This window comes from Hermetia illucens, chromosome 6, assembly GCF_905115235.1.
Source record: "Hermetia illucens chromosome 6, iHerIll2.2.curated.20191125, whole genome shotgun sequence".
Classification (NCBI taxonomy): Eukaryota; Metazoa; Arthropoda; class Insecta; order Diptera; family Stratiomyidae; genus Hermetia; species Hermetia illucens.
In genome coordinates, this window is record NC_051854.1 from 69,653,216 (window position 1) to 69,725,304 (window position 72,089).

Genomic DNA, 72,089 nt, shown 5'->3' on the forward strand with positions numbered 1-72,089 from the left:
AAATTCAGTGAAGCCCCAAAAAGGGTTCAGCCGCGACAAGCCTTGTAAGTACTGGTGGACGGCAGAAATTACCGACCTAGAGAGAAAGTGTCATAAGGTCCGCCATTTGGCACATCATTTACACACCAATGAGGAGGCATGCGCCATAGAGACATAGTATAGATCAGCGAAAGAGAGATTCCGCAGTACTGCAAAGCTTGTAGCCTGTAGAGCCTTGTCAACGAGGTGAGGACCCGTGGGGATTTGGCTGTAAGCTTGTCACACGGAAAATCGGGGTTCTGCGGAAGTACCGACCAGATGGACCAAATTTTATGGACATTATTACCCAGATATTCTGTACGGCTTGATGTCAAAAGTGCAGAAAGCATCGAGGATTGCCCCCCTTTCTCAATGAGAGAGCTCGAAAAAGCGGTTCCCATTATGAAAAACAAGGAGACACCAGGTCCTGATGGTGTTCCAGCGGAAGTTTACAAACTGCTGTTCCGCTAACAGCCAAGCTTGCTGCTTCAGGCGTTGAACGTTTGCTTAAAAGGGGGCATTTCCCGCTATCGTTGGAAAGTGGCCAGACTCGCGCTGATCAGCAAGGGTAAAGAAGACCCGGAGTTCCCGTCTGCATACCGACCGCTGGGTATGTCCCGGCCGGGAAAGTGCTCGAGAAGCTCATTAGAAGTAGACTCGCTTCCTGGGACTTTTTTCCAAGGCAACTCGGGTTGAGAACAGGGAGATCCATAGCATCATGTAGGTCGTAGATGCAATTCATCGAACCGAGGCACACAGCCGCCGATCGCGACCAATAGTGCTCCACATAACCCTTGATGTTAGAAATGCCTTCAACTTCGTAAGATGGACAGATATGCTAGGTATCTAGGGGTAGGTAGGTAGGTAGAAAACTCATTCCACGTGCCAAGCTATCTCTTGCAGATATAGAGGGATTATCTAGACGGCCAGAAGAGGATGAAGATCACGTCAGGAGTGACGCATCCTAGGGCTGGACCTCCGTAACCCTTCTTACAAATAGTCGCTCCCGGTCAATTGTGCAGACAACGTTGCGGCACTTGTTGTTAATAGCGATTATTGGGGGCCATCTTCTTATGGCAACAATGTAGTCCATTCTGCTCTCTGCCGCGAAGATATGAGCTGATGGCGTTTTCAAAGAACTGCATCGTAAGCGCCTCGCTCAAGTGCAGAAAGGGATAGATTTGCGAGTAGCGTCGTGATGGTAATCGTGGGGGTGATCCTCATCGCTCTCCTTGCTAAAGAGCGTTAAGCTATCTTTGTCGCAATTGCGAAAACCTAGGAGAGATTGTTGCCCGTGAAGAACGCCTCGTGAACGCACACTTACTGAGTGGCAATTTTTTTGGCAAAATGAACCAAGAGGCAGATGGACTATGCGGATCATTGACAATTTAGATACGTGCCTGAACAGGTTGTCGTCTGGCTGGAGTGATTTATAATCCGCTTTTTCATTGCACACAGCAATGATCTCGATCTCGATGATATCGAACCGAGAAAGTTCCCCTCGCATGCTATGACGTGGAATAGTATCGGCCTCCTTATTCGTCGCAATTTTCCTCAAAATATGTATAGCCTTCTGGTGTTGGCTCCTGAGTAGGTCTGCACGGAACCTTCGCTTCCTAGCTGGTTTACGGTAGTCGTCATTGTTGTCAGTCTTTGCATTTGCGAAGACCTCCTACTTCGACATTTACTTTGTCTGATACTCTCTATATCGAGTTCATAACAGTGGTTTCCAAACTGAATATCGCTAGTTCGTCTGCCAACTCGTTTGCAGAGGTCCCCGTTATTATCTTCAGCACAACGGTTCTACGCCTGCCATCGACTGTACTGCTGGTGACAACCATTGTCTCTTGGTTGGATGTTGGATGCCAGCAGCTCGTCTATCGATGATGCGCCTGGCGTCTCTATCTCTTCTTCACCTATCGTCTGTTTCATATTTTTGTTTTTTGCATTAATCCCGGATTACAAGTGATCTGGGAAAAATCAGCCAACCTGGCTAGCCCGGCCATTAGGGCAAGGGTCTTACTTGACGTTGAAATTGCCCAAGGTCAGAGTTCGCATGCAACTGAATAAGCTCCCCATTGACCATGCAGCCTTCGGTGTATGCCGTTTCACTTTGACTTGGGGACCTATTAACTCTTTTTCCAGTTAAGGAGGGGGGCTGTTGCTTAGTTTCTCTCTCCGCAACGAAATACGCTTGCCCCTAACACATGACCAGCAGGCAAACGCATCCTCGTTAGTTGGATAAGGCTACTGCCAGTCCGGCCCTACGCAATGAAGCTCCGAAGCTAAAAACAAAAGTTTGATCTTACGAACTACAAATTTGGGAGCCCTATTCGCTATCGACTTCCCCTCGAACTCCCTTTAATAGATTACTGCCTTTGCATTTTCTCCCTTACTTGGTTGGTCCTTGTGAAATAATTTCCTCCTAAGGAATCATTTGGATGTTCGAATGAGGAAACTCTCATTCTCTCATGAAAGGTCTCGGAATGCAGTGATTTAGGGTGCACTAGGGTTGAGATACCGTTGACGAATCACGCAAACGGCAATGAATGGGTCAGTTAATAAAAAGAGAGAGGCTTTTTTGCTCTCAATAATATGCCCCTGGCATGACCAAGAAGTAACTGGCACTGAACGCATGATGATGCGGCAGTCATACGAGTAAATATATGAACACTTTATTGATCTGAGATATGCAGTTTTTATTGAATGATTGAATCTAATATGTATCCTGTTTGCGTCCATAATCCGCCAGAACTAGAAACGCAAGAAATGCCTCATCATTGCCAAAAAGCTACTCGAAACGTCTCAAAATGTCTCGGAGTCTTTCTCCAGAAACTTTAGGAACAAAGACTCCACATATCGATACCTCATTAGGGAATCAAGTAGATGTAGTTTGATTGTGTTCTTCTTAGATATTTTCAGAGAAGCGTTAGGAGGATCCTATTGACGACTACGGTATCGATGCCATGTCAATGGTCCTGCGCAGTTTTCGGGCATTCGTCAGCTGCTATGATAGGACCTTTAATGCTGAGACAGTAATACAGTCAAAATTGAGGCATGAAACCCGATGTGATAAAATGCAACTGGGTGGCGGCGGGTGAAATTATGAGACCATCGCCATGGCCATCGTGTGGCACGGTGATGCTGAAAACCAGCTCAGGAGTAAATATGAACAGTGTGTGTTGCGAGAATGTAAGCAGGAAGTTCTCAGAAACTTTCAACTTTCTGAAAATATTTCATTCCATTGTGTGATGAGAAATTGTGCCTGCGGAATTTGTACGTTTGACCTTTTGATCATTTCTAGTGACACTTCGACGGAATGGCAAGCTTGGTAGAGTGGGAAAGGTTAGAGGTGAAAATTGAGTGAAGAGCTCCTCCAGAGCCATATTGTGCGGAGTACACTTTGTCCTTACTGACGACATCAGCAAGCGAATATTATTTGCATCTTGCTGGTTTGAGAAAGCTGTTCCATTCCGAGCGATATTAGACTAGAGTTATCACATTGGCCAACGCTTAAGTCAAACTATAATTTGCTAACCTCAATTTAGGTTTAATTTGATTTAATCGACCTTCTGGAGCAGGTGAATGGTGTCCCGAGTGAGAAATTGCGAAAAATTGTTAACTAGGAATAGATGGATGTCAAAAACATTGCCAAGGTATTAGGACCACTAACAACGGGTGATGGGCGGGGTTGTCTATGTTGGGTCGACCTACTTGGGCAATTCCAGTTTTTTGTTCTCAGCTTCATTTGCAATGCTTTCGTTTAAATTTGTTTATCCAAATGCAATCCGAGGTGCTTTACCTCATTCTGTTGAGGGATCATTACACCATTGCAGAAAGCCTTAACGCAGTTTTGTCGGTTCAAAATGAGAGTGACATGACAGCCCTTGATTTTGCTCAGGCGAATTTTCCATTTTGTAAGCCACTTTTCAATTCATCCTAGCGGGATTTGTAAATTTTTTGATATAACCTGAGGATTATTGTGGATACTTGATGGCTGTATCATCTGCGAATGTTGAGGTTATTAGATTAGGATCAGTTAGCAGAACCCAGATATGGATGAAGTAAAGTGTCGGTCTAAAGACGCTGCATTGAGGGAATTCAACTTGGTAGTTTTAATCGCAAGTCATGGAGCTTTTATATTTCACCCTGACTTTGCGCTCTAAAAGGAAATATTCCAATATTCTTTGAAACTGTACTGGAAGCAACCTTTTTATTTTAAAACCAGCCGTAATGCCGGAAGCTGGATGCTTCGGGTATAAAGGTTCATCAAATTTCAAATTCATATACACGTTTTTTTCATTCGGAATTCAAAATATTTCTCATTATATTCAACTCCGCCGTTGACATGAGTTCTCTTTATATGGTCATGACGTCATACACGTCCTAGATCTTATACTTCTATGATGGGAGGAGGGGGTTTAGGTAAACTTCTAAGACATAGTAATATGCTATTATCAACTTTATTTGAGCAAATATCGTAATGGGATGTATGTTGAGACCTGGATTTTGTGCAGTTGCACTATCATGCATTTTTCTCAGATTTTTCCGTTGGATAGGTTCTGAGAACAGGACCTGTTACACTTTTTGATGGTCATATTTGAAGCCCTTGCTCCCCTATGTTTCACCTTATATCAAAAGTACAAATTGAGCTGTTTCGTTTGATACCTCACATGCTCACATTCTGTGAAAAAAAATGTTGCACCCTCCATTCAATTGTATGGGGAACCCCCCTTAAACTTAACACAAAATGGCGCCACTTGCTGCATGTAAAGGGAACAGCAGATCACATACTCTTAATTTTCGTGACAATCGGTCCAGCCGTTTCCGAAAAAAATCCGGGTGTGACAGACAGACAGACACCGACTCGATTCAGTTTTGTTTCACACAAAACTTTAAAAATGTAGTAAGATAGACTTCAATATTAAGAATCATATAGGAAAATTTGGTTGAAATCCTACTATTATTAACAAGGTTATTGTAGGTCCACTTTTTACTTTTGCGCTAATCTTCGGGCATAGAGTGGTCAGACAAAATAGTGTATATAAGCTCATGTAGCACGATTCCCATATTTTCAATTCACAGACGGCGGTTTGTTTTTCCTTTTTAAGGTTTTGTGTGAAACAAAACCTTATTAGAATGGTGACGGTGTCTGTCTGTCCGTCTGTCCGTCTGTCTGTCTTTTTTTTTTTTTTTTTTTTTTTCGGCGTTGGAAGGTGGAAAGGTTCAAAACCTACTGCTGGCTCCTGCCACGCAGTTATGTGAGACTTCTACTCACTAAAACCACCTCCTTCTCATTCCACTCTCCCCACGGAACTCCTATCAAGTATTGCATCGCGGGGCTGGATCAGCTTTTAACTGCGGCTCATTATGGTTCTCTCCCTTCCTTGTTTTCGTCGTAGTTCTTCCTGCCTAAGCTGTTGGTGAATAGCTTGCAGTTCCCTTACAACCTGGTTCCAGGCATCCGTTGACTCCAGCATAAACTCCACAATGTTTTCGGGTGTTAAACGCCTGTCTGCGACCGCTTCCATTCTTGCTCGGTGCGCGGTGAACCTGGGGCAATCAAATATGACATGCTCCGCATTCTCAGCCACGTTACCACATCTTGGGCAGCATGGTGATTCGTCGTGACCAAATCGATGTAAATAGGCACGATAACCTCCATGTCCACTCAAGAATTGTGTTAACTCGTGGCTTAGTTCCCCATGGTTTCGTTCAAACCATCTCCGAATATCCGGAATGATGCGGTATGTCCAACGACCAGTTTGGGACTCGTCCCATCGCTGTTGCCACCGTTCGATAGATTCCCACCGTGCCAGCTGCCGTCGAAATGCGCTAGACTCTCCAGCTGCATACGTTTTCTCGTAGAGTCGCCGACTTTCCTTCGCCAAGATGTCTATGGGGAGCATCCCTGCTAGTACATATGCCGCTTCTCCTGATGTTGTCCGATATGCACTGCATACCCGGAGTGCACTTAATCGATATGCCATTCCCAATTTTCGGCAGTTCACTTTGTTATTCAGAGCAGTTGCCCAAACTGGAGCTGCGTAGAGTAGCACGGAGCTGACTACACTGGAGAGCAGAAGACGTCGACTTTGTCTTGGCCCACCAATGTTCGGTAGTATCCTCGAGATCGTTGTAGCGATGGAAGACGCTTTAGTTGCGGCGTACTCAATGTGTCTTTTGAAGTTGAGTCTTCTGTCAATAATTACTCCCAAGTATTTGAGCGATGGTTGGGAGTAAATTGTTTTTCCGCCAACTTTGATTTTCACAGTTGTGTTCTTTCTTCTCTTGCTAATGAGAACTACTTCTGTTTTATGCTCGGCAAGTGAAAGGCCAGAATTTCTCAACCAGGAATTGATCTCCCATATCGCTTCATTTGCATAGATCTCGATCTCGTCTTGGTGCTTTGCGACCACCGTTATTCCGATATCATCGGCGAAGCCAATAGTTGTCACGTTGTCCGGTAGGCGTAGCGTCAACACTCCATCGTACATAACTAGCCACAGCAAGGGACCCAGGACAGAACCCTGTGGCACTCCGCAAGTTGTCGGGAATATTTTTAGCCCATCGTCCGAGTCGCAGTAAAGTCTTCTCCCAAGGAGAAACTGTCTGTCTGTCTGTCTGTCTGTCTGTCTGTCTGTCTGTCTGTCTGTCTGTCACACCCGATTTATTCGGAAACGGCTAGACCGATTGTCACGAAAATTGGTGAGAGTATGTAATCTGGTGATCCCTTTACATGCAGTAAGTGGCGCCATCTTGCGTTAAGTTTAAGGGGGGGCTCTCCGTACATGTGAATGGAGGGTGCAAATTTTTTTTTCACAGAATGTAGCCAAGTGGGGTATCAAATGAAAGGTCTCAATTAGTACTTTTCGAATCTGGTTCAATATTTGATATTAGATGAAACGTAGGGGAGTAAGGGTTGAAAATATGACCCACAAAAAGTGTAACAGGTCTCGTTCTCAGAACCTATCCAACCGAAAAATCTGGAAAAAATCACAGTGGTGCATCTCTACGAAATCTAGGCCTCAAAATATATCCGGTTCCGATATCTGCACAAATAAAGTTAATAATAGTATATTTCCACATTTTAGAAATTTACCCGGCACCCCCCTTTATATTCATCCCAGAAATACAAAATTTAGCATGAGTGTAACGAAGAATATAATGCACAGTTTGGTCAAGTTTGAAGAAAATCCAACTATTATTAACAAAGTTATTGGGGGTGAAACTTTCCAATTTTTTGTGAATTTCGTGCACTCTACAACCCGCATGACGTCATCATCACATATCAATTCGTCAATACCACAACGAAATGAATTCTTATGAATTGGGTCGCAGACAATTATTTTGTTTTAGTTTGTTAGTTATTTGTCAACCAGACATGTGTATATGTAGGTATATAATATATGCGTGCTAATGAACTTTGCGGCTAGTGCCTAATTCAGATAGATATAAGACGTAAATCGGAAATATGGGTACGATAAATTTAGATACGTGCATATATGTGTACAGCAGGTAATAGGCAGTTTGTTTGTTTAGGGTGAGCGTGATATCTATGGCTCTAATATGTACGTATGTCTCGTAGTTTGGAAAAATATGAAGGATTATGTTGGATTTGTAGCTATATACGGACAGAGAAATGTGCGTCTCTTACATAAGATGAACACAAAACCTTTATACCCGAAGCGCGAGCTTCCGGTATTCCGACTTGTTTTTCAGAGTTTTTAAAGTATCCTTATCCTTTCCTTGTGTAGGGTGGTGGGACAGCTGCCTACACGGACACAGCTTCTTCGATGTACCAAGATTGGCTTATGGCACTGAGTAGCATTTCAAAATAGTTGTCCCACGGAATTTTTATCACTACAATGTCTCTAATAAGCTACACTGCTAGAATCCTGTCATCGCTCTTTTCGTCCAGTTGTAGCGGGATTTCAAGTTAAGCCTACGAAAACTATCATGTGATCTGCAGACCTGGTTATTTATATGCTTTGGTTTTTTCCTTTCTGTAAATTTTTTCAGGGGTACGTATTAATTCTAGGTATTTATCCTGTATGACTCTTGTGAGCTGTTTTTGATATTGTTCACCTGCTTTAACACTTCGACAAACCATTCTTTCTTTTCCTACCGAGGTTCGTTGGTTTCGTCTGCAGCCGTTTTGACTGCGTCTTGTAGTTGATTCAATGACGCATCAATTTTGTTTAGGAAGTGGAGGAGTCATAAGTCCGTCACCCACTTGATGGCGGACCCGACCAGTTGGGAAATAACTTACTTCCACGGCCGTGGTCCATTGATCTCCCAGTTTTTAGACTTGCGGATTCGTGCAGGGCAAAGGCAGCTTATCACCTCTGCCCTGGCAGCAACGTGACTGAAGGGAAAATAACACCTTGCAGCTACTTGGGTTCCGCTGCTCTCAAAACAATCGTAAGCCAGCGTCTGACGAGTTGCCTCTGCCCTGCATGAAACTGCGAGTCTAATTTTTGCATTAATACTATCAGTTTTCTAAGCTTGGTTCAGCGTCTGAACTATCGACCCTTATAACTGGAGTGAGCCTCATCCTCCCATTTTATACTATTCCACGTCGATGTCTTGCTCTGACAAGATAGTGGTTGCTGTTAAAATTGCCGATATGGTTAAACGTCATCCCTCTGGCTGAATTGGCGTTCCCTTGTGGATTGGTGAGGGAAAGACGTAGAAATAATTACCATTGTTTTGGTGTGAGGTACGCTGCTAATACCTCACGACCATAGGTGCTGTAGTTCTGTTGAGCGAGATTCGATTGTTTGGATCAGAAGGCTGCCACATTTGGTTCAGTTTTTGTTGAACGAAAACATCTGAGTCATCAACGAATACGAGGGAATGCACATTGAGTGGGTCTAGTTGGATGCCTTCAGGGTTAATCAGGTAGCCGAGAAATCTCACCTGCGATTGTAGGAATCTGTATTTCTCAACGTTCCATACCCGACCGGTCTCAAGGAGACTTTGAAAAATGCACTCGAGGTGGTCGAAATGTTCGGACTCAGAGGAAGACGCGACCAGAACCCTATCCAAATATACGAAACAGAAGTGGAGATATCTCTGAAATGGTTGGACCGCGATACACAATGCAAAAGTTATTCTAGTGAACTCGAAGAAACCGACAGGTTTTCAGAATGCCTTCGCGAGCTACAGGGATAGTTTGCGATAGAGTGCCCAAAATCGTGGATGACTGAAATGAGGTATTGTTTTGAAATCGTCTGAGCATTTAAACATCTGTAGTTGCCACCAGAAAGAACTGCGTGAATCCGTGCGTCGGAAACGTCTTCAAAAATGACAGAAAGAGTGCTGGGTGAACAGGATAAGAGATCCACTAGCAATCCAATCGCTCACTGACAGTCGCTTTATGAGCTGCTCCTCTAGTCTTTTCTGTCGGAGACAAGCTCAACTGTCTCCTTTTCTAACCCGTATCGCGCGATTGAAGCGAATGACGTCCATTGTAATGCCGCCAAAGCGAATAGGGCCTCGAGTAAGGAACTACGCTGCCGAGCACCGGTACTGCTACGGCAGTTACCGAAGGACTGGCCTCTATTCTGGTGGAGCGCAAGTGAAGAACTCACAAGTAATCAAAAACACGCAGACGGAACGAATGCTGAAAAGAGCAGAACGAAAGAGCGGAGAAGAAAATGATCCTGCTTCGTCTCTTGCGGCGTTCTCTATTTTTTATTGTAATATTTATGTTTTTACGGAAGTGAAAACGGCGGTGCCAACTCTTGCTACCTGACTTGTTCTACTTGAATAATAAAACGATAACAGAAGAGGAAAATGTAATCAAAAGTGTCACTATGCGTACATTTTGTTGCTTTTTTCGGGGAATGTTCCCCTGATCCTGACACGTCGGCAGTCGTTGACGGAGCTGTCGGGTTGGTGTTATCTACTAGTGTTCGACTTGCTATTGTGCTCCTAGTTGCAAGCCGTGTCATCTGCTGACTGTGCTAACGTGAGGACCTATGTCAGGTTTCTGCTCTGTGTCTACAGGTCGGGAACCACGGAGCGCTCTCACTCGGCGAACATTATCAGTTTTGTTGGCTTAAACATGCAATTTTAATAGGAATAGGAAAAAAGCTTTGGTAAAATTTGATTTTATTATTCACTATATTCGCCTTTAGGGGCGATACAACGATTAGAGCGATCATATAATTTTTCGATACAATTTTTATATCTTTAGTTTCATAGTAGGCCTCAAATTATGCGACTACCTCTTTGTCGGCATTAATTTCTTTTCACCGAGCATTCTCTTGAGGTCTCAAAACAGAAAAAAATCCCTGAACCAGATCTGGAGAATATAGTCGATGTGGAGGCAACTCGAATCCCAATCCATTCACTTTTGCCATCGGTATCATTGATTTGTGGCACGGTGCATTGTCTCGATAAAATGGCATGTGCTTTTTCTTTAAATGGACCGTTTTTCCGCGATTTCATCCTTCAAACGTGCTATGTAATAGTCGCTATTGATGGCTTTTCCCTTCCCAAGATAGTCGATGAATATTATACCTTCCGCATCCAAAAATCCCCCCCCCCCCCTCCAAATCAGGGAATTTCATTCACCAATTGGAAGGGGAGGAGTAAGGAAACTGTCAGTTCAAGGAATCCCCTGCCATTCGAGTTCGGCGGCTGTATGTCTCCTGGCGATGAACGGCATCCACAACTTGCATGACAGCATTAATTCTCGCTCCCGGCACCGCTGTCATCATTCTGTACGGCGTGCTCAGGGAATAGTGCCAGTACAATGCGGTCCATCTGCTCAGCCTTAAGTGAAAATTTCGCAGAGCCCCGATTTTTTTGGTTACCAGTCTGTTACCAAGTCCGCATAGGTCCCTATTCACCGTTTCGACAAGTTCCTGCTAGCAGCTAGCTTTCCTCCTATTTATTACGCGGTGAAGGCTTTTTGGCCGATCTGCACTTTGTCATTATAGGACATGCCTCCTCTCGATCGTTAAGACGTTGCGGCATGCGGCGGCGTTTGTGACTTCCGTTATGACAGTGTCAGCTGCAGCGGTCGAAATTCCGGCATCGTCACATTTGGTATTAGATAGACACTGAAAAACATTACCCCTAAATGCCCCGAATCTAGACAAAGCCGTCCCCTCGGCCTTGGTAAAGAACCCAGATGGCAGTGGTACTTGATCTTTTGGGGTATCATGAAACTGGGTTCTTGTGTCGGTACTGATGAGCACTAAATCATTTTTGTCTCCGCACGAATTGCGTTAGCAGCGCGTGGGCCGTTATTTTCCAGTGCATATTGATTTGTAAGATGCTAGTCATGCTGACCGTGTCCTAGCTCTTTTCAGTTCTGCTCTAACTGGACACCGCCCGGACCAGCAGTGTGCGCAACGTTCTTATCAGACGCGCCGAGGTCCTTGTATAGGACGCATTTCTCCTTTTCGTTCCAGACGTTCGCTTTATGGCCTGCCTGACTTCATCTGTGGCATGTTGCCCTTCCATCAGGTCCCCGACAGGTTGCAGACATGCGTCTTCAATCCAAATATCTGTAACATTTGGTTAGGCCAGACCAAATTCGTATCCTACACACTACCTAACTAATTTCTCCTTCGCGTATTGATACCAATCGGGACATTGGTTACCTCCGGGCATTCACGTTTGGTGGCCTCTTTTACCTTGTTCTTTTCTGTGAGGCAGTCAAGCTCTCGGACTTTCAAAGAGCTCCTGCGTGGCAGGTTGGACACCAAAGCAGCCTTTATTTATTGTTTTAGGGCCTAATTCCACTAGGACCCTAACACCATTCGTTTTCCGAATGGAATACACTTCCACTTCGCTATTTTCGGATTTGTTCTTGCAACGGATTTTGCTGAGTATCTCTGCAAAGGTTTTACCATCCGTCGGCTTCACAAACATGCCTGCTTTAATTTCAAGCAGCGGTTTTCTGAGAACGCGACATGTTGTTGCCTGTTGTCCTTTTTCGCCTTCCTTTTTGAGCCCTGCAAAGTGCCTGACTGAAGTCTTCTTTAGATGCCCCTCCTTCCTTTCGTTTTCCTTAGTTCGCTCTTCAACGGATTGTCTGCGATTCGCTTTGGCATTCGCGGCTGTCTTAGCAGAAGGAGCAGTTGTTTCTGCTTTTCGCACATTTTCACTTACATTAGTCCTTTTTTCACATTTTTGCTGACGTTTTTTTTTGATAAGCCTTTCTTCTTCAGCTTTCGTCAGAGCAGTCGGCAGAGCTCTCTCTGCCGCAAGCGATAGAAACACTGTTGGCATATGGCCATTACTTGCACCATCTTTCCATCGACTTTAAAGCCACTTATGATAGCATAGCCAGGGTTAAACTGTACACGGTCTTGAGAGAATTCGGTATCCCAACAACTTCAAGTTCACCCAACTAGTGGCCTACGCTGACGATACATCATGGGAAGAACGACCCGAGATGTACAGTCTATCTTCATCCAGATCGAATAGGCGGCGCGCGAAGGTCAGACGATGTACATGGTGCCAACGTCAACACCAAAAACCAACCAACCAACAACATCAAATCGCACTGGTCAAATGGGAAGAATAAAGATAGGAGGCTACAACTTCGAAACTGTAGAAAATTTATCATATCTAGGGTTGAAAATCACAATCGATAACAGCTACGACGATGAAATCCACGCACAGTTGTTGGCTGCCAACAGAGCCTATTTCAGCTTACAAAAATTGTTTCACTCGAAACATCTCACCATAGGGTCAAAACTCTTACTGTACAAGACTATGATCTTGCCAGTTCTTACGTATTCCTCGGAGACCTGGGTTCTTAGCAAGAAAAAGTGCGAATTCTTGGCGGCGCTCGAGAGAAGAATACTTCGACGAATTTTTTTCCCTCTACATGAGGATGGACGATTCCGTAGTCTACATAACGACGAAATTCATAAGCGATACCACGACCGCCTGGTTATGGATAAAATCCGGCTCAGCAAGTTGCAGTGGGCGGGTCACTTAATTCGTATGGATGAGGATTATCCAGTCCGGAGAGTCTATAAGGGCAATATCTATGGTAGAAAAAGAAGAGAGATGAAGCGATGGCGTAAGTCAAGACGCCAGACAGCTTTTAGAGATATCAAATTGGTGGATCTCGTCCCAAAACCGGGATGTCTGGAGTTCCTTATTAAGGCAGGCCTAGACCGGATACTGGTTGTTGCGCAGTTAATGATGATGATGAGTCGACTGTGCCCCCACTCAGTTTATATTCAAAACCATCACGTCAGTTTCAGCTGTTTCCACTGTGCTTGTTTCCACAACTTCATGGTGCTTTCTGAGTTGCCGTCTATGCCGCAGGTCTCGCTTCACTTTGCAAGTCTTCTTTTCTGTTCGCACATCTCGATGTCTCGTCGGGTCCCTTGTTGCCTCTTTCGCAGGGCGCTAGGGCGGGCGATGTATGTTCATGCTGCGTGCAAACGTAGCCAACTCATTCTCCATTTCCATATCTACTCATTTTCGTGGTTTGTATTCGCCATTTAAGTTTTTACCAGCTCATTGTGTACAAGGAAGGGGACCGCAATAATCAGAAATGGGCATATCTTCGGGGGTAAAAACCCTTACTCCAGCTCCCTGAGGCCTTCGCTTAGCTGATCCCGGAACTTACGGGCGGATCGGCGCTCGCTCGGAGCAACGCGGTCTACTAATACCGGTTCAATGCACATTACCCGACCGGGGTCCTGAAGGGGCTGGCTCCTGATACACGCCACAACAACCACCTCAGCAGAGCTAGGCTCACATCACCCTATTGACGAGTTTTCGACGGTTCCGGGGAACTATTTGCTCGGGCACCTTGGGGACGCCACTTCCAGTATCTTAACCAACCCGTTAAGGATGGCTGACGACGGCTGACAGGATGATTGTCAATATTCGATTGCACGTTTACTACATTCGAACTGTACATAACTACGTCAATAATATTACATTATTTGCCGATTTTTCAGACTTAAAAAAAGTGTTTCTCTACTGAAATCTTTTTAGGATTGTCAGGAAGACCCTCCCTTGCTGACAGATAGTCTTGTTTGAATAGAATCGTATTCAATCTCAGTCTTACAGGCCATAATTTGGCAAAATTGTATTATATCCATTAATAAATTATACCTCACACCTTGGGAAAAATTTCAATTTCAAAAGGATCTCCCGTCGAATCTGTCATCCTATCAAGTTTTGCAACACACAGAAGAAAAATACCAGTGCAAATGCCACACTAATATGCTCGCATTGGCTATTGAAGATATTCATATTCCCTGCGCATTTCCCACACCTCCTCCCTGTATATTAGCTGTCCTGAATAATGATGATTTTCTTCCTGTCTTCCTTATGAAACAAGCTGTGACGGTTGCCGGGAACCTGACAGGACTAAGAAACACACGACAATGGCGGCTACGCCTGGAATAGTGCTGTTGTAACCTCCATGTGTATGCGAGCCGCTGTAATTCGCTGGTAGTAAGGTTCTAACCCAGAAGCTGCACAAGGACGATTTGTAAGTGGCAATCTGTGCTTTAGTTTGAATTTCACCGGTGTAGGAAACGGTTGAATTGTGGTTAAAGATTCGCAACGAATATTGAGTTAATGCATTTTTCGAAGTAATCCCGATCAGGTGGTTGATGCGGTTATTGTTGCTCTGATTAATAGTGAGACAATATTTCAATAAAAGTGTTGAAAACTGAGTGTTAGTTGGGGTGGGAGTTGGGAAGTGTTATTGTTATGACGTGGTTGGTTATGGACTGATGTGATGGTTTTCAGAAAAGGACGATGTACTTAGGATTATGCAGCTTGAGCTCTCAACGTCAGTGAAATTGTTGAGATGTTCGCGGATACTGGCAGTTAAGCAAAGAATGTTAGATGTTTTCTGATTAATCATTTTAGTTTTTTGCTGTGTTCCTTCATTGACTTTTTGTTTAAACCACATTGCGATTCAGATATGATAAACGTTAGAGATCCTTCAAACATTTTACTGACTAGATATATTTTTTCCAATTGTCATAATAATTTTCTATGAATCTGGATAATCACTAAGTGACCCAAAAATAACCGCCAACCATACCCCATGCACAATGGTATTAGGCTCCTTGCAGATCCTGAAAAGAATAAACAAATAATGAAAAATGGGCTTACACGAACAGGATTTTTTTCAGCGGCAACATCTTAATAAAGAGGTTTTATGTGAAAACTTTCTTCATTTTGCCAAAGACTCACATAAAGTTGAGACACATTGATTTGCTTTCGGGGATAGGTTGGCTGTAGTCGATATTTATTTCTGTTCTCTCCTCTATTCCATGTTTGTTGATGACTATAAACTTTTTCGATATTTTCTTTATTATTTCAATTGTCCTGAGAGGTAATTTCTGCAAGCAACCTGCTTCGGAACAAATTGATAGAAATATGTCGCAATAAAGCAAACGTTCTGTCAACAGATCCAACTTTCCTAGCTATAGATTCCCAGCTTCATTTCCCAAAGCCCAAAAAAGTTGTTGCAAACTCTCTACAAAATTTACGCAACGCCTTCTTGATTAACAGAAATAATTTCGCCATGTTGATTACTCCCACAGCGGAGGAAAATATCCAGTTTTTCAAATTTATTTTAATTAACGTTAATAATCACTTAACCATTAAAAATAAGATAATATATCGTAGGTATACTCCAGCTACGCTTTTAATGATATGTATCTGTCCTAGTTTCCCTCCTCGGCCACTATTCATAACGGCCTGATGCATTGCTGCACTCAGAGTGCATTATCAATGATAGCGGGGATTATATCTCCATTGTGGGGAAATGATTCAGCAAAAATAGTAGAGCATAAAACTCTTCAGTGTTATTATCCTGGTGGAAAAAATCCAATGGAAGACCTGCCTGGCTCTTTGATTTACAAGAATTCTGCTTTGAATTCTGTTTGGTTGCATAGTTTTCCAATTAGATAAATTGCGTAATTTTTTATAAGTGCATGCTTTTGATAAAATCTTCCTCTGTTTACGGTTGGATTAATGCAGTGGGTATAGCGGTCAATTATATTTAAAATGTGGTCGTGTTTGAATGAAAATGAAGAAGAATTTTCCGCTTTCGGTTCAAATTTATTTAATATCACAAATATCACATTTCGGGACCAACTACAGTCTTCTTATGGGGAGCATTTTTGTAGTAAATTTTGTTTAAAAACGCAACATTATTCTGTATTTTTATTTAACCTGTCGTGGTCTATGTAATCTCATCGCAGATTATTCTGTATTTATATTTAACTTTTCGTGGTCTGTGTACTCTGATTGCAGTGATTAACCTTCCTTTTCAGTTTCTCTTAAAGTGGATTTGAAATTTTTCTAGAATGGTCAAAAAATGGTGACAGACGCCTAGGGTCCGTAGTCAAAAGGAATTAGACAAAGTATATAAAAGTTCTATTCCAGTGAAATTCATTTTATTTGGGCTATTTAGTCAATTGAAGACTTTCACATTAAAAATTCCGTGTTTCTTGTGGTCTCAAATCTTGAGCCAAAATTCAAACTAGTTCATAGCTACATAGTATCCGCCCTTCTACGCATAGTCATGTCGGGCTCGATCAGTACTTTTCTAAATTGATCTTATTTGTGACATTGTGTAACTTACGGAAGAGAGAGATCAAAATTTATGCCCCAAAAAGTGTAATAGGTTTCGTTCTCTGAACCTATCCAACAGAAAATTCCGAAAAAATGACAATGGTGCATCCACACGAAATCTAGGCTTCAAAATACATCCCCCCCAAAAAGAATATTTATTTTCCGAGTTGTCACAATCTCGGCAGATGCCGGATTTTACCTAAAACTGACACTAAGTGCCAAGCATTTAGGCTCGAACGATCCTACCTACTTAAAGACTAAAGGGACGTTGGCGATGGTAGGTCTATGGGAGAATCCGTTGAAAACTGCCCGCAACATGGAGTACGTATGCAGAATGATACATTTCTGCATGGTTTGAACCAGACTATGTGAGGGCCCCACGACATCAATGGAAACAGTAAGGGATTTAGGTACAATACCTGTACCAATATTATGGGAACTACAACCACCCGCTCGAGATGCCAAACTTCTCTGATTTCCCGAGCCAGTGCCCATAGTTGATTTTTTTCTCCACGTATTTCCGTTCGATGTTGCTATTATGGGGGATAGAACATGAGAGACCCGTATTGCTTACTAACAACACGTCAGGCTTGTTGTGCGAAATATGGCGATCAGTTAAAACTTTTCGGTCCCAAAATATGCTATAAGCAGAACTATTGAGTACTGCTCGCGGCTCATATCGGCAAACCGGACATGTTCCCGTGATCAGCCCATGCTTGTATGCAAGGTTTTGATTGCAACGGTGTCATAACAGTACAACCGGAAATGAGATGGTCCAACTTCTCTAACTCCGAACCACAACGATCGTTCTCCACCTGCTCTTTGGTGATGAGCTTCTTATAAACTCGGGTGGCGACCACGCTTTTCTCAATGCCACCCATGAATCCCTCCGTCTCAGCAAAGAGCTCCTCAGTACGCAGCCAACTCTTCCACAAATGCAAATCGACAAATAGCTGCCGAAGACAATTCACGTCGTTACCTTGCGTTGCCTTCGACTTCAATTGGTGAAAGGGACTCACCTGCTCTTTGCTGTAAAAATAAGCGCGTAGCGAGTCGACTTGGCGATGATGTTGTGGCTCCACGTCAATCACGCCCCTTCCTACGGTGTCACGAGGAAGGTTCATCCGCTCCATGTTTGGATGATGCATTCAAAATTTGGACATAGTAGTCGGTATCCACTGCTGAACATTTTCCAGATCGGTTTTCGTCCACAGCAATATTCCGAATGCATAAGCCAGTGAAGGGATAGCGAATACATTCAATGCGCTTATCTTATTCTTCCCCGAGAGATGCGATTTCAGTACCAGCTTCACACTTCGGAGGAATTCGGACAGCAGAGCATCCTTCTGATCACCAACTCGAGCATGGGTTCCTTGTATAATTTCTAGGTACATGTAGAAGTCTGTCTCGCTCAGGCTTGATGTGGAGGTCACCAATGCTCAGTCCGACATGCGGCTCGTGATGACCATTGCGGTTGGCTTGGATTTGACACTTGACTAATCCCATATTCATCCGAATATCACCGCTGAACATGTCTATTATTCATAACAGTCTTCTAAGGTGGTCGTCAGTACCAGAATATAACTTGATGTCATCTAAGAACATCAAGCGTATCAGCTCGCACTTAGCACCTAGGTAATACTGTGTTGCAAAACTATTCCGTCTAGCATCATTCAGCAGCCATGAAAGGGGGTTTAGTGGCATGCAAAACCAAAGGGGACTCAACGAATCCCCCTGGAAGATGCCCTCCGTATATGGAGGCTATGAGTTATTGGCACTCTTAGATGGAGGCACTGATAAGGTGGTGCCTTCCATGATTGTTGCCAAAAAGTTTATTAGTTTCGGATCAATGTGATACAAATGTAGGACATCGATTAGCCAGGTATGCGGGACGCTATCGAAAGCCTTGGCATAATGGATATAGCAAGTAAAATTTCTTTAGCCTCTAGTTGCTTGTCCCACAAATACCGAGTCGATAATGGGTTTCTCTTTGCAACCCCTTGAACCTACTCGACAGCCCTTCTGCTCCTTGAATGATAATGGATATTATGAATTTGTAGAGGGTTGGTAGGTCTTGTGTCTGTGGTGTCCTGTACCATGTCCTTTTGGGGATAAAGTGGGTAATCCCCGCAGTGAGGAAGGGTGGAGATTCCTCCCGCCGCCAACCGACCACCCGATCCAGACCAGGGTCCCTCCAGTTCTTCGAGCTGTTTATGGCTTGTCGAACCTTCTCTTCGGCAACATCCGCAAAATTGATGGTAGGTGTAGTGGTGGCGGGAGATCCACTCAGCATGCTAGGCGGGTAACTCCCAAAATCCATCCCAATATTCTTTCGCTTCCGCCACCGAAAGCTGTATGGTCTGGACTATCTCTTGAGTGATCTTAAAAAACTCCGCTGGTTTCTCGCGTAAGTTGTATTCTGGACACGTCCGGAATGACTTTCGCCTTAGCGTCGCATGACAGAAAGTTTCTGCTTTAGTCTGTCCAGAATTTCAACTACGGGTGTCTCACTGGGGATGGCATAGTTCCGGTAAACCCTCTGCACATTGACAGAGCTGATTTGAATCAGCCTAGCAATATCCTGCCTTAGTGAGTCTCGCCGACGTTTCAGACGAAGTTTCCATGGTCGATCTCTTCGGTCATTCAAATCAATAACACAAAAGCGAATCTTCTGACCATGCAATCACGCTCAATGACAGCTGTGACTGTACTATAAAACATAAGTGATTGTAACTGCAGCAGCGATATATCAGCATCAAGATACAATTTAATCATTGATTTGAGATAGAATTCTCGAAGTTGCTGGAGAGGCATAGAACCTGGGAGTACCTGGTCAATTCAAAAGTTCTATTTCCGGGAATTCTACATACACTCTTCGGAGCGGATGATGAAGAGATTCATTTCTCAGTCCTTTTCATTCGCTGTCTATGCGAACCTGCGGAAGTGGTCTCCACAGATTGTGGCGAAGCAACTGCAGTAGGCTGAGCAACGCTCCTGGTCGTCGTGGCGCTTAGTCGTCGAACCACCCCACCTCTAACGGTTTCGACGCTGTGCTGTATATTACGGGAGCCCGACCCAGTCACTTAGTCAGACGACTCCGGCTGGTTATGCGTACCGGACCTTAAGTCTCTCCTTTTGTCATTAGATGGATTTGCATTTTATGCCCAACTGCCAGGTGTGGTGATAGTTTCCTCAGTGATAAAACTGCAAGACTGCAAGGTTCCTGCATATCTTCACCCAACCCATGAGACTCTGTGGTGGCGTACTACCCTTCAGTCTGAAGCTATTCATCCTTCCTCCTTTCACTTCTGGACTTGGGACCGGCTACGACCAGAATATTTATTATTATTGAATAACTATTGCGCTCCCTTTTACTGGTTATAGTGTACTTTTGAACTATAATACGTTAGCCTATAACCGTTAGGAATTTTAATCTATTCTCTACTTGCAAATATTTCAATTAGGCATCTGGTATTTTCCCAGGTGCCTCGACCTGCAAGGCACAAATACCGGACACTGTCCCAGAACGTGTATAGAGGTCTCGGCAACGTTCGTAGATATACCTAGTTTTTCCAGGTGATAGTTTAATTCCCTGTAACCAGTGAGTATTTCCACTATGATCCGCAGGTTCTTCTAGCTGAGTTTCGAATAATAATTTGTGCGCTTGGGTTCGTTTCCCCCATAAGCACTCTGGACTGCTCCATTCCTGGTAGGCGCGCCCAGTGTAATTTCCTCCGCCGTTCTTCTTCATTTGCCAATGTTATGGCCACGATCCCGTTTCCAATTCCACAGAGCGATTGAGGTCCATGTAGACGTGTCCCTGCTTCTTTCCTGGCCAGTTTACATGCTGCCTCATTGCCTTCCAATCCAACATGGTGTGAAGCCCAGAGTATCCAAACCTTATTGTGCGATCCGAGTGTATTCAGTCTTTCAAAGCTTTCCCATATCAGTTCAAAGCTCACCTGGTTAGAATGTCGATGGTATTTATTTCCGTCTGGAATATACTCAAGTGTTTACCCATTTACTCCAAGTATATTTTCCTTTGGCCGATGACCCCGGCGCCCGGTCCTTTTGCTGTGAGACACTCGTCAGGGTACCAAGTAACCTGTTGCTGGTTTAAGCCGTATATCACTGCCTGGAAAGAACACCAATCTTCCTTCAATTTATACAATTCTCCGCTTCACTGAAGTTCGTCATTCTGCACCTGTATGTGCAGATGGACAAGAGTTAATTCCCAAAGGACCTCCACGAACGCCGTTGGGCATGTTCTCAGTGCCTCACTTGTGTAACTCCCTGGCTCTTGTGATGAGTTCAGTTCTCTCTGTACAGATTACCATAGGTAACCATCGGCCTTACTATTGTAGTATATATCGAAAGTAGGATCTCCGGGATTCAACCTTACTTTTTTCCTGCTATGAACCTGTAAGTCATTAGAACCCTCGTAGTTTTTCGGCAAGTATTTCCGACATACGTCTTCTAGAGTAATTTTTGGTCTAGTGTAATTTTCAAATATTTTACCTCTATTTATTATGGTTTTCAGGTGATCAAGCTCACGCTTCCTAGTGAATGGTGAACGGTGGTGGTTGTGACTGGATTGAAACGCAGGCCCGCTTTCTTGCACTAGGCACTAATAACCCTTAGTCCAGTTTTGATTCTATCACACCGTATATCCTCATATTTGCCCCTATAGATCAAAACAATCAGCGTAATCAACGTAAGCCTGGACTTGTATTCCAGTATCTGTTAGCTAGTCCAGGAGTTTATCTACTACCATACTCCACATAAGCATCCTGTCGACAACTTTGAGTAGTATTCAGGATAATAGAATTTATGCCTGCCGGTACGTCGATTTGCCTACTCTCTAATATTTTGCCTTACAAGAATGCCGGGTCATTTCAGTGGCTTAAGGTTGTCACTACCCATCTTACCTCCACTTCCGAGCATACCTGTTTTGCTAGTTTCCAGTTCTCCTTTCTTGACCTTTTGCTCACTGTTAGGGTGTCGGGCAGAATATTATCAACTTCCGCCATGCGATAGGACCCGGGGAAACAAGTTCTGTGAAGCAGATATACTCTTTCCTCCACATTCTCGGCAAATTTCGCATCTTCTTCAAACAGACAGAAGGTATTGCCCTGTCTGTGGCTATAGCTTTGAATAGACTGGCTGCTTCTGTCGTTTGTTGGATTCCTTCACGAAATTCCCTAAAAGTGTTAAGTTTTGCTTCTTTGAACGTGTTGCTAAATGCAGTGAGTTCATCTTTGAACCTCAGCCAATGTCTGGTTTTCGCATCTCTGTTCTCATTCTGGCAAGGTTCCTGTTCCGCCAGGGTATATCCCTTGACGTCGTAATCGTCCTAGTCGGACAGCTGGCCTCATTTGTGACAATGACAACTTTGATGAGGTCTTCCAGTTTTTTAGTTCCCGTTTGCTCCTGATATCACCATTATTGAGGCAGGTAGTCGCTCAGCTTCAAGGTAGATCGGGGCTGTGTATAATAGCGCAATGAAAGCTATTCCAGCCACAAGTAATTTCTACCTGTAGCTTGTGTCCCCAATGCAATCCCCAATGCATCATCGTGCACTTCGTTGTACCGATTAGGTCATTGATACGTATCATGCGAAAGTGTCCTTCCCGAGAGGTAGCTTTCGAGTAGCATAATTAAGTAACTAGTCAATGAGCTTTGCATCCATGTCCAGCTATCTGAATTGCATTTTTGACCTCCAAAGTCCCGATGGTATTTATTAGGGGGCATCGCACCACGTGCCAGCTTCAATATCGCGTCGATGGTTTCGATCGTTGAATGATGTGAGCGTTTCCAATTCATTCCTTAATGAATTATAAGGCGTCCACGCAGTCTATGATGAGACTGAGACTGGGTTGCGTCACCCTTAATGCCGCGCAAGTAATAAGCTCACCCCAGAGAACGAGCTTGATGGAAGCCAAACACCGGCAGATCATCCCCATACTCTATGAGGGGAAAAGTGAATTGTACATGACCCTTGCTAGACTTTCTATCCATATTTATAAGACATATCGAGTAGTATGATGATGAATCTCCTTATTGCTTATTGGTTTTCTTGAAAAAAACTACTTTTTGGCTCTTTTACTCTTTTATAAAGAATGCCTCAAAGCTCTAAATTACTGCACAAGGAAGAACGCTGACGTTATATCGAGAAAAAGATGCAGATCAACATACTTAGCATTTCTTAGCACAGCACTATGGATGAGTTTGGGAGAGTATAAAACTATATGGTAGTGCCAGTTATTTTCTCCCTGACAGTTTTGAGTTCTATGCAGCCGTAATGCCACCTTGCTAGCTACATCTTATCCTTCGATAAGACTTGCTGCTTATGCCCACTTTGACGTCCTTTTTATAGATAGTCCCTGAATGTAAGCCTCGTCCGGCCTTGAAATCGTTGAGATTAGTTTGTATCAACCTCACTTCACTAGCATGTCCCAAGTTCTAAATACTAGGCATCTACTGCTGTCGGCGACATACCAAGAGTCAATGATTGTGGATTCTTGAAATGGAGACAGTCTGGATTGTTTTTCTAGAGCTTTGCGTATATCCTTCATCGTTTAAAAACTTTGATAAATACTTTTACATTGTATAACAATTTCGGTTTTTTTAGGCCACATTCCACTTTGCGGAAGAAATTTTCAGCCGTATTGACAGCAGACTTCTCCTTTTCATTATCATCATAAACGGCGCAACAACCGGTATCCGGTCTAGGCCTGCCTTAATAGGAACTCCAGACAGCCTGGTTTTGCGCCAAGGTCACCAATTCGATATCCCTAAAAGCTGTCTGGCGTCCTGACCTATGCCATCGCTTCACCTTAGGCAGGGTCTGCCTCGGCTTCTTTTTCTACCATAGATATTGCCCTTATAGACTTTCCTGGATGGATCACCCTCATCCATACGGATTAAGTGAGTGCGGTTCGATGTTATTGATTGGTTGGTTTTAGGTGCTGACGTTGCCACCATATACTTTGTCTTGCCTTCATTGATGTGCAGCGCAAGATTTCGCGTCCATTGCCGCCTCCTCGATCTGGATGAAGGCAGTTTGTACGTCTCGGGTCGTTGTTCCCATGATGTCGATATCGTCATGCATAGGCCAGTAGTTGGGTGGACTCAAAGAGCATCGTACCTCTTGCATTTACTTCAGCACCACGGATCACTTTCACGAAGGCCAGGTTAAAGAGGACTCATGATAGGGCATCCCCTTTTCGTAGACCGTTGTTGATGTCGAATGGTCTTGAGAGTGATCCTGCTGCTTTTATTTAGCCTCGCACATTGGTCAGGGTCAGCCTAGTCAGTCTTATTAATTTCGTCGGGCTACCGAATTCTCTCATGGCCGTGCACAGTTTTACCCTGGCCATGCTATCATAGGCGGTTTTAAAGTCGATAAATAGATGGTGCAACTACTGTCCATATTCCAACAGTTTCTCCATCGCTTACCGCACAGAGAAAATCTGATCTCTTTCTGATTTGCATGGAGTGAAGCCTCTTTGGTATCCGGCCTAGCAAGATAGCGTAGAATATCTTATAGATGGTACTCAGCAATGTGATACCTCTACAATTGCTGCACTGCATGATATCTCCCTTTTTATGTACGAGACAGATAATGCCTCGTTGCAAATCGTCAGGCATTGACTCGCTGTCCCATACCTTGAGCATCAGTTAATGAACCACTTGGTGTAATTGGTCGCTTCCAGATTTGACCAATTCGGCTGTAATTCCATCGGCTCCTGCCGATTTATGATTTTTAAGCCAAAGAATTGCACGGACTCTTTCTTCTAAACTTGGTGGTGGCAGTATTTATTCGTCGTCTTCAGTTGGCAGGACCTCCAACTCGCTGATCTTCTGGTTGTTCTGGTTGTTCAGTAGTTCATCAAAGTACTCAAACCATCGCTCCAATATGTCCATTCTGTCGGAAATTAGATTTGCCTCTTTGTCGTGGCAGGATGTGCATCGAGTTGTGAGAGCTTTCATCCAGCTGATTTGTTGGTAGTACTTACGCGCCTGATGCGGTTGCTCCCTGTACTTTTCGAGTTCACAGACCTGTTGGTTCTCTCAGTGAAGTCGCTTTTCCGCTCGATGTAGTTTGTGATAAATCTCCGCACGTGCCCGCGTCCTTCGAGATTGCAACATTACTCGGTTTGCAGCATTTTCCCGTTCCGTAGCTAGCTTACATTCATTGGCAAACTAGCCGTTTCGACTGTTTTTGCGGATGAGGCCAAGTATTTTTGTGGCCGTATTTATGATAGCGTTTCTTAGGTGATTGTGAAGATCATTTGATCTTTGTGGACTGCGGGTATTGTGGGATCCATTTCCCTCTTATGGGTGTTGTAGATGGCTTTAGTGTTAAGTCTTACCTGATTGTCAGAGGTGATTCCGGGTGGTATTTTTATTCGAGCTCGGAACACTATGCTAACGGGGTAGCCATTCGAGTCTATATTATCCCCCTATATCTCCTGACATTCATTGAGGCTGAGAGGTGGTGGCGTTCAATCAGCACGTGGTCAATTTGGTTGAAAGTGGTCCCGTCTGGAAAGGCCCACGTTTGTTTGTGGGCCGCTTTCCGAGTAAACCAGGTGCTTGCCACCACCATTTCCTTTGACACTACTAACAGAATAATCCGCAAGCCGTTACCATCTGTATTTTAATGTAAGCTACTTGCTGCCTCCACACTTGGCTGTTAAAATCCCCAAGTATGATTTTGACATCATATTTGAGACAGGCTTCGAGGTTTCGTTCTACTGCCTCGTGGAAGGTATCCTTCTCCGACTGTGGAGTCTCCTCTGTAGGTCGTCAACGTAGATGAGTCTTACGTTTCGCAAGTGCAGAGTGCATAGCTGTTCGTCTATATTTTCAAAACCGATAATAGCTGGTTTAATTTTTTGCTTATTAAGAAAGCTACTCCGAGCACATGTTTTACTGGGTGGGCGTTATATATGTTGTAGGAGCTTCTCTTCAGGAAACCGGTCCCTGTCCAACGCATCTCTTGCAACACTGTTACATCAGTCCTATATTGGGACAGGGTATTGGCTAGCTGCTTGGCAGCTACATCCCTATACAGAGAGCGCACGTTCCATGAGAAACTGCGCAAATCGTTATTGCATTGCCGTTGCTGGGTTCGTCGCTGTGTTATTCATCCAGTCCGAGGTAACAAGTTGTTTTCCGTGTAGGGTTGTTAACCCTACCCAATCCCCAACCAGGAGGACCAGTTAGTACAATTTGTCCCGTTTTTAGTCGCGGGAGACTCGCCTTCATCCTTCTCGTCTGCGTCTTTTCGTTAAGAAGAAGCTCGCAGCGGTCACCACGTGGAGGTGGAGACAGGGTTTGGTAGTAGAGCTCTTGGTTTTGGTTCAGCAGACGTTTCCCAGATTTTATTCGCCGTCGTGGGTACCAAACCACATTTCGTCCGGGGACCTATACTACCCTTGGCCACCAATGTTTTATAAAAGACATTAAAAAACGATTCGTATCTGTCAAAGGCAAGTGTCCCACAATTATGGGCTCAGAGATGGATGTCCCACGGGTTGGCTTAAAGTTTCGTCGATAACTGGAATCGAAAGTCTCCCCCTGGAGGTGTTTCTCCGGTGGACAATCCAACCTTGCGATGACCGTCACACATAATTGATTCGAAAGACATCGTCCATCAAAATATGAAACCAGTTTTTTCCCCCAATCTGATATCTTTTGTTTTATCGTTGTAATATTAGTAGGGCTATTTATTTAGAAGTTTCTAAGTAATAAATATAAGATGAAGTCCGCATAGTGAATTTTCGTAACTTTTATCATGTCTGCACGCCATGTACCGTTTAAAAATACATACCGCAACTTTTATTTACAATTGAGTTCGCATCAGTCCTTGCTTCTTATTTTAAAACTCACCTACTTCATTATATTAAATTGACTATAAATCCTCAATTTTTCTCTACACAACGAACAGGAACAGGAAGTCGATGCATTAAGCTTTTTCCCAGAGATATGCTATCCTTTGTATATCTGCCGGTATTTATTATTTTGGTATATGTTTCGGGTAAGTAGATATAACATCTAAAAACAATTTATTGCAATCCTTAGCTTCCTCCACCCTCCAGTGTTCCTTCTGTCGCTATCCTTTTGTGCGGTGTAACGATCGTGGTGTTGTTACTGATGCTATCCCCGACGCTCGTGTACTTTCATTCTTTTGTACTTTTTTACTGGAGCTGGTACTTTCCTGGAAGCGTTCGTGAATATCCTTGAAGACTGCATGGTTGCCATTACAGCCACCTTCTAAGAAAAAGAAAGTGGTGCTATGCGCTTATCTGTTGTATGTGTTTATGTTGAATTTTTTTTATCTCGGGGATTTATGACAGAAGTATTCGGAACAATGCTTGGCAGCATTTTAAGTATCTACAACAGTTTATTCTTTTCGTTGATATCCTTTTTGTTCAAGTCGTTATTTAGCAGTCCAGTGGAAAACTTAAGTTTGCTGGTAAATTGATTTTAATGAGTTATTGTTGAATGTAACTTTTTTGCAACGACATAAGCCAACTGTTTTCGGTTTCTACTTTTCAGTAGGTTGGTTTTATAAACGGAGAGGGTTCTAAAGTACTGATGCAGTTTGTATGGTTATACATATCGTGTTATTCAGAAGGATTTTGGTTTGCATTCTTCATACACTACTTTGATCTCATGTAAGAGATACTCTAGTATGGTCTGGTTTACTAGATTAATCCACAGATGGGTTACAAGGGCAGAGCTGAATGCAGCGAAGGGCGTGCCATGCTTTGCAGATAGTAATATGACCTACCGGGCCAGCTATGAATATCGCAAGGGAACTCTCCCATTTTGCGTGTTCTTCTTCATCCCACTTGCCCATTCTCCATTCACACTGTAGTAAGTGAATCCAACATTATCTACTATGCAAATACTGAGTAACCCAAACGATGAAAAGTACTTAGCGTCGAAAAACAGTCATGGCGAAGTCCATCGAAGCCTAAGCCCGGCTGTAAAACTGAGTGGGAACTCAAATAAAATAGCAATAGATAAACTTTTAGAGATAACGGCCCAAGGGAAAAGACCGGTTGTACTGGCAATCAGCCCTCTTCGAAGGCCTCATCGGTCGACTTTGAGGAGGATCAACTTTTCATCATCATCTTCAGCGACGCAACAACCGGTATCCGGTCTAGGCCTGCCTTAATAAGGAACTCCAGACATCCCGGTTTTGCGCCGAGGTCCACCAATTCGATATCCCTAAAAGCTGTCTGCATCCTGGCCTACGCCATCGCTCCATCTTAGGCAGGTTCTGCCTCGTCTTCTTTTTCTACCATAGATATTGCCCTTATAGACTTTCCGGGCTGGAGCATACTCATCCATACGGATTAAGTGACCCGCCCACCGTAACCTACTGAGCCGGATTTTATCCACAACCGGACGGTCATGGTATCGCTTATAGATTTCGTCGTTATCTCACCCGATTGTCCAAAGTGCGATGGAGTCCCAGAGGACCCAGAGCATGTATTATTCCACTGTCCAAGGTTTGTGGAGGAAAGGAAGAACCTAGAGAAGACTCTAAGAGAGGCGCTCATACCGGAATATCTGGTGCGAAGAATGTTAGCACGTCAGGAAGACTGTTATGCAATCAACTCCTTGGTCGTATCTATCCAGAACAAACTGAGAAAGGCAGAAGAGACTAGACCGCGTAGAGAGGGAAGGGGACCAAGCTAAAATGAGCTTACTCCGCCCAGTGATTTAATACCGCACGGTGGTTGCACGGGGCTTGGGGGGAGTCGGGGGTGGTTTTAGTGGGTGAGAATCCTACACGCTGGCGTGTCCAGGCCAGTGTCTTTTGAAAATTTACACCACCTCAAAAAAAAAGGACGGATAAACAGACAGAGAGTAAACCGATTTTAATAAGGTTTTGTGTTTACAGAAATGAATATGCTCAAGAATTCGTTCATAGGCAAGGAGTTTTGGCAAACGGTTATTTTTTGAGACGAGTCTAAATTTAACATTTTGGGTTCCGATGACCCGCAATTGGTGTGGAGAAGAGTAGGCACTGCTTTAGAAGACGATAGCATTTTACCAGCAGTTCAGCACGGCGGTGACAGCATCATGGAGTAGGGTGCTATGGCATCTAATGGATTAATGGATGGATTAATATTCTAAGACGATGTTGGGGCCGCCATTAGATATCATGTTAGTTCATGACAACAAACCAAAACACCCAACTATGGTTGTTAAGGAATGGCTGGTTTACTATGTCCAAAAGACCCTTTCTTATCCACCTCAGAGCCCGGATTTAAATCCGATAGAACATTTATGGGCACACGTCGAAAAGGAGCTGTGAAAAAGGGAGATAGGGAACAGAAAGGATTTAGAATATCAAATAAAGAATATTCGGATCTCTATTCCTGCGGAAGTCACCGAAAAACTTGTAGGGTGGATGAAAAGAAGACTTCTCGTAGTTTTAAAAGTTAATGGTACCCACACCAAATACTAATTTACCCAATTGTTGATATAAACAAATTTTTTTTTCTTGTAAAATTTTTTTTCTGGATGTGCGAAACGCTAATTTGTTTGTTTTATCAATATTTTTCTGTTAAAAATAACACTAATAAAAAACGGTAAAAAATACATTATTATTATTATTCTGTTAAGGGAAAGTCGCACCGCGTCCTTGAAGAACTATTGTGCCCCTTCTACTGGTTATAGTGTATCTATTGGTCATAGTATCTCAAGCAGGCCTGTAACCGTTAGGAACTTTAAGTATGTTCCCCACTTCCAGATGTTTCAGCTTTGCATCTGGTATTAAGTGTTCTCCCAGATGTCTCGACCTACTTTGCACAAGTGCCGGACACTGTCCCAGGACGTGTATAAAGGTTTCGTCATACTCCTCACAAAACCTGCAGGCAGTGTCCGTAGATATCCCTAGCTTCCCTAAGTGATAGATCAGCCGACAATGACCAGTGAGAATTCCCACTATGATTCGGAGATTCTTTTTGGTGAGGTCTAAGCAATCCTTTGTGCGCATAGGTTCGTATCCCCCAATAAGCACCCTGGACTGCTCCATCCCTGGTAGGCTCGCCCAATATAGTTCCCTCAACCGTTCCTCTTCATTTCTTAGATTCATAGCCATGAAATGGTTTCCGATTCCACAGAAGGGTTCTGGCCCGTGTAAAAGCGTCCCCGCTCCCTTCTTGGCTAGTTCATCCGCTTCCATGGCCTGGAACCCAAAGTATCCAGACCTTGTTGGACGAGCCGAGTATATTCAGTCTCTCAAGGCATTCCCATATCAGTGTAGAGTTCACCTGGTTGGACCTAAGTGCCTTGATCGCTGCTTGGCTATCGGTGAGAATAGCTATGTTCTGCCCCCTGTAGTTCCTTTGCAGATTAAAGGAGGTACATTTGTCTATGGCGTATATTTCCGCTTGGAATATGCTAGTGTACCTGCCCATTGGCTCAAAGTACATTTTCCTTGGACCAATGACACCGGCACCCGCTCCCTCTGCTGTGAGGGATCCGTCAGTGTACCAGTAATCAGTTGCTGGTTTAAGCCGCATGTCGCAGCCATGCTCTCCCAGTTTGCCTTGTTACTCCAACGTGTTTCAAATTTCTTATCGAAGTGAAACCTCGTTGTCATGTTGTCCCTCGGTATCAGTAATTCGGGATACCGCCTAGAAAGGATATCAATCTTGCTTCGATTTAGGCAGCTCCCCGCCTCACTCATACTACCGGCCATCCTGAATATTGATCTCCTTGCTTGCATCTGTATGTGCAGATGGAGAGGGGTTAATCCGAGAAGGACCTCCAGCGATGCCGTTGGGCATGTTCTCATTGCCCCACTGATACACACGCAAGCTGTCCTTTGGAGCTTATGTAATTCCCTGGCTTGTGTGCTGAGTTTGGTGTTTTCTGCCCAGATTACTGCTCCATAGGTAATTATTGGCCTTACTATTGCTGTATATATCCAAAGTAGTATCTTCGGGCTGCAACCCCTTTTTTTCCTGCTATGGATCTGCAAGTCATCAGAGCCCTCGTGGCTTTGCGACATGTGTCTTCCAAAGTAATTTTTGGTCTAGCGTGATTCCCAAATATTTGACCTCTGTTTCTCGTTTCACTTCCATATCATGTAATGTTATGGCTTTCAGGTGATCCAGCTTACGCCTCCTAGTGAATGGTACTATGGTGGTTCTGGTTGGGTTGATCCGCAGTCCAAACTTCCTGCATCAGGCACTAGTAACACTAAATCCAGTTTGGATTCTATCACATAGGGTATCTTCATATTTGCCCCTACAGATTAAAACAATGTCGTCCGCATAACCCTGGACTTGTATTTCAGTATTTGTTAACACGTCCAGGAGTTCCTCCACTACCATACTCCACATCAGGGGCGATAGTACCCCACCCTGTGGACAGCCTTGAGTGGTGTTCATGATAATAGAATTTGTACCTGTTTGTACCTCTCTTTGTCTGCTTTCTAGCATTTTGCCCATCGAGAGTGCCAGGGTGTTTCCCACTCCTTTGCGGCTCAGGGCATCCTGTATCTGTGTCGAATGCTCCTTCGATATCCAAAAACGCGCCCAGTGCAATTTCTTTTGTTTCTATGGCGTCCCGTAGTACCTCTGTCAGGTGATACAGAGCAGTTTCAGTTGACCGTCCTGCCCGGTAAGCGTGTTGACAGTGATATAGGGGATTACGCTTTAGAACGTGGGTTCTAATGTAGTTGTCTATGACCTTCTCCACCGTTTTGAGTACAAACGATGTTAGGCAGATTGGTCTGAAAGATTTAGGATGAAAAGGATCCTTTTTACCCGCTTTCGGAATAAATACCACTTTTGCCCGTCTCCATGCCCTTGGTATGTAACCCAGTGCTATGCTCCCCCTTATCACCCTCAGAAGAGACTCTAAGATAATTCCTAGGCCTCTCTGGATAAGTGCTGGGAAAATGCCGAAAATGCACTGCCTATCTTAGCCTAGCTTCTGAGCATATCTCTTTTGCTAGTTTCCAGCTCTCCTTCCTTCTCCTTTTATTCGTTGTTGGGGTGTCAGGCAGATTGTTGTCGCCTGCCACCGAGGGGTAGGACCCCGGGAAATGAGTTCTGACAAGCAGGTGTACCCTGTCCTCCTCATTCTCGGTAAATGTCCCATCTTCATTTTTCAAGCAGCCAGAGGATATTCCCCCGTCCTTGCCTACAGCGCTGTAAAGCCTGGTTGCTTCTATGATCTGTTCAATCGCTTCACAAAATTCCCTAAAGCTGTTCCGTTTCGCTTCCCCGATCGCGTTACTATACGTTGTCAGTGCATTTTTGTACCTCCGCCAGTCCCCGGTTTGTTTTGTCCCGTTAAAGAGTTTTCGTACCTCTGTTCTCATTCTGGCTAGGTTCTTGTTCCACCATGGTACATCCCTTGATGACTTGACTGTCTTGGCTGGACAGCTGGCCTCATATGCGTCAATGACGATTGTGTTGGGGGTTTCCACCACCGTTTCTAATTCCAGTTCGCTCCTGATGTCACCGCCCCCTTGAAGGTAGGCAATGTTGTTGCTCAAGTGCGTTGTGTAGGATTTCCAATCCGTTCTCTTGGGATTCCTTATTATTCTTTTTATTTCGGAGTTACCCTCAGTGTCGAATCTGAGTATCCTATGATCAGACATTGAGGGTTCATCCGACACCCTCCAATTCCTGACCATTCCGTTCCTTAGGGTATTTCCTAGAGTTATATCTAGTACCTCCTCTCTGGTGCTGGTCACAAATGTTGGAGTGTTTCCGACATTGTATATTTCTAACTTATTGCTAAGAATAAATTCAAGAAGGTACCCACCTCTACGATTAGTGTCGCTGCATCCCCACACTTCGTGGTGAGCGTTAGCATCGCAGCCTAGAAGAAGTGGTAACGCCCTCTCCTCGCAATACTTCGTCAGCTTTGCGACTTGTTCCCGTGGAGCCCGGCTCTCGTCTCTTCTTGGGTGTTATCACCTGGCTCTCAGTAATTCGGAGACGTGCCTCCGCCTGATTAACCAGTTTTGGTGCGGTACGGGACCCCGCTTGTTGGGTTTTCGTTTTCTTTTCTTGTTTTGTACTCATTTGATTCCCAAGAGTATGGGGGTTAAGAGGTCCGCCGTGCCTAACCCCCCCCCCCGTAGCACGGTAAGGTCTAATTTACTCACTTAGGCGACCAGGTATCAGTGAGGCTCCATTCGAATACAGTCAGTTTCCCCCGACTGCAAACTATCCAATGGGCACGGTTCGAATGACACCTTGGATTGGGGGAGGTGTTTTTCGACTCCCCAATCTATATCCGTAGCGTTTTGTTAATAGTAGGGTCACCTCGTACAGGGTGTGGCTATCACCACTCACTAACGATCTTGGTAGACGAGAGGCTTGGCCCCTGAAAAGGCACACATCTTCCCAGAGGAGAGACAGCTCATTCTTAGAGAAAGATAGGTTGGCCTCAGGGAGCTATGTTCCGCATCAGTCTATCCTGCAGTGCACTGCTTGACCCCTAAAAAATACATATAATAAATGTTATTTTTCTTTCAATAATTTATTAAAATATATCATAGGGCCTTTGAGATATTTGACTTCAAAGTGTATTGTCGTAACTGTCCAACTTTTTAATTGGTTGACTATATATGCCACCTTTTATCATGACCCAGATAACAACTGGCGTAGCTTCTGAAACTTTGCAATCAATCAGGAAATATGGTGTCGCAGCCAAGTACCTTCATTAATATACCATTTTATTTATTGACAGACATCCCATTTGGCATAATTGCTATGAAATTTAGTATGAAAATCTTCCTACAAATGCCTATCTAGTTTTCCAGTAAATCAAAACCAGCAGCCATCAACTTCTACGAAAGTTTATGAAAATGAATTGTTCAAGTGAATGTCATACTACATATCTTCTTGTCAGGAGTCATTCACAATAAATTGTCTAGCACACCATCACCAATTAACTCTATGACATGTACCTGACCTCAACTAATTCAATATGTGACCACGAACTAATTAGTTGTAATGTTCCCTTCACAAGGGATAAAGTACCGTCCATCGACGCCACTCGCACTTGCACCATCCCCAAATATTTATCTTTGAACAAGATGTCAAGTTCGGAGGCATCAACAAACTGTTATATGTCTTTCAGGTTCAACCATAAACGAAATTGAGACTTCATTGTCGTCAATAATTCAAGGCACTGAAAGGACATTTATCAGGAATTCAAGCAGAAAAGGAACAACAGCAACAGCACTGTCACCGACGCCAACAACTAACTTAGTATCGTCATCATCACCGTCACCGACGTCATTGTATCCCCACAGGGCGGTTACAGGAAGATCTATGGCTATCACGGCGCTTCCTGGAAGCATATCAACATCAGTAGCAACACCAATAACAGGAATAATCAGCGCTTCATCAATAGCTTGGGCATCGATGTCACATGCAGGAATGCCAATCCCTTCGCTGTCGCCAACTCAACCGTCCAGCACCCCTCCAGCGACACAGCGGCCAACAATTCCACGCGTGATAACGTTCAAAGTCTTGCCAACAATTGACGCCAGAGAAGACTATGCAAGGACAACAACAGAATCCCCGATGTCAGGTGCGCCCGGGGAGGCTTATCTGAATGTTACCAGCCAGTCGGGGACACATGCTTACTTGCCTTGTAATGTAAGTTAATATGCGTTGTCTAGAATTAGTGTTCGGTTTTGTTCAGTATGTCCGGACAAATGCAATTTCCTCGTAGTTTATTATGTTAATGGTAGTCATATATTTGGTTATGTTCGGGAGCAAATCACGTACATGCAATCTGTGTAAACAATATTCGCATCCAAGTACTGACCCGGTTCAAATAATCGGCATGTATGTACACATGTACCTCGGAGACAACTAATTGGAAACAATCTATTCTATCAGGTTCTAAATTGCATTATATCCAGCGACCTGGACAGTGACCACTTTAATCTGAAAGTGGAAAGATATATGTTATATGATGCTTTCTATATAATCTTCGAGCGTGGGTTGCTAACCAGCTGTCTGAATTATCTTTCTTCAAGCTCAATATTGCCTGGATCTTATGTATCTTTAATTAGGTTGCCTCCTTTTTAACCAATAGATGAAATGTACTGATTAAATTCTCGTAATCGCAGGAAAATTTCCGTTATAACTCTTTGCTGAGTATATTATCAGAACTGGCTTACGTTGAAGAACTTTTAGTAAAAAAACAAAATAAAGTCTCAATGTCCCAACACAACCCAACAAATCAATTGAGGGGTTGAAACGAACAAGCTGGAGGACGCACGTCGTCAATAGCCAAGAACACACGCCAATGAAGCCATATTTTACAGTGTATCCTCCAGTGAAAAGCCGTTTACGATGAGATACATAAGGAGGGCAAAGTGCGCTTGTATCTTAATGTTAATAACCATTAAGAATGCACAGCTATTATTGGTTACTAGCGACTGAAACATATAAGTTAATTTGATCCCCTTTCCTTAAGTATGGCTGCGGATCAGGTAAGTCACGTTAACGTCAATTGGACACAACAACTCCCTTCCTCCCCTCCCCTCCCGTTGGTAAAGGGAATTCCCTGACTTGAAGGCTCCCAAAGCCGGGAGAGCGGGAGGGCTAGCCCGAAGTAATGTGTCAAACGGTTCCAGGCTAGTTCTCTGATGACAGCGAGGTGTTTAGTTGGTAGTCCGCCAGCGTGCTGTTGCGGGAGTCCAACACTCTGTGCGTAAACGCATTCACCTACCCTACTCCCAAAAAAAAAACGTCAATTGGACACTTAGGGCATATCTTCGAATTTATATCGACCTACTTACGACCAACTGTCCGGATAGCTCAGTGGTTAGAGCACTAGGCTGTCATACGGAAGGTCGCGGTTCAAATCTCACTGGAGGCAGTGGAATTTGCATCGTGATTTGACGTCGGATACCAGTCGACTCAGCTGTGAATGAGTACCTGAGTCAAATCAGGGTAATAATCTCGGGCGAGCGCAATGCTGACCACATTGCCTCCTAGTGTACCGTTACGGTCTTGAATGAAGTGCTCTAACACACTTCAAGGCCCTGATCCAATATGGATTGTTGCGCCAACGATTATTATTATTATAACTTAGATAAAGTTAAACGACATGCATGTCTAAATAAACGCCTTTATGTTTTACTACCAATAAGAGAAGCAACTCTGCGTGCCATTACAGAATAGAACTCCTATTTTGAATGTATGCTTAGCGAATAAATTATGGCCAGTCAGAACGCTCAAGAGAAGAGTGGGCACTCCTTGGCACCCTTCGCGCTGCCATCATCATCCCGTACCGGGTGTGCAGGGAATAATAATAACAATCGTTGGCGCAACAATACAATTGGATCGGGGCCTTCAAGTTTGTTAGGAGGTAATGTGGTCAGCATTGCGCTCGCCCGAGGTTATTACCCTGATTTGACTCAGGTACTCGTTCACAGCTGAGTCGACTGGTATTCGCCGTCAAATCACAATACAAATCTAATTGATACCAGTCAGATTTGAACGGCGACCTTCCGTATGACAGCCTAACAGCGGGCTTTGCTCCCGTTTATTGCACTCCGGATTCCCCTTTTGGCTGATCTATACTCTGTGATTTTGACTTATGGCTCCTCGCAGTCGTCAAGACGTTGTTGTCGAGAGCTCTGCAATTTCCCCCGTCCACCTTCCTTCCACGCACAGAAAGAGCACCGAGCTGGCGCACACCGAGATGTTGTCTCAACCTCTTCGAAGGCGATGTACTAGCCGCTTGCCGAGAAATCTTCCAAAACTCACCGCCTGTCTAACAGTGACACCAGTGATTCCGACGCAAAGGTTACGTTAGGAATGCTTCCTTTGTAGTTTAAACGCCGAAGCGTTGGACTGAATCCGGTGTTAAAAACTATAAGTTCTATTTCCGCTGCCATTTTGATAATACATTGCCCCCTGGAGTCTGGGTAAGACGCATCCCATTCACGAGATCTGACGGAGAAGTCCTCTCCGATCAGGACCCAGCTTCTGTGTCGCTATAGCGCCCTTGAGAACATCAAGCCTGCGTTGAAAGTAAGGGATCGTCTCATTCAGGGTCAGATAGACGCTAAAAAACGTTATCCTCAACACCGAATCCAGTCAAAGCCATCTCCTCTTCCTTGGGTAAGAACCCTAATCAGCTTATGCGGTCCCGAACCACACACGGCACTGTTTACTGATGAGCACTAGATCTGCCGTGATCTCCGCAGCAAACTGCGCTGGCGACTCGTGGTCGGTTGCACAGTATATGTTTATGTGTACGATGCGAAACATGTTAACCACGCCCTAGCTCTTTCCAGTTCTGTTCCGAAGACTGAATGCCACCCCGAGCCCCAGTGTGCGCAGCAAATTCTTGGGAAGATTCATCTCTCGAACGCGGCAAAGATTTTGCAATTTTTTTTGCTAAGAACCCAGGTCTCCGAGGAATACATAAGGACTGGCAAGATCATAGTCTTGTAGAGTAAGAGGGGTCAACCCTATGGTGAGACGTTTCGAGCCGAACAGTTTTTGTAAGCTGAAATAGGCTTTGTTGGCTACCAACAACCGTGCGTGGATTTCATTATCGTAGCTGTTAGTGGTTGGGATTTTCGACACTAGACAGGAGAAATTTTCAACGCTCTCAAAGTTGTAGTCTCCTATGTTCATTGTTTTCGTATGGCCAGTTCGCTTTGATGTTGTCCTTTCTTTCGGTTTTCGTTTTGGTGCTGACGTTGTCACCATGTAATTTGTTTTACCTTTATCAACGTATAGCCCCAGATCTCACGCCAATCGTCACCTGCTCGATCTGGATGAAGGTAGACTGTACATCTTGGGTTGTTCTTTCCATGATGTCAATATCGTCAGCGGAAGCCAAAAGTTGGGTAGATTTGAAGGGTGGTGATGGTGTCTCTCGCATTTGCATCGGCGTCGTGAATCACTTTCTTCAGGGCCAGGTTGAAGACGACGCATGATAGGACATCCCGTTGTTTTAGACTCTCGAGTGTGATCCTGCTGCTTTCATCTGGCCTCGCACATTGACCAGGGTCAGCCTAGTCAGTCTTATCAATTTCGTTGGGATACCGAATTCTCTCATGGCCGTGTACAGTTTTACCCTGACTATGCTATCATAGTTGGCCTTAAAATCAATGAAAAAAGTTTTTCCATCGCTTGCCGCACAGAGAAAATCTGATCTGTTGCTGATTTGCCTGGAGCGAAGCCTCTTTGGTTTGGGCCAATAATATCCTGAGCGTATGGGACTATTCGGACTAGCAAGATAGCGGAAAATATCTTATAGATGGTACTCTGCAACGCGATACCTCTACAATTGCTGCACTGCGTAATATCCCCCTTTTTATGTATGAGACAGATAATGCCCGTTGCCAGTTGTCAGGCATTGATTCCCTGTCCCATACTTTGAGCATCAGTTGATGAACCACTTGGTGTAATTGGTAGCCTCCATATTTAACTAATTCGGCTGTAATTCCATTGTCTCCTGGCGACTTATGATGTTTAAGCCAATGTATTGCACGGACTCTTTCTTCTATGCTTGCTGGCGGTAGCATGTGTCCGTCGTCTTCAGCTGGCGGGATATCCAACTCACCGATATTTTGGTTGTTGAGCAGTTCATCAAAATGCTCAATCCACCGCCAATATGCCCATTCTGTCGGTAATCAAATTTCCCTTTGTCTCGGCAGGATGAGCATCGAAGTGTATAGGGCTTCATTCTGTTGACATGTTGGAAAAACTTCTGGTCCTGGTGCGGTTGCTCCCTGTACTTTTATAATTCACATATTTGTTGGATCTCCAGGCTTCCTTTTTTCGTCTGTGAAATCGCTTGTCCGCTCGACGGAGTTCTTGGTAGGTCTCTGCGCGTGCCCGCGTTCTTTGAGAATGCTACATTACTCGGTATGCGGGATTTTTCCGTTCCGTTGTTAGCTTACATACATTGTCAAACCAGCCGTTCCGACTTTTCTTGCTGCTGGGACCAAGTATGTTTGCGGTTGTTTCAATAATAACGTTTTTAAGGTGAAGATCGTTTGTTGATGCTACATCTCCAAGGCATCTGTTAGCTGCGAATATTGCGGGATCCATTTCCATCTTATAGGTGTTGCGGAGAGCTGTGTTGTGAATGGTTTCAGTATTCACTGTCACCTGGTTGTCAGAGGGCATTGTAGGTGGTGTTGCGATTCGAGCTCGGAGTACTATGCCAACAAAATAATTGTTCGAGTCCATATTAGCCAATCTATATGTTCTTACATTCATCAAGGCTGAGAGGTGCCGGCATTCGATAAACACGTGGTCAGTTTGATTGAAAGTGGTCCCGGCTGGAGAGACTCTCATATTTTTGTGGACCGCTTTCCGCGCAAACCAGGTACTTCCAACAACCATTTCGTACGATAATGCTAACTGAATAATCCGCAGTCCGTTATCATTGGTGTCCCTATGTAAACAGTGGGAGCCGGCGTATCGCTTGAATACGGGCTCCGTCCTTACTTGGCTGTTAAAATCCCCAAGTATAATTTTGATATCATACTTGGGACAGGTTTCAAGGTCCGCTCAACTGCCTCGTAGAAGGTATCCTTCTCCGATTCTTCAGCCTCGTCTGTAGGACGTGTACATTTATCAGGCTTCTGTTTCTAAATTTGCCTCGCAAACGCAGAGTGCACAGTCGTTCGCTTCTATTTTCAAAGCTGGTAACATCAGGTTTCATTTTCCGGCTGACTAAGAAACCTTCTCATAAGGCATGTTTTACTGGATGGCCACTATAATATATGGTGTAACGGCTCTTCTCCAGGAAACCGGTCCCTGTCCAGCGCATCTCTTGCAACGCTGGTACATCAGCCTTATATTGGGCCAGAGTATCGGCTAGCTATTCAGTAGCATTTTGTGTGTACAGGGAGTGCATGAGAAAATGCGCAAACCGTTGTTCCATTGTCGTTGCCGGATTTGTGGCTATGAAATCCATCCAGTCCGAGGCTCCTCCCGGGGCTTCGTAACTTTGATTTTCCGTATAGGGTTGGCAGCCCTACCCAGCCATCAACCTGGAGGACCAGTTGGTACGTTTTGTCCCGTTTTTAGGCGCGGGAGACTCGCCTTCATTCTTCTCCGTATGCAGTTTTTTATGGAGAAAGAATTCCAAACGATTACCTTGTGGAAGGGATAGTGTTTGGTAGTAGAGCTGTTGGTGTTGGTGCAGCAAGCATTTCCCATGTTTTATACTCCATCTTGGGTACCAATCCACGTTTCGCCCTGGGACCTATACTACCCTTTGACCGCCGAAATAACTCCAACTAGACTTTATTTATCTCCTTCCCTGAACTCAGCCTTTTTATTTTTGTTTCATTGAGGATAGTACAAAGTGCATTGCCTCAAACCCTGCGACTTCATCTGGGCATGGGACTAGCATGCTTTGTAAATAACATATATATGGTTGCTGTTCACTCCTTGGTGAGTAAAGCGCGTCAACCACATCTACGTGTCTTCGTTCGCGGTTACCTGAAATGCCCTTCAGCACCCCCCACGATTTCTCGAGACGGTTGCACTCCTCCTCTACTGATCTACGCCAAGTGTCCTTGGGGCGACCCACTCGTCAGCCATTTTGTGAGGGTGGATTCCACTACAAAGCGTAACTCGCAATGCCATTGTCGCCTGCCACTTCCGTCATGCGATCGTAGTGCGTACCAGTGGCAGGCTTATGCGCTGACCAACTTCGAGATGGTATCAGGTCCGTGTACTCCGATGATTTGTTTGATGATTTATTTTACAATGTGTTATATATACTGAACTGAAACAAAGCTAATGAAAACCATTTGATATTTCGCTAGCTTACATGAGTCGACATCCATAATAAAGCAGAAAGCACCTTTAAAATACACAAAATTGCACTCAAGCTCATATAGAATAATTGAAATTACTTTCGTCCCTGAAATTTATTTCACACAGACTCTAGCTGTGGTGCTTATATTTGAACAATTCACTGGAGAACCAACTTGCCATTGTTTAGCATGAATGATAAAATAACATTTTATCTAAAGTGGTTCGGACTTAACTATCGTCTATTTAGACTACACCAGAAATTACATTATTATTCACCACTACCGCTACGCCACCGCTACCCCACACTACTTCGTAGCACAGGATCCATTATGACGTCTGAAAGTGTTTCTCTTAGCTTCGAAATGATACAATTTAATGGTATTTCATGACTTTAAGATGGAAAATACATGGAAAAGCACCCGGAGCTCCATTAAAGCATCCCGAATTGCAAATTTTTTCGCTATTTTCATAATGCGCTCGGCAGCATGCTCTGATGTGTTTTCGCTTCTTTCTTCATCGCGCGTATTGTCCTAATGCCCATTTTGTATCTAATACCATAAAAGATACATTTGGGATGTGGGTGAAGGCTCCTCGAATAATGACTTCGCCACACTTTCTTTAATATGAGTTGCTCTGTGGAAGTATCCCAAAGTATCATAGACGAGCTTACTATGTATATAGATACCCCAACCCCGTTGCCGTTCTATTTAGCTTGAAATGAAATGATCTCAAAAGGACAACTGGCAAAGGAGAATGTGTCACAGCTTAACTGCGACGACGACGTCAACGTCGACAGCAAAGACAGAAAAGAAAATAAATAGCAGAATTCAGACAGCCGTAAAATTAAGACCATCTCAAAGGGGCATTCGTTATATGAAAATTTTTGCGTTAAAAACCAATTCAAAAGGTGTCCGGGAAAGTTTTTGTATAACACAGAATGAAATTAGCAGGAAACGAACACGTTTCTTGTATGTGTGCTGGGATATATATCTATTCAGCTGGAATTTACGGAGGAAACGAACCATCTGGCAGTGCAAAAATTAAAAGGTTCAGTGGCTGCACCGAATGAAGCGTCGTTTTTCATTTGAATAATTTCAAAATGGGGGAGTAACTTTGGTTTTAAAGTAGCATATTTTGAAAATCATCTGATTGATTTCGGCGGTTTTTTTACTTTATTTCATATCAATTAGGCTGGAAAATTCACTTTTTACATATCCTCTGGTAAATTTTACCTATCATTCGGAAATATTTTCACAAGACGCAGTATTTTACGTTTACCCCCCCCCCCCCTGAGGGTGAGACTGGCAAATCCAACTTAACCATGATGATGTCAAGATCCTGCCCATTTGCGACACCATTAATTTTTGATTGATTTTTACCGGGATTGGAAAGCATGGAGATTCCACTTTCTTCTACATATACTCCGCCTCTTCTCCCTTTCACTGAGTCCATAACTTTTTAAGGGTCGGTTACCGCCAAGAATTTTCATCGGGTCTGAAAAAGGAAGGAAAAGTTCCTTTCTGTCCGCAAAATCCTTTCCCCGCAATCGCACTGGTGGGGAGAGTGAAAGGGCAGGGTGCAGCTCCGTCTATAATCCCCATAGGCTTCGCGACGATGATTGCCCCACCAATAAATTTATTAATGATACGAAAATAGCCCCTTTTCGGACCCATAACATTTCCATGGAATGATCGCCACTACTCTTCAACAATGTTAGAGTGAAGGGACCTCTTCTTCCTCCTGCATACCCGCTTTATCCCCTACCTCTCCAAGGGTGTCGCGGATAAATAAAACTTTATCATGATGACACCAAAACATCTCCAATTTGAAGTGCGAAATTTGTTAAAAAAGGGTTTACCGCTCGAATTTCCAAAAGGGTTAAGAGAGAAAATCTCCCCTTCTTCCTTCATAACCTCCATTCCCTCTTCAGGAATGGTAGTCGAGGTTAAACCTAACTATTTTGACTTGAAAATAGTCCCTGCTCCAACACCATCACTTTTTAAGAGGGATGTCTATCACAATTTTTTAACGGGACTAAGGGGGGTTGGGTACCTTTAAAGATGACCTATAAAGATTTAGGCCGGGATGGGGAGGGGTTTCATTGGATCTAAAGAGGGGGACTTTCCTCTTCCCCTATGTAAACTCTTCATCCTCTATGGGGATGGGGTTGAAAATTCAACCTTTGCCGGGGTAAGAAAACGGGTTAAACTACTGAGCTGCCAAACTTGAAAAAAATCCCAAGGTTGCCCCCATTTCACATTTAGGTCTATCCCGCCCGACATATTCTCACTTAAATTTAGTAATAGTATTTTAACGTATTGAGGAATTCTGTTAAAAATCCCTTCTTGGTTTATCCTGGAATCAAGGAATTATGGTACTCACTTACTGTTCTTTGCCCGAAATTGAAGAACCTTATACAAAACGAATAATGAAGCTCGAAAATACAAGATAATCTTTTAGAGAGAACCTCTTACTTAAACTATACGCTTCGAAAATGATACGCATCCGACAGGCGTACTCATTGCGCACGCCTGTGGACTATGAAGCGGTTGTCAGGAATCTCTCCACTTCAGCAGTTTACCCACAATTAAAATCAAGGGTTTTCGAGAGAGAACTCGTGATGATGCTACGACATCAAAACGTTTTCTCTCAGTGTCTCTCTCCTGAAAGAATTTGCTGTAGCCTGTCCAAAGAGGCCGCCTTGTGCTTCTTCCGATGCCCAAACTAAAGGGCTACTTCCCACCTTATAGGGCCTTCTTATGGTTGCTATGGTATTAATGCTCACCAGAACATGGATTCAAACTTCAGGCTCCCTAGGAGTGCGAACCGCTCGTAGCACGTGAAGAGATGGCCGGCTTCAATTTAACAAGGGCCTCCCGTAGAAAGCGCAACAATCTGGTTGCTCCAAGTCTGTCTCTCTTGTCGTGGATCTGGGGGCCTGAGGTGTCGAAGGTTATCCCGTATATAAGACCAGCAGCGCAAAGGGCCTGTAATATCGACATATATGGTATGGAAGCGCTTTGTTGACTTAGGGAATATTTGTACTTCCTTCCCAGAATGTGTAATGAACTTGCTCTTTTGGCATTTGTTGCAGCCTCTGGCCCAAGAGTTCGCGTCCCTATTCATGGACGGTCAGAAATACTTGCTGGAAACGAGCCTCTCGGGGTGTACAATATCGTGCACCAAGCAGAATACAATGGGCGGGATCCCTTTTCGGATGTCTCGAAGCAAATAGAGGACGGTGAGTGAAAGATAGGGAACTCGTTGAAGTTATATTTGGCGTCCGAAGCTCTGAAGAACTGCTCCATTATTCTAGGCCACAGAGATTGTCGCAGAATCAATTTGGGATGGGATGTTGATCTCCGACTCTGGTACATGTTGAATATCCGATGTAAATTGGCTGGTGGGAGTTAAGTGTCGAAAGTAGCAAGGGGATGCTAATGTAGAGGCAAAGTCAAAGGGTTACGGTCCGCGAACAAGGTGAAAAGCCTGTTTGCAAGGGAGAAATGGAAGTACTTGGTGTTAGATACGCGGCTGTTAATTCACAAACTAAGGCGCTGTAATTAACTTGAGCGAGATTCAACTGTTTTGAGAAGAAACCCAACGCAAAAATGCAAAAATTGTATGGCAGTTTGGGTTGACACCCGGGATAAGGCGCTAGTCAGCAGTCCATCTTGACTGAACCTGGACTGCTCACTTTTGTGTCATAGCTTTGAACGTACTTACAACCTTGCCAAGATTAAAATCGCCGTTTTCACGAGATATCTCTGGTATAGTAAGGTAACAGAATACCATACCTGTTAGCTAATGTGCAATCTATTCTGAATTGTTTGCCAAATTATAAGTTCATGTTATGTTCCGTCGCCATTAGTTCACCACCAGACGGGCTGGTGGTTATCTGGGACTACCTACCGTGAGTTGTGAGTCGACTTTGTTCGGAAATAAACCGGAATTGCTGCCATCCAGCAAGTTTAGCTTGTTTGCCTGGGTCGATTTGACCCGTTACACATCCTAAGGGACCTTCACTCAAGTGAATCCGCATATAATATCTGTCAATCTGTCCGCCAGTGGGATGAACGTTTTTTTTTCGGTCATTCAAAGTTTGTAAATTGAACTGCAAGAATGCAGCGTTCGGGGAAGACGAAACAGAGGCTAACAATTGTAGAAGGCCTATGAAAATTGAGAAAAGGCGGGGATTCTTTTTGTGTATGATTTAAAGCGGCTCAACATAAGCGATAGCATGATTCTGGAAAGGGGAAGGTATTGAACTTAGTTAGTTTTTAAACAGGGTTGTGATTGGGCCCACAAAGCTCTGTTTCGAATTCAAGGGCTGAATACAAAGCATCCATTTTGATATTCGGGGATATACAGAAAGATATGAAAAGGTAAAGCTTCGCGGGGTTCGAATGAACAAGATTAAAAGTGCAGTCCAAGAAGTTTTGATGATATTAATTTGTCATTCATGAAAGAGGAGAAAAGTAGGGAAAAGATTGGGCGAGCAGGAGATCAGGCCAACTGAGAATGAAAAAGTTTGAATTGTCGGAAGAGGAAAGTCAGAGAGGAGAAGGTGGCAACAAGAAGATCAACTTGAAGCATAGGGAAAGTACACAAGAAACAATTAACAAACCATAGTTGGCAAGTCTACAGCGCCTAAAAATGGGAAAAATTGTACCAAGTGGTCCTCCAGGTTGGGGGTAGGGAAGAGCTGACAACCTTACATGGAAAACAACTTGTTACGAAACCACAACAGGAGCCTTAGACAGGACCGATAACACAATGACAAACCCGGGAAAAAGGAATAACGATTTGCGGATTTTCTCACGGAATGTGCGCTGCCTGTACAGAGATGGACTGCCAAGCAGCTAGCCGATACCTTGTTCCAATATACGGCTGATGTAACAGCACTGTAGCAGATGCGTTGGACAGGGAAGGGTTTCCTGGAGAAGAGTCGCTACACTATATATTATAGGGGCCATCCAGTAAACCATGTGCTCGGAGTAGGTTTCTTAGTCAGTCAAAAAAAGAAACCTGCTGTTATCGACTTTGAAAACATAAGCGAACGACCAAGAACTCAGCGCTTGTGAGACAAATTTAGAAACAGAAGCCTCATTAATGTTTACGCCCCTACAGACGGGACTGCAGAGTCGGAGGAGAATACCTTCTACGAGGCAGTAGAACGAACCCTCGAAGCCTTTCCAAGATATGATACCAAAATCATGCTGATTTTAATAGGTCTGTCAACTGAAGATGACGGACAAATACTGCCACCACCAAATATAGAAGAAACAGTCGGTGCAATTCATCGGCTTAAAAATCATAAGTCGAACCAATACTTCGCGACTGGCAACGAGGTATTATCTGTCTCATACATAAAAAGGGAGATATCACGCAGTGCAGCGATTATTGAGGTATCACGTTACTGAGTACCATAAGATATTCTCTTCTATCTTGCTAGGCCGGATAGCCCCATACTCCCAAAATATCATTGGGCCATACCGAAGAGGCTTGACTACAGGCAAATCAGCAACATATCAGATTTTCTCTCTGCAGCAAGCGGTGGAAAGACTGTTGGAATATGGACATCAGTTCCATCATCTATTATCATCATCTAATATTCTATAAGGGCAATATCTATGATAGAACAAGAAGACGAGGTAGACCCTGCCTGAGATGGAGTGACGCCGTAGGTCAGGACGCCAGACGACTTTAAGCGATATCGAATTGGTGAACCTCGGCGCAAAACCGGGCTGTCTAAAGTTCCTTATTAAGGCAGGCCTAAACTGGATTGATGATGATGATAGTTGGCCGAGAAGACACGTGAGGCAGGTAGAAGAATGGCGACATAGCCCTTTATCATTGGCAATAAATGTTAACTTTTGAGGGTTTGCTTTGTTGAAACTTACATAGTCCTGGTTCCTTCTACACTTTAATAGTTTCTACTCTTTCCCTCTTTTACCGAGCAGCAAATCTCCTCCCACTTCAATAAAGTATTGCATATACTCATGAGTATATTTATTTATTGCAAAGAGAAATTGAAAGTTTATTTAATTAGCCTTTGAGCACTAGGAATTCAATTTTAATAAACGAGCTATGCAAAGAGCTCCGAACTACTTTGCACAAATTTACTAGACTACTTTGTAATTACAGAGCTAGGAATATTCCAACGAAATAACATTAATTTGCAATATCCAAATATGTAAAGTTCCTGTTCTTCCCTTTCGTGCTATTTAGGTGAAGCAGCTAGTGAAGAAGCCGGTATCATGGATTCGAGTACGAGATGGTCACATATTGACAGTGGACCAGACGACATTCATAGCTGATCAACGTTTTCAATCTATAGTATCCTCCAGCTCGGAGAAGTGGTCCCTGCAAATTAAATATGTACAATTACGTGACGCAGGCTGGTATGAATGTCAAGTGTCAACTGAACCGAAAACTAGTGCACGGGTGCGCTTACATGTTGTTGGTAAGTACTATCCAATTAAAATTAAATTTGGGCATGTGTACTCTTCAATTAGAAAGTGCTTTAGTACTGTATATAATAATTTAGGTAGTAATTTAGTTCTGGGGGTCATTTATATTGCTTGGTTGAAACTATTATGCAGGAACAAATATGTAGTCCTTATACAACTAGTCATTTTAGTGGATTTTTGTAGAAATGATTCAACAATTCCTCTGCCTCGCACGTATGCGGTAGTGCCAGTGACTTGCCACCGGCGGTAGAAAGATGGAGATCCTCTAGGAAACCAACAGTATTTTCGAAGAATGAAATTAAAAATTCAGAAGGGAGGAGACCTGTATGGCGGAGTGTTACCAAGTACCTCCTTCACAGCCCTGTTTGGAATAAGTGATGCTCGTGCCCCTTGGACGGAACTAGGCTTATTTGCGGCCATCGGTCGGAAAGACCGCGGGCACCTAAGGGGAGTTAAAAAGGCGGGACTAATTAATTCGAGCAGTATCCCTCATGAAGAGTGCCGCCATTATTCCTTAATGTCTAATTATGGGTCTTTACATTTGAAAAGCTACACCTGTAAAGCAAGAGCGAGAGTATTCACTTTCGGGTGATATTGACGACAACTTGGACCTATTATAATTTTGTTATTAATAGTGCGATTTCCACTAAACTTGATAGAATCATGCTCTATGTTATAACCTACATTACTAAAAACTTGGTGGTAAAAGGAGGAACTTAAGGGGGTTTTGCTGCCAATTACCCAAAATTATACTATTATTCACTTTATTTGAAACGATATCGGTATGGAAGATATTTCGGAGACTAGGTACCATATAGTGCCAGCCTCTTGATTTTGTTTTTATTTGCCGTTTCTGAGAATGGCCCGTTAAAGAAATGACCACTTTCAACCCCCGTACTACCCACCTTTCCAAGAAATATCAAAACTAAAACCGGTTTTGGAAACTATTAACCGAGACCTTTCATTTGAAACCCTACATGACTATATTTAGTGAGAAAAAACTTTAACTTAATATAACTTTGTTAGTAATAGCGCGATTCTGACCAAACTTGGCAGGATCATGCTCTATATTGTAGCTTACATCACTGATTTCGTGGTACTAGGATGAACTTAAGGGAGGTTTCGCAGTCAATTATTAACTTTATTTGAACAGATATCGGTATGTACGGTATTTCGGAGCCTAGACACCATATAGATTTCTTTTTTTTTCAAATTATCTGCAGTTTCTGAGAATGTGTCCATTAAAGAAATGAAAAAATGTCAAAACTAAAACCGGCCTCGTCAAAGCCTTTCAATGGATACTCCACATGTCTATATTTGGTGGAAAAAATATACACCCCCTTTTTGCATATATGGAAACCTCATGCTCATCCATCTATTGAGCCGGATTTTATCCACAATCGGACGGTCATGGTATCGCTCATCGATTTCGTCATTGTGTAGGCTACCAATCATCCATCCTCATGAAGGGGGCCAAAAATTCTTCGGAGGATTCTTCTCTCGAACGCGCCCAAGAGTTCGCAATTTTTCTTGCTAAGAACCCAAGTTTCCCAGGAATACATGAGGACTGGTAAGATCATTGTCTTGTACAGTAAGAGATTTGACCCTATGGTGAGACATTTCGAGCGGAGCAGTCTTTGTAAGCTGAAATAGGCTCTGTTGGCTGACAACAACGGTGCGCGGATTTCACTACAACCATCTCCGAGAAAAATGCGTGTCATAGACAGACAGACAGGCATACAGTAAACGCAATTTAATAAGGTTTTGTTTTACACATGCTACCGTATGGACCCAAAAACATGAGATCTATATACAGTGCTAGGATCTCGACAAAGTAGCGTCCAAAGTAGAAATTCTCAATGCCTTGAAAGAGGAATTTTAGCTCCATCCAATCCATTGTGAGTTTAAGAAAAGCTGGTGCTTCAAGTGCCTCATGTTTGGACACTTTGCGAAGATAAGCGTCAGTGAAGGTGTGAAAGGAAGGCCACATTGCCAACGAATGCAATAGTGACCCCAAATGCCTTTTGTATGAAACAAAGGAGAGAGTGGGTAACCGGCTTGTTGCTGGAAACAATAAATGCCCGGAATTCAAGAAGGCGTTGACTGAAGTGAAAATTTGCGGATTATTCAAGCAAATTTCTATCATTGCAAGGTAGCAAGCAAAAGGAATGCTTTAAGGACCCCTGCTACGAGGCTGATGTAAACTCATGATGAGCGCCTACAAAATTGTGATAGGACGATTCGGAGGGCGTCATTTAAGCAGATCACGTGCGCTATATTCTTGTCAGCTAGGGATTATTCCATTAGCAAGATAGGACGCTGATACCTAAAGTCAGATAAACCATTGATTTCATCATTTGATTACTTGCTTCACAGAAAATGGAATTCACGGAAAGGGTTGCATCAGCAAAGATTGCATGATAGTGACCCTGGGCGTGAGAATTGCATTCAATTCGGTCAATTGGAAACTTGCCCGAAAGTCTGTAGCGAGGATTGGTGTTTGCACTATCTAGCTGTGGTTTCCGTAGCTACTTGTGACAAAGGACACTCTGAAATGATACCGATGCATGTTCAAAAGGAAGCGACGGTGGTGGGTTACGTCGACGACATTGCATTGGTCCGCCTCGAAGATGCTGAGTTATGGTCAAGCGAAGCAATGAGTGAGGTTAAGGCTTGGTTCGGTAGGTAGTGTCTGGTTGGTACTTGCGGCGAACAAAACGGAAGCGGTCATCATCACCACCGCAAAAGAAATTTCGCTGACATTAAAATTGGAAGTTATATCATTTCTAAGCCGTTCATCAAATACTGTAGGAGGGCCGCGTCATAAAAAAGTAGGTTGACATTTGTAAAGAACGGATGTTTCTAAAAATTAATATTAATATCATTAATATAAAGAATTTTCAAATTTAAATTAAATTCAAGTAAACTTCATAAATAATATAAAAAGATGGGAATATTAGTAACACCTTTACTCAATTAATACAATAAAATGTAAAACTTAATTTAAAAAGTTACCTTTGATTTACTAAGTTTCTTTTTCCCCGAAAACTTTTTTCCAAAAATTTGTTTTTGACTTGGGAATTAGGGGCGACCCGCCGAGGGGTGGTGGGCTAGATCGGCTTCCCACTACACGGCCTAAAGGCGCTCGGATCGGCCATGGAGTCCGTTAAGAGGAAGATCCAAATCTTAAAAGCGCCAAAGTAAGGATAGCCAACCTTGAAAGAAAAAATGGCGAACTCGATGATCTGAAATATCAAAGGTCAGTATTGATAGAGAAAAAAGGAAAGCTAATGGCTGGGGAGGCGGGACCGCTGTCTCTAAAGGCAGCCAGCAAAAAAGTGAAGCTTTCTTCGAATACTTCCGCAGCTATGGAGAAACCAGGCTGCCTTGATGGCGAGCAAGTTTTAATCAAGCTGACAATTGGAGAGGCGATGACAACGCTGGCGTGGAAATGTCCCAAATGAGGGTGCTCACCAGGCTGGTTGCGCTATGAGTTTTTGCTTTATGTATAAGAAAACAAATCGGGAAACCAGAAGCTTGGCGCTTCAGGTATGGAAGACTTTCTGTTTCCCTGTGTGAGGAGTATAACGCAGTTCTCCATTGGCTGATGGTATTGACTCGATTTAAATCGCTCATTTCTATCAATGGCAGTAACAAGAGGGACTATTAGGTCCGGTCCGGCATCAAGATGATGTGGACTTAGGACCCCGTAATTCTCAAAAAAATATTGTCAGCTCTGGCCAAGCTCTGGTCAATAGGGCGGATTTACGTTCAATATAATACGTAGTCATGTTGTGTTCTGCGAATTATATAAAGGAGCATTTACCATCTGCGAGCCGCTTCGGTCACGCTGCTCCCAGGGCAGAGGTTATGCAGCATCTGACGTTTTGCCTTTGCCCTGGTAAGAAACTGTAAAGTCGTTATTGCTCAATATTTTGAAAGAAAAATATGTTATTCCGTAAGAAGTCACGAGGAACTGTGCTGAGAATCAAAATCGGTAATAGCGAAATACAACACCTTATTTACTTAGGTATTGACTCTCATAGTGTAACTGCTGATGCGCAAGGCAATTACATTATGATAGACCATGCTCTCAAACTCGAACTCATAAGACAGCACTTTGAATTGGTGCATCGGCCAAGAAAGGACTGAGGACCAGTGTGACTTCTGGAAATCGTGAAATCGTGATACCGTCTGGTTGGATGGCCTAACCTTCAGGTTCTTAAAGATCGAGTTTCTCGATCACCACGTAGCGATGATGTGTGGCATGCTGCAGGGCAAATGCTTTATCATCACAGATGGAAATCTCACTATTAATAGAGAATTTCATGTTCTGAATAGATTGCAGCAGGGAAAAGTGACTGCGCCTACACTTTGGCAGTATTTGTGGGCGAATTACTTAACTTGTTTCATCATCATCATCAAAGGCGTAATAGCCGGTATCCGGTCTAGGCCTGCCTCAGTAAGGAACTCCAGACACCTCGGTTTCGCGCCGAAGTCCACCAATTCGATATCTCTAAAAACTGTCTAGCGTCCTGACCATCGTTCCATCTCAGGCAGGATTGCCTCGTCTTCTTTTTCTACCATAGATATTGCCATCATCCTCATCCATATGGATTAAGTGACCTGCCCACCTCAACCTGTTGAGCCGAATTTTATCCACAACCACACGATCGTGGTATCGCTCACAGATTTCGTCCTTATGTAGGCTATGGAATCGTCCATCCTCATGTAGGGGACGCAAAATTCTTCGGAGGATTCTGCTCTCGAACGTGGCCAAGAGTTCAGAATTTTGTTGCTACGAAACTGCCTCTCGCATTTACATCTGAATCGCGTATCACCTTCTCCAGAGCCAAGTTGAAGAGGACGCATGATAAGACATCCTCTTGTCTTAGACTGCTGTTGATATTGAATGGCTTCGAGTGTGATCCTGTTGCTTTTAACTGGTCTCGCATATCGAATCCTCTCATGGCGGTATACACTTTTACCCTGGCTATACTGTCATAGGCGGCTTTAAAGTCAATGAAAAGATGGCGCAACTGATGGCCATATTCCAACCGTTTTCCATCACTTTCCGCAGAGGAAAAATCTGAGCTGCTGCCGATTTGTCTGGAGTGAAGCCTCCTTGGTATGTGCCAATGATGTTCTGGGCGTATGGGATATCTAGCCTAGCAAGATAGCGAAGAATATCTTAACAATGGTACTCAGAGTAACGAGTCAAAATGTATCAATTTAAAGTGAGGCAAGGCTCATTTTCGGAAACTACCTAATCCAAAATCCGAAAAAATCATGTTCCACCCAAACTACACGCCAAGTTTCACACAAATTCGCCTATTAGCGCCAAAGTTATAGCAGTTCAAACTTATCAAATTCGTGCAATTAACAGCATCCTAAGCCATACAAATAAGCTGCTAACGTTATAATTAACGAGAATAATTGACATTCCAGTGAAATATTACAATTCCATTCAAGAAGAATCTAATTCTGCTCAGCTCCTTTTTATATTTGATATAGATTAAATCCTTGGCATTTGCTAATAATATTAAACTGAGAGTGGGAAGCGTATGAGGTCGACTATTATGAATACAGGGCTTTCCATCAAATGGTATATTTAAATCGCTATCTAAAAAATAGAGGGCAATGGCATTTTTTACTATGTGACACGGAGCTGTCGCGCACTCGTCGCTCCTCACATCTTCAGCCTTTGTCCCGTTCGCAACCGGGGTCGGCTCATCGTGATCAGTTTCATCATTTTATTTTATCAAATGTCTAATCAGGATGTAATCGCGCGGATTTTAAATCCCCATCCAGCGTATCAAGCCACCGTTTTTTCGGCCGGCTTACCATTGACTTCGATGTTCAGACCAATATTGGTAGGTGAATCCGCGTTAGCGGGAATTACGTGACCACAGTATCGAATACGCCTCACTTGCAGTTTTTCCGGATATTCTCATTTCAGACGTGATCAAAATGTGTCACCACCAATGCAATGCAAATTCTTCGTCTTCATTACCGCAAGACGCTGTTCATTGTCTTTTATAATCGGCCAACACTCAGAACTATAGAGAGCGGCAGACGGACGACATTGCAGTAAATTTTAGATTTGAGACGTTCGCTGATACGTCGATCAAAAAGAACACCAGTTGTGGAACGCCATTTCATCCAGGTCGCATTAATGCGTGAAGAAATTTCAAAACGCAGTTCTCCATTGGCTGACATTGACATTGCTCCGAGGTATTGAATTCGCTCAATTCTGCCCAGGTTATTGAAGCTGATAGCACGAAGCAATTTAAAAACATCTCGTCAACGTCGTCAGCCAATGGAGAACTGCGTTATGCTTTTCACACAAGGAAACACAAAACCTTTCATACCTGAAGCGCCAAGCGCCCGGTTTCCCGACTTGTTTATATCTGTTGTAGGATAATTTTGTCATATTTGTGAACAATATTGGACTCCTAGTGTGAAGCCTTTAAGGTTGCTCGTTATCAATAAAGTGCTTTCCAGATAAATTTTTTTTTGTGAAAGTGGATCTTTCAAAGATTCCTATGTGTACGCAGAACTGTAATGCACTCATCGTTTCTCACATAGGGAAACACAAACCTTTTATACCTGAAGCGTCTAGCTTCCGGTTTCCTGGTTTGTTTGTTGTTAGATTATAAGATTATTTTGCATTGATTTTTTTCTCAATCTACATTATTACTCTTCGATATTTGTTCTAAATAAAAATTATTTTGAAATAAAAATAAAAGGGACGCGTCAGATTTTTAGGCTGCTGCCAGGTAGCCTTATGCAGTCCAAATTTGATAGGCTTCATCTGAAGCGATGTTCCTCATGTTCGTGGCAATTGGCATCCTGAGAGATAAGATAGAATGAAATTGGACCTCACCTGATTGTCTGCATCGAGGTGGGTTCCGGGGGCACCCAGCGTACGTATTTGCCCAACACCCGGGGTTCGTCGAAGAAAGAAGGAACTCAAAGGAGAATCTACAGTGAGTAAAGTTGAAATCCGGACACCGTGGTATCAAATACATACATAGGTGCTCAGAAAGGGGGGGTTGCGGGTTGCATGTGTTTAGTTTTTTACAAGAACATAACGTACAGTCTGGTAGGTACAATGCAAAGAAAATCAATTATCTTTTTCTTCAGCCTTGGTTCCGTTCATATGCGGAGTCGGTCTTTGATTGGTTTCGATATTTTGGTTCATCAAAAGCCTGATTTAAATGCCGTTGTTTCGACAGAACTTCTGGTCGCTTACCATCAACTTCGATGTTCAGCATAAAATTGGCCAGTGACTTCTCGTTAGCGCAAACTACGTGACCATGCCATCGAAGACGCCCTTTTCGCAACTTTCCACGATCGGTGCAACCTTATATCGATCGCGGATATCCTCATTTCGGATGTTATCAAGGCGAGTCATCCCACTAGGCCAACGCAACATCTTCGTCTCCATTACCGCGGCTCATTGTTACATTCGATCATTTTATTTTTAACGACACTGTATGCATTTTCTTGGTCGGCCTGCTGCTGGATCTGTCACCAGGAGACTTCAGGCAGGATTTAGCATAGCGGAATAACTCCAAATATACTTTACTTATCTCTTTCCCTGATCCTAGTATTTTATTTTGGTTTAACTGAGGTTAGTGCAAAGTACGTCCCCTCAAACCCTCCTCTTTTGTCTGGGCTTAGGATCAGCATGCTATGTAAATAACATGGCCGAGTTATAGATGTAATAAGTCTGTTTAGGCTATATCGACTCTTTTGACTCTTCTTCCTTCAAATAAGCTTGGGAACGTTTATGGCGAGTAAAATTGGTATTGGCCGCCAAGTGAGGTAGTTAGGAAATCGAAACGTTTAATATTTTTTATAAAATTCTGATTTAAGGGGGTCATCCCGTGTGCCGGGTTGGAGAAATCGATTTTTTTTTGCATGAATTGTATCTATATATAGTGGAGAATGTGTGGGCAAAGGGATTTTCCGAAATTTCGAATCGTTCAGAAATTACAGTGTTAAACAGGTAAGGAGTTTGCAGCCCCAGCTAGAGTACTCGATGAGAAAGAGCATCGAATCTTTTTTCATCTGTTAGTTTTTTACCTGAGCCTTATAAATTCGAACACAGGTATAAATATAAAAAGATGGAAAATCAATCAATTGTCTAAACTTATTTGCTGTTTGGAATAAAAAGGATATTCCAGTCTATAGTGAGCACTGAAAGGCTTTCAAGCTATACTTAGTTTTATTTTGTGCCGTTTGTTTGTTCAGTGATTTTTTTAAATGGATTGCCGTTCAACGTCATGCTCGCACTAAAAAACGAGTATTTCATGGAATCGATACTTATCAGAGAAGAAAAAGGACTTCGCATCAACATCAGCAAAGAAACTTTCAGCAAGGATGAACATGGATGTTCCAATTGCGATAACTTTTGTATATTGTGTATTGGATTTTGCTGGAGTTTTCTCCGGTATTTCTCCAAGTTTCTACAAATAATAAAATATACGCAATAGTAAAAAAGGAATGCGGAGGACATGTCGAGAAAAGAATGGGAACGCGGCTTAGAAATGTAAAGAAGAATCACAAAGGCATTGGTGGAAAAGGGGCTGCAGAACTTACTGATAACCTCACTACATTTTTCGGGCTAGCTATTCGTCGACACGCAAATTCGATAGAAGGAATGAAGCAAGAAATGTGGGCAACTTCCTTCCATAAATGTTCCACAGACGAAAATCCTCAGCATCAAAATTGTCCAGCAGGTGAGGACAGTTGGTGCAAATGGCGCAAAGCGGAAGCTAAAGGAGAACTGGATAGTTTCCACCACGAAAAGGCACCTTTGATTGAAGAAGTTCAAATAGTCATCAAACCAATTTACGAAGATTTGTTACGAGATGATCTCTTGAACAGATGCTTAGGAGCAGAGACCGAGAATAACAATGAGTCGTTAAATAAATTGATCTGGACTTTCGCTTCTAAACACCTTCATTCTGGGGCTAAGGTCGTAGAAATGGCCACTTTTCTGGCTGTGATTATTTTCAATGAAGGACTCAACGGCATTCTCAAAATCCTAGTGACAATGGGAAGTCAAGTTGGTCACATATGTCAGGTTTATTTCGACCGCGTAATGAAGCGCGAATTTGGCGGTCCGAACGACGATCGACTGACCTCGCTAGAAGAGCCAGAATTGAAACCAGAGAGCAACAATCGGCCTTACTTTTATGAAGAAACGGAGGGTGCTCTGTATGGACCGGGTATAGCAGGTTAATGATGAGTTAAAATTTTACTGTTGATAATGACATTTAAATTTTCAAATGCGTTTTTCTCGAAACTGCATCTTGAAAACCGGCTGCCACCATAGCTCAAAATCTATCCAACCAAATTCTTTGAAATTTTCACGACCTCTTTAATACATATTTCTACGGTCCGCAATCGGACGGGTCGTTTTTTTTATTCATAAAAAAAGCCGTAAAAAAACACCAAAATCCAAAAAATTAAGTTTAAAAGCCCACCAAAAATTTACCTTTTAATATTTTCTAATTATCCTAGTTTGCGGACCATGAAATATTGTCCACATTAAAATGCCGTTTAGTTTTCTTTCCTAAGATGAACACAGCGCCCTCCAGCGTGGCAGCAGAAACCGCCTATTTTTGGAGATGGGTGCATAAATTGACACGTATTCCAAAAACTAGCTACGATATCAAGCTAAAAAAATTTATCGCATATACTAGAGACATCAATAAATATATGGTGAAAAAATCACGTTTCTATCTTTATCCAGTCCTCCTAAATAATTTTTCAAATAAAAGGCAAAAAAAACGGCCTTCACACGGGATGACCCCCTTAATAGTCTCATTTTGCTTAACAAGGAAGACTCGACAGAGGGTGTGCTATACCATGTTGGCCTTTTTACAACATCTTCGTGAAAAAACAAGGAATGCTATGCATCAAAGCTTTAAATATTTTTCACTTTTCATAAATTTCATACACGGACACCATCTTCATTCAATAATAATAAAATCATCAAAACGTCGCCTGCAAAGCGAAATATACGCATCCTATTTTTCCTTTTGATATTGCCCCCATGAGGAAGTTTGAGAATGCGAAAATAATTTTTCCACTTAGCTCAGAGATACCCTCGGAAAGTCATAAATATATCAGGATGACAGATACGCTATATCGGAGCCAAAGAGGCCGTTCCAATCTCCGAATTTCCTATTTCGATTCGCTTCTTCATTTATTTTTTCTCTCTCGTCCTGCTCTTTCCAGAACCGAGAACAGTGGCCTTCGGTGAAGCAAATCGACATGTTAAAGCTGGCAGTCAAGTTACATTACGATGTATCGTTAAAGGAGCACTAGAGCCACCGCTTTTCTTCAATTGGTACTTCGATAGGAAGCAAATATTCTTCCATAATCTGAATCCGAACCAGAAGCAGAACCCAAATAGTTGGCGGACGGAAATCGACAAACCAACGACGATAGAGGGCAATAGCAGCGATAACCATAATATAGACGCGAGTGCGAGCACAGATACGGTAAGGGAATTTTATTTCAAATTTGGGTCAAATCGAATTTAGATTCACTGGCAGAGATGCTATCGATTACAGTTAGACAAAAAATAAAGGAAGCGGCAGAGTCCGATTTTTGGAATTAAATTGATTGCAGGATCCACTTTTATTGGCTTCCAGCTTCAAATCAACGCTAGCCAAATATTGGACTGTGATTAATTTATGATTCCAGAAGATGTTTGAACGTTCTCCCCATGAGCTGGGGGGGTTTCTATCGAATGTTCCGTAGATATAAATTGGTATTGTAATCGAAGCGGACAATCATATTGTGGTGCATAAATTGAATCAAACGGGATCGAAGAGGAGTCTTTCGCAAAAATCCTGCTATTGTTCATTCTTTCTTCCTCCACTGTACTAACGTGCGTATTATCTGTATCTGTTATCTGTAGGTCGCCTCATTAATTATACCGTCAGTCACAAAAAAGGACTCCGGAAACTACACTTGCAGTCCATCGAGCAGCGAGTCAATTACATTCGTCCTTCATGTTCTTAATGGTAAATTGATTTCGACATCAATTCGAAACAGAATATTTAGAAATTAGAGATAAGCCAGAGAAATTCGGTTCAGCATCCAAATTACATTTGTCGTCCTTCTTGTATCTTTTTTCTTGCAGGCGAATATTCAGCATCAGCTATAACATCTCGTAGCTGTGATTCGTTTCAACGCAATTTGGTCTGGCTTATTGTTATGATTATAATCCAAAGTCTGCAAGTTTTCTTTAGGCGTTCACAACTATGGCAACATACATTGGAGACAATGAAGTACCATTGAGGAGGTCAAAAAAGACAGAGATTGCCTGAATTGCGGTGCTGGTCGATAGGATAATGAGACTTTTTTCGGGAGTTTTGTATATAGTGATCCGCTTGTAATGTAAGCATAGTACGGAATTTTGTGGTGGAGTATCGACGTCTATTGCCAATGAAGTAAACCGTTCTGTGTAAATATCATGAGACTCAATAAAGTAAATTAAGGTAACAGGAAAACTGTCGTTTTTTAAATTCTAGCTTATTTAGATATTCACCGGTTTCGGGTTTTCAATATAAATCAGCTTTTAAAAGTGAGTAATATTTCCTTAGTTTCAATTAAAGAAAACACATTAAGAAAATGATTTGATTAGTCTGAATTCAATCAGCTCTGTTCTTTACAATAACAAACATATAACGATATGGGACTTCAGTGTGTCGAACTTATTCTACTATTGTTTCTATGGTAAATCAAATCACTCTTGACTGCTTTTGTCAGTCGAATTCCTTATCTATATCGTCGCCGTATTTGCATTCTCCCATTTACAAGTTATTTGGAAATCATCGGTTCGTTCATACGTAAGCAGTCTACCGTAATATCTGGGAGAATATAATAATGAACTCCGACTCCGCCTAATGTGCTGTAGAACTACACTTTGTATCTTATTCGTTACTTCGGATCGGTGCTTCCACCCAGTGACAAACTGCATTATAGATTTGTTTCATGCATCAGTGCAACCTGGCTGGAATGGGGCCCTATGCGAGTCAATGAAAAACAGTCTGTCAAACTTGCAAGTGTCGTGCTCGATGTTATTGTTCATATTTTACCAATAGTTTGGTAGTTTGTACCTTGCTACCTTGTCATGGTGGGATAGCCTGTAGTAGTGTACTACTGCAGTGTTCAGCACATGAATATGGGAACTAAGCTTCAAGTGATTAGACGCTAAAGACTTCTAATCAACCAGGATTAAAAGGAATCAAGTCCCAGCCGAGGCACAGATATTAGAAGGCTCACCAAATTCAAGTCCGCCACCGAGAAATCTATGCAAGGGATGCCTGGCATTTCAGTTAGTGCCTACGGCACAGTCAACCAGAAGCGCAAATACGGTAACGCACAGTTCAAGGAAAACTGAAAATTCAACAAAAGGCGCTCGGCTCGGTTAAACAAACGCAGAACGAAATTTCAGCCAATCGGGACCGGATTAAGTCAATGTGGGCAGACTTCCAGCTGACGGCAGAGAAAGACGAAACTCTTGAGAATGAGGACATGGACGACGAAATGTACTACCGCCAGTCCGATGGTGCCGGACGCACGGAAGTAGAATGTTCTGCGGAAGGTGTCGCGAAATTGGTGGCCACAAGGAGACCCACGCTGGATGCAGCTGATTCTTTGGTCAGCGGTAGTGTGCATCTGAATCGTAAGACCAACACATTTTTCGTGACCGTGCTTCCCCGGGGATTAGCACCGCTGTGCCGGAAGATGATCAAATCAGTAAGAAAGATCTCCTATAGGTTCCGTCGAAAGAAATCGTCACCATCAACGGCAGAACAACCAGTATTCGGTCTAGGCCTGCTTGATAAAGAAATCCAGACATCCGGGTTCGATATCCCTAAAAGCTGTCTGGTGTCCTGACCTATGCCATCCCTCCATTTTAGGCAGGGTCTGCCTCGTCTTCTTTTTCTACCATAGATATTACCCTTATAGACTTTCCGGGCTGGATCATCCTCATCCATACGGATTAAGTGACCCGCCCACCGTAACCTATTCAGCCGGATTTTATCCACAGCCTGACGGTCATGGTATTGCTCGTAGATTTCGTCGTTATTTAGAGTACGGAATACTCCATCCTCATGTAGGGGTCCAAAAATTCTTCGGAGGATTCTCGAACGCGGTCAAGAGTTCGCAATTTTTCTTGCTACGAACCCAAGTCTCCGAGGAATACATGAGGACTGGCGAGATCATGTCTTGTACAGTAAGAGCTTTGAGCTTATGGGGAGGCGTTTCGAGTGGAACAGTTTTTGTAAGCTGAAATAGGGTCTGTTGGCTTCCAACAACCGTGCGCGGATTTCATCATCGTAGTTGTTATCGGTTGTGATTTTCGACCCTAGATAGGAGAAATTATCAACGGTCTCCAAGTTGTATTCTCCTATTTTTATTCCTTCCGTTTGACCAATGTGGTTTGATATTGTTGGTTGGTTGGTTTTCGATGCTAACCATATATTTTGTCTTGCCTTCATTGATGTGCAGCCCAAGATCTTCACATGATGTCGATATCGTCAGCATAGGCCAGTAGTTGGGTGGACTTAAAGAGGATCGCACATCTCGCATTTACCTCAGCATCACGGATCACTTTCAGATCAGATCAGGTTAAAGACGATTAGGTTAAAAAGGACACATGATAGGCCATCCCCTTGTCGTAGACCGTTGTTGATGTGGAATGGTCTTGAGAATGATCCTGTTGCTTTTATCTGGCCTCGCACATTGGTCAGGGTCAGTCTGATCAGTCTTATTAATTTCGTTGGGATATCGAATTCTCCCATGGACGTGAACAGTTTTACTCTGGCTATGCTATCATAGGCGGCTTTAAAGTCGATGAATAGATGGTGCAACTGGTGTCCATATTCCAACAGTTTTTCCATCGCTTGCCACAGAGAGAAAATTTGATCTGTAGCTGATTTGCCTGGAGTGTAGCCTCTTTGGTATGGGCCAATGCTGTTCTGGGCATATGATGCTATCCGGCCTAGCAAGATAGAGGAGAATATCTTATAGATGGTACTCAACAAAATATTTGGTGGACTGATACGATGGGGATGTTGTGCCGTATGTGACGGTCTTCGGTTTATAGCACTTCAACGGTTCCTCTGAATTCTTTCCTCACCAAATCAACTTGAACCTTTGATCGGATTCGTCGACTGTGATCTGGCGAAACATGTCGGCGGTCAACACGGACCTCGGTATCTTAAAACGAATAACCACTGTAAGCAGGTCATCTTGTGCTCTGCATGTAGAATTTGATTTAATGATATACCGGATCTCTTGGTTGTGGATGCATCGAACACGACACAGAATTTGGTGGTCGTGCTCCTTGGTTTAAGCACGCAATGGTGGAGCTTAAAATAGTATTGTTGTTGAACTGCCCTGACGTCTATCTCTATTCGTGAACCAACTGCACGTATTGTTGATTAACTTCAATGTTATGATGTAGCACGCGTTCTAAAGAATCTGCAGTAGACCATATTCCTGGAGCTCTTTAGTAACTCAGGACGTTCTGCGAGAGTGAGTTTTACGATGAGTGGACTGTATAATCTCATCTGTGAGGTTGATTGAATCAGAACTTATACTTCCTCTCATCCAAGGTTATTGGCGAATTATCATACTCGAGTTGCCAGAATTGTTCAGTTCTTTAAGTGAGATGGTGAGAGTTTCACTTGTGACTTTTATTCCGCAAATGCTGCAAATTTATTTGAGAGATATGGCACCTCATCTCGGGTTCAAATGAAGATGCCGTGTGTTGCACGCTCCCTTCAATGGTTTTATGAGCGGACACTTATAATGTGACGGTTCCAAAGTCCGTGGCAAAGCCGGTAACCCGTTTGTTCCCGAACCTTATTAATATCCTGTTCAGGAACGCTGATGGTAAAGAAAGTTTCGTGCCTAACTGCATTTCCTCCTGGTTTGCTGCCTAATAGCGTCCAGGTGGAGGTTTTGAGGTTATTCTGGACTTAAGGCTGTTTTAGGACCGCAGTACAATTACCCTCTTCCTTTTCTGGAAGCCAGCAAAACCACTTTTTAAACGACGATAGCTCGGAAACCCTCTGCAGTCGCGCACCCTCCCACAGATCGTTGAATCAGGAGCAGTACTGTCAGCAAAGTTTATCCGTATATACGTACCGACTCGAAGCGTAGCGTAACCCCTTCCAAGGATGCATTCCTTAGGGCTAGGAAGACTTTCCTCCTAAATTATTCATAATGCTCTGTATCATAACCGCAAGGATTGGCTTGGCTGGAAATTAATACTTGGCCGTTGCTGGCCGAGCCTCCTTTGCAGCCGTTTGAACCCTAGATTTGGGATCGTCAGGTGACCGCTACCGCTTTAGTTTGCCTTTAGCCGCTGATGCTCCAGACGGTCCTTTCCCTTCAACATTGGCACAACCCGGGGATTGAGTTTTGCCCAAGGCGGCCTACTTGGAGGCGGTTTGTCCGAAGGCTTTTTGCTCCCCAAAGGAAGATGCTTACTCGTAGGTAAGATTTTAGTCTCAGTAGGGTTCAGGACTGCTGACAGAGGGGGACTGCTCCATCTCGTCAGTTGGGAACTGGGTCTCTACAGGTTTGGTTACCACTTGAATAATTGGAGATTCTGAGTGAAGACTCAGGCTCTACATCGAAGAGCTTAGGGTTGCCCCTTCGGTCAGGGTTGCATTTTCATGATCAAAGTGCTGTCGTTTTCTTTTGTATTTTAGGTTTTTATTTTCTTCATAGTTCGCTACCATGACCTTTTTTTTACTGAAGAAAATAAGTGGTTCTCAGCAGTACCACTTTTCGCCAAGACAAGGCTAATTCAAACTGTAGGTCGCCTGGTACCCAGAGTTCACTGCTCACGGCAGCATTTATTTATTTATTTATTTAATGAAGACAATTGTCCTCAGAGGGAGGAGCAAGTGAATGGCTGGTCAAAGGACCCAATCGGAGAGGGGAAGTAAATCTCGAGCTCCGCAAAGGGTACATGAAAAATGTCCGAACTACGTGTGTTATAAGGCGAGGCGATACGGAAAGTAATATCCGAGTTGGCGAAGCAGTCCATTAGACAATTGCAGAGCTTGAAAAGAGTACAAATATGAAGAAAGATACGGGGTTGCTGTAGGGAAGGGAGGTTGAGGGTGCGGAGTCATGACGGATAATAAACCCGTGGAAGGTTCTCTTTGTAAAAGAGGGTTCGGGTGAATTTGCGTTGTACAACTTCAAGAGCGTGGCAGTCACGAATGCGGAAGGGGGACCAGACTACACAGTAATATTCAAGGATATTTCTAACAAGAAAATTGAATAGAGTTAAGGAGGGCTGAATTGAGGTAAAGTCGGAGGAGGAACGTAAGATAAAACCAGACATTTTGGAAGCTCTATTCATGATGTCAACGAAGTGGGAATTGAAACGAAGTTTGTCGTCGAATATTACACCCAGGTCTTTGAAGGAAGTCAGTAGTGAAAGGGGTTGTTCACTGAGAGAATAGGAAGAGGATGTTGGAGAAGGTTTAAGCGAATAGCACTATAGCGGACTAAATTATCAAGGTTGAACTATAAGAGACCACAGTGCAGCGGAGAACAAAGAGTGGCAAACAATTAAAGGTCGTCTGTGTAAAGCAAATACGAGCAGGTGAGGATAGAAGCGAGGTCATTGATAAAAAACAGGAAGAATAGGGGCCAAGTATAGAGCCTTGGGAACACTAGAGGAAGGAGAGAAGGAACGAGAAGAGTAAACATGAAAAGAAACTTTGCAGGAACGGTATGAGAGAAAAGAGTAAAGCCAGGAGTTGACTGCGGCATTGAAGTCTAGTAATGAAAGTTTAGAGAAGAGAATGTTATGGTCAACGGTATCAAAGACTTTGGGCAAATCGGTATAAATAGCATGAACCTCCTGTCGTGAATTAAAGCATTTAGCAACAAAGTTGGTAAAGACCAGAAGGTTTGAAGCCGTAGATCTATGTCAACCAGTCGTTGACGTATCTTTCGAGGGTTTTGGAGCAAGAGGAGAGAAGAGAAAAGGGGCGAGTTCACAGCAAGGGAAGGGTCTCCGCTCCTGAAAGCAAAGATCATAAGCGCCTTTTTCCAGAGACAGGGAAAGTAGCTTTCATCTTGACTTTTGTTCTAGATTATACATAGGGGGAGGCAAATGTGTTTTCTAAAGTTAAGGAAGAAGAGTTTAGGAAGCACATCGGGGCCATGTCCAACATTGGGATCAAGATTACCAATGAGGAATTCAACCAAGGTTGGAGCAGTCTGCGGTTATGAGAGGTGTAGAGCGTGCAGGGCTCGAGGGAGAAACATTGAAGAGACGTAGGTGCAGAGAACGTCGCAGGATTGTTGTATGGACTTGGCAGTAGAGTCAGCGAAACTAATAGAAGAAGGGAAGAGAAGGGAAGAGAATTACGAGAATTGCGAGCGTGAGACCAAAAGGGTTTTAAGTTACCGCGGGCAAGGGCGGCTTCGATGCTTAATAAGTACCTTTCACGCGCTTCTCTAACCATTGACTTCACAGTGGAGCGTATAACCTTAAAGTGAGCAAGGTCGGCGTCATTCTAGAAGCCCGAAACTTCTCCCGCAGGGTATGTTTCAGGCGAATGTTATTACGAATTTCCATTGTGAACCAAGTTGGGTAGGAATGTAGGCAGAGAGGGGAAGAAGGGACATAACAGAAGAGGAGATCGGACAGGATATTGTAAAAGGTCAATTGCTTGGTATATGTACCCAGTTGAAAGACGCTAAAGTTGAGTTCAGACCGTCAAAATTAGCTTTGCGGAAGTTGAACTTAGTAGATTTACGCTTGGTTTTATGTTTTCAACGAGTTAGTTTCAATCGAGGGGTGGTGATTGTAAGTTTTGACATACGGGCATATGCAGGAAAATAAAGAGAGGTGACAATCGGGGAGGTTGGAAAGGAAGAGATCGAGAGTACGGCCCACGGAGTTTTTGATATTGAAATTCAGGGCAGAGCAAGTTTTCATAAAGGAAGAAAGTAGAAGGGAACAATGGGAGAAGTTGTTGGAAGGAATTGGAATTGGACGTTAAAATCTCCGCAAAGGAAGAAAGGGAGAGAAGGGAATCTGACAGTAAGGAGTTCAGACAAACTATCAAACAATTCTTCATTCAGGTGAGAAGGGCAAGCACAGGGGACATATACAGAACATACAAGGAACGGGAGGAAGTTGGGCGGGGAGACACTAAGAGCAACACAACCAAAAGGAAAGCCAGAGCAGGAGAAGACGAGTTCGGGGGGGGGGGGGAGTGTATATTTTATTGCAATTAGGACCCTACCGCCGGCGGACTTATGAGATGCATCCCGGTCGCTGTCACAGCGGAAAGTAGAGTACCCTTCGGGGAGCTTGGAGTTTATCTTAACTATTGTAACCATTCAGCTCTCGTCACTGTAGTCACACCTTGGTTTTTGAGGTCAAAACCTCAAAAACTTAGCTTCAGGTGTCACCTCTGGTTTCCCGGAGGATCCTCTTGACTAAGCTCCCTCACCAGGAGCCGTGGTGTTGTCAAGGGAGTCTAATTGTAAGAAATTGGTCTAGCTTCAATGGGTGTTGAGGCTCTGCCTGCTGCAGTTCAGCCAATCAGTGTATTCTGCAAACGGAGTGATTTTCCCAACTTTATTTGGCCCACAGCTAGAATGGAGTAGACATTTTCCGCGCAAAGCAATATCTAGCCGGGTGAACGGAAATTCACGTCGGCTAATTTGAGGTTGCGAGGTATATTATATACTGAAATGCTCATATACTGACTAGAGTTTTAGAGCTACCATTTGTTCGATCATTTGGACTTCAGTTTCAATTCCGAACCTGAGTCAAAGAGTGCCCGGCAGTTGAATGGGTTGCCAAGCTCATCACTAACACTGATAATTGCAATTGAAAGGATTATCCAATGGCGCGAATGGCTGACATTTTTTGAGAGTACGATGTTCGATTGAGTTGCGCTAACTATAGGTGCAACATTGTCTCAACATTTAGAATTGTTTGACAATGATTCTGTTTGCGGGCCTTGCTGCATTTTGTGTTCGATTGCTGTTTTGTGTATATCCATGTCTTAGGCAATTTATACGCAATTTTGTCTTTCGAATAATATTAAGCCTCTTGTTAGGCGGGAGCTGCAAAAAGTTCCTTCAACTCCATATCGAGTGAACTCCTTGACATGAAGCGCATTAAGGAGTTTCTAGAGAAACCATGAAGATCGGGTTCTTTTGTTGGTTGTTAGTGGTATCGGCTGGTCTTCGCTTGATGTCCAACGCTTTAAGCGATTGAAATCTTGTTTGCAAGAATTTAAGAAACGTACCTATGGATTGCAGTTCTCTGGAGCCTTTCAAAGATTGTTCCCAGAGTGTATGCGAGGGTCGATCGAAAGAGGAGGATAAGATTCCCGTTGTCCACAGCATCCTCAAGGTTTTTAAGTCAATAGAGACTCCTGTATGCAGTCGTGCAGTGAACTGATGGTTGTGGCATTCTCCACATTGACGTTGTAATGCGTTATAAGTATATTAAGAAGTGCTCATTCTCATAATGTAATGATACGAGTGGAGATAGGAGATCAGGTCGATCATCCTGAGTGGCCGATAACGACCTAGAGGGCAGAGCTATCCCAAAAATCTAAACAAATTGGCTAAATGGACTGTGAAGGTCCGCCCACAAAGATTGAAGCTCTATCAAAGTGCTCGGTCGACACGTTCTTGCACGCCTCTGTGCTAGCCAGACTCGGGAATGTGGGGGGGGTCCTTTGAGCGCTTTGATCCCTCACGCTTCATTACTAAAAACCAAAGTGTCCTTTCCGATGCGTGGGTCCGCATCGGATTTTAAATTCGACTTTACAATGAATTTCGCGACGGCCTATCGATGGACAAACAGAACGCGAGCTAACGTTGGAAATTAAAAGAGGAAAGAAAAAAAAAAAAACCGACTCGACCGCGCGCGTGGAGCCGTAAGTCTCCGGACCCGAGTGCCGCAATCAAGGAGGGGAAGATCCACGACGGATCACCGTCTCAATTGCTGTCTCTTCCGCCTCAGATCTTGTATGAGGCGCGGCCTCTGAGGTTCCCACCCTTCCTCGACATCCTCCGGCCGGTTATTCATTTAGAGGATGTCCCTTTATAGAAATTCCGCGGGAGTAAGGAGGAACGAAAGGGAGGAAGTCCTCAAACTACGATAGGATTATTCAATCAACATAGTTCTTGTTCAAGCATTGAATAATTATTACAAAAAAAAAATTATTACAAAAAAAAAGAAAATGAAAATAAAGATAAACACAATGTAAAATTAAAAAAAAATGAAAATAAAATAAATAAAAAAAAAATAACCAAAATGTAAAATTTAAAAAAAAAAAGTGAAAAAAAATAAACAAAAGTTTAAAGAAAAAAATGAAAATAAAATCATAAAAAAAAAGAAAATAGAAAAGAAAATAAACAAACAACTTACCCAGATGTCACTCCGAGCTCGGATTGATGCTTCTGGTACTTATTTCCTTTTTACAATTCAATATATTAATAATAAAAAAAATATATAGTCCTTAGAAAAAAACTAACGTTAATTCACTTTTCTCCTATAATTTCGTACTTCACGTTTTATGTGTTTGTTTTGGTTTATACACAGCGCGGGAATTCCGACACTTTACTTCTGCAGCTAAATATTAACTTCATTCATTTGATATTTCAATTATCTATCTTTTCAATTGTTTTTCTCCTTTTTGCTTTAAATCACTGTGCATTTATCATTTGTTGAACGATTGAACGAGTTGTCAACGATTTGAACTTATTCTCGGAATCTTCGTTTAAAATACACTTGCGTTAGGGATTTAGCACGATATGGTGTTAGTTTTCTTGGTCGAATTCTTTTCTTTCGCATCGCGAAAATCTTCACACCTTCGGATTAATGATCCCCTTCTGTTCTCCAAGACTTTCTCTCCTCTTCCTTTATTTCTCCTTCTATCAAAATTGAATTCTGCTCCTCTACCTCGATTCCAAACAACAACAGCTCCTTCTTTCCTCCTCCCTACAACAAAGACCCAGCAACACTCTCCCAAAATCAAAGGAAATTCTTTCTTCTCCTTTTTCTTATGTTTTTCTCTTCCCTTCTCATCCGCTCCAGCACTTCCTTCCTTCACAACTGCCAAGAAACCAACTCCCCGGTTAATTTTCCGTGTACCCGTTTTCCTCACTCAGCAACGCTCCTCCTGTTCTTTTTTTTCGTGCACCGCTTTCCTCACTCAGCAACACTCTCCCTGTTCTTTGTTCGTGCACCGCTTCTATTCCCGCTACATAGCCTTTCTCACTCGGCAATGTTGCGGCAACATGCGCATGCGCCTGCGGATACGGCAAATCATTCGCCCCTTGTCAAGATCAATTCGCTCGAATGCATTCAATAATGTGCAATCTGTGGCGAACATTAAGGCAATTGCACACTATTAAATGCATTGTTTAAGCAAATTAATTAAGAAAGAGCCGAATGAAATTCCGCTCCCCTCGCGCAGCCGCGGTCACTACAGGGCAGCTGAGTTTTCGAGACCCGCTCGAGGAAAGGAAGCTGAAGACCAGTGAGGGCCTCACTGCTGATAGCGGCTGAGTGTTGGCGTGCTTACGAGGAAAGGCAGCCCAAGATCCAGACCCACATTAGGCCTTGAGGTCCTTCGCGTGAGCGATGCCCAGGTTACGACCCTCCATGTCCTCCAGCTCGTATTGAACCGTTGCCGACTCGACCGACTGACCTTCGCCTTCACGAACTTCTGATCCAATTTGGCATTATATCGCTTTTGCTGCACCTGCTTAAGTTGAAGAGCCGCTTATACACGACATCTCCGACCTGAAATTCACGAGTTCGGGATCGCAAGTTGTAACCCCTTTCCTGTGTCTCTCTTGCCTGGAGGATTCGCCCCTGAACCTCTGCTCTCAGAATAGCAAGTTTATCCTGAGAACAGGCCTCCAAGGTCGCATCGGGCAAGGCGTTCAGGCATCGTAAAAGGGCGTAGGTACTCCCATGAGTGACCATACTGTGCCCAAAAACGACGTGATAGGGTGAATGTCCCTATCGAGACGTGTTTCGCTGAACGCAAGGCACAGTTGATGGATGACAGCTTGTTATCCCAATCTCTTTGATCAGGACCGATATAAGCGCATATAGCAGCCGAACAGTGAGCGATTTACTCACTCCGAGGCGTTTGCCTGCGGGGAGTATAAAGCAGGTGTAAATGTGTTGAATGCCATACTGGTTCAGAAGATCGTTGAAAACCACGGATTTGAACTGTACCCCGTTATCAGACGTGATCGACTCAGGGATTCCAAACACATGAAGATTCTCTTCTCCAAGTATTCAGTCAGCACGTTTGCGGTAAACCGTTTAATCGGCTCCACAAATGAAAACTTCGAGAGAGAATCGAGAACGACTATTGCTCCTATATTTCCGGCGCGAGATCTGGGGTATGGGCCGATCAAATCGATATACAAACGTTGAAATACCCGATCGGAGATGAGCGCTTTTCCCATTAGAGGTTGGAAGCGTTTGGTTGGGAGCTTTTGACGTCTTGCACGTTTCACAATTGCGGATATAGTCCTTGACCTGAGAAACCATTTTAGGCCAATAAAACCACAACCGCAGTCTACCCAAGGTTTTACCAACCCCCGCCATGTGCACTCAAAGGATGATCATGGGCACGGGTGATCACCTCCATCGTCAGCTCCTCCGGAATCCAAAGCTTTCAAGCCTGTTGTTCCTGCATCTCATCTCCTGACGTGTGATAGGTTCGTTTGTATACCAATCCATCGCACGCCTGCAGATCAGGGAGTTTGTTGGAATTCTCCCTAATACGCTCTATATTATAGTTGCAAATAGTTCGCAGACCGAAAATGTGGTGAATTAAAATCCACGTCTGCGTTGTTCCCACTTCTCTCCAAAGCATCCACCTCCGCTGGTGAATACATTCGAGATAGAGAATCCGGAACCAGATGTTGTGATCCCTTTCTGTGTTTAATGATGAACGAGAATCCTTGAAGCTTCAATGCCCATCTGGCCAGCCTGCCGTGAAGGTCGGACTGGTTCATCAGCCATTTGAGCGAAGCGTGGTCAGTTACCACTTCGAATGTGGTGCCTTCAACATACGCTCGGAATTTGCGCACTGCCTCCACCGCTGCCAGACATTCCTGCTCAGTGACAGTGTAGTTTCGCTGAGGCTGTGTAAGCTTCTTCGACATATACGCTATAGGAACTTCATGTCCCTCATCTGTCTTCTGCATCAGCACCGCTCCTATACCATGTTGACTTGCGTCACAATGTATGGCGAAAGGCTTGGAGAAGTCGGGGCTATGCAGAACTGGAGCCGAGGAGAGACTCGTTTTCAGAGCGTCGAAAGTCCGAGATAGCTTCCTCAGACCAGCAAAACTGACGCTTCTTTCTGAAGCATGTCTGCCAACGGTGCAAGTCAGCGAAGCGTAATTTGGCACAAATCGCTGATACCACCCACACATACCAAGAAACCGCCGCAGTTGCCTGACGGTTTTCGGCCGCGGAAAATCTTTGATGGCGTGTACCTTGTCGGGATCGGTACAAATCGTCTCGTTACCGATGATGTGCCCCAAGTATCCAACGTCCTTCATGACAAACTTGCTCTTCCGGATGTTCAACGTCAAGCCAGCGCGTCTCATACAGAGAGCCTACTTCGCTTAAGAGCAGCAGGTGCTGGTCGAAGGTCTCTGTAATAAGCAGCAAGTCATCTAAATATACAAAGACTTGATGACGTAAGTGGGCAGGGATGACCTTATCCATCAGTCGCTGCATGGTTTGAGGTGCATTGCAGAGCCCAAACGGCATGGTCACAAACTGATAGAGTGGCCGACCGGGGACGGTGAAGGCAGTCTTATCCTTGGACTCCTCATCCAGAGGAATTTGCCAGAACGCATCCTTCAGATCTAGACTCGTAATGAATCTAGCTTTCGGGAGACGACTGAAAATCTCCTCAATGAGAGGTAAAAGGATAAGCGTCCTACACTGTTACACTATTCACTTTACGTGCATCAAGGCAAAGTCGCACTTTACCAGGTTTCACCACAAGGGTAACTGGCGAAGACTAGGCGCTTTGCGATTCTTCGATGACTCCCAAAGCCAGCATCCTATCAATCTCTTCGTAGAGGAGCTTTTCGATGGCGGGAGAGACTGAGAAGTGTCTCTGTTTAATCGGTTTGTTACCGCCGACATCGATGACTGTGTATCGTGAGACTTGTACGTCCTAAGCCCTCCGACTCGAAAGATGGAAAACTGCCAATGACAGCCTCGAGCCAACTGGTGTTGATTGACGTTCTCAACATTTTCGATAGAACAAACGGAAGGTACAAATAAGTCCTGTGCGAGATCGAACTTGCGCACAAAATCAGCTCCAAGGTAAAGATTTTGCGTTAACGACGGGATAAGGAGGAACGACATCGATTCCGTCCGATCACGAAACGTGATGTTAGCTGACACTCTGCCTACTGTCGAGTGGCTAGTCCCGTCAGCTGTCCTGAGATCGATGCGTAATCTCTCCCACTTGTACCGACCTGTCGTTAATAATTTTCCGAGCGGAATCCGAAGCTAAGCAACTTACAGTGGCTCCGGTATCAATCAGTCCCTGAAATACGCTCACCCAAGACTGTGACATCCGCATACGGGCGAATATCATTATTGGGCCGACTCGTGAGAATGGCAGAGTAGTAAAGACGACGGTTGCGCATTATTCGCATCCAATATTGGCGTAAGCGAAGAGTTGAGCGCTTCAGGTCTTTTCGTCGCCATCTCTGCTACTCCGAAAATCCGTTCTCTGGCCGCTTGATAGTTGTTGCAGTGTTACGTGCAACGGCCTCAGAACCGAAAGCATCGGTTTCCTTGAAACAATTGGTGGTGGGGTCGAATCCGGGTAGGTCATGTCTGGGTTATCGGACCGCTTCAACACGGTAACTTTTGGAGTTACTGTGGAAGACGTTGTCGCAACGCCTGCGCAGTCACGTGCGTCCAATGCAGGAACGCCCTGATGACTGGGGCTGGGCTCTGGAACTCGACAGTTCGGACATACGAGCTTACGAGTGTTCAGGGCGCCCGCAACCGAAACAAAAGACTTTGGGATCCTCCCAACAGTCTTCAATACAAGTGTCCGATCTGCCGACAATTCCA

General features: G+C 43.6%; 1 protein-coding gene across 2 annotated transcripts; it reads left to right on the forward strand.

The window, feature by feature from the left end:
* Nucleotides 1-14,370: 14,370 nt before the first annotated feature.
* Nucleotides 14,371-58,431, forward strand: LOC119659531 (zwei Ig domain protein zig-8-like). Of its 2 annotated transcripts, XM_038067668.1 has the most exons (7): nt 14,371-14,863; nt 26,567-26,656; nt 33,751-34,274; nt 46,662-46,896; nt 57,158-57,423; nt 57,846-57,951; nt 58,071-58,431. In XM_038067668.1, exons 2-7 carry the CDS (start codon nt 26,605-26,607, stop codon nt 58,226-58,228), a joined length of 1,341 nt encoding a protein of 446 aa, XP_037923596.1. In that variant the 5' UTR covers nt 14,371-14,863; nt 26,567-26,604; the 3' UTR covers nt 58,229-58,431. The 2 variants fall into 2 exon arrangements, with proteins under 2 accessions (XP_037923596.1, XP_037923598.1); XM_038067670.1 differs by lacking the exon at nt 26,567-26,656 and having other exon boundaries at nt 14,374-14,863.
* Nucleotides 58,432-72,089: the final 13,658 nt, after the last annotated feature.

What these genes read in the sequence shown, in the direction of transcription:
- LOC119659531 (XM_038067668.1), top strand. Translation starts at nt 26,605, where the DNA reads ATGCTATCCTTTGTATATCTGCCGGTATTTATTATTTTGGTATATGTT. An exon ending in GGTGCGCTTACATGTTGTTG is followed by an intron (nt 46,897 to 57,157) that starts GTAAGTACTATC and finishes TGCTCTTTCCAG; the next exon opens with AACCGAGAACAGTGGCCTTC. An exon ending in CGTCCTTCATGTTCTTAATG is followed by an intron (nt 57,952 to 58,070) that starts GTAAATTGATTT and finishes TTTTTCTTGCAG; the next exon opens with GCGAATATTCAGCATCAGCT.